General features: G+C 30.8%; 6 protein-coding genes, 1 long non-coding RNA gene and 2 pseudogenes across 10 annotated transcripts in view; 4 read left to right on the plus strand and 5 right to left on the minus strand.

Annotated features, from left to right (window-relative positions):
• Positions 1-1461: 1461 nt before the first annotated feature.
• Positions 1462-3585, plus strand: LOC113852858 (glycolipid transfer protein 2-like). The gene is made up of 6 exons (XM_027483245.1): positions 1462-1925; positions 2013-2068; positions 2289-2419; positions 2634-2769; positions 3154-3297; positions 3389-3585. The coding sequence occupies exons 1-6, from the start codon at positions 1724-1726 to the stop codon at positions 3422-3424; spliced, it is 705 nt and encodes a 234-aa protein (XP_027339046.1). The 5' UTR covers positions 1462-1723; the 3' UTR covers positions 3425-3585.
• A 131-nt stretch (positions 3586-3716) lies between these two features.
• LOC113852788 (endoglucanase 25-like) lies at positions 3717-9412 on the minus strand. The gene is made up of 9 exons (XM_027483159.1): positions 9262-9412; positions 9055-9187; positions 8659-8959; positions 8322-8461; positions 5941-6248; positions 5303-5776; positions 5081-5213; positions 4803-4975; positions 3717-4714 (listed from the first exon to the last, which is right to left on the minus strand). The coding sequence occupies exons 4-9, from the start codon at positions 8371-8373 to the stop codon at positions 4358-4360; spliced, it is 1497 nt and encodes a 498-aa protein (XP_027338960.1). The 5' UTR covers positions 8374-8461; positions 8659-8959; positions 9055-9187; positions 9262-9412; the 3' UTR covers positions 3717-4357.
• Positions 8874-9399, minus strand: LOC113850879 (pathogen-related protein-like). The gene is made up of 3 exons (XM_027481405.1): positions 9262-9399; positions 9055-9187; positions 8874-8959 (listed from the first exon to the last, which is right to left on the minus strand). Exons 1-3 carry the CDS (start codon positions 9397-9399, stop codon positions 8874-8876), a joined length of 357 nt encoding a protein of 118 aa, XP_027337206.1.
• Positions 9413-13314: 3902 nt separating the features above from the next.
• LOC113846322 lies at positions 13315-15309 on the plus strand (annotated as a pseudogene).
• Positions 15310-19422: 4113 nt separating this feature from the next.
• On the plus strand, positions 19423-23222 carry LOC113846329 (WAT1-related protein At3g28050-like). Its single transcript, XM_027474445.1, has 7 exons — positions 19423-19666; positions 19768-19830; positions 19985-20098; positions 21841-22075; positions 22185-22343; positions 22432-22583; positions 22789-23222. The coding sequence occupies exons 1-7, from the start codon at positions 19491-19493 to the stop codon at positions 22943-22945; spliced, it is 1056 nt and encodes a 351-aa protein (XP_027330246.1). The 5' UTR covers positions 19423-19490; the 3' UTR covers positions 22946-23222.
• A 2344-nt stretch (positions 23223-25566) lies between these two features.
• Positions 25567-28080, plus strand: LOC113850884 (WAT1-related protein At1g70260). Its single transcript, XM_027481409.1, has 7 exons — positions 25567-25766; positions 25898-25960; positions 26186-26302; positions 26847-27087; positions 27195-27353; positions 27521-27672; positions 27827-28080. The coding sequence occupies exons 1-7, from the start codon at positions 25567-25569 to the stop codon at positions 27969-27971; spliced, it is 1077 nt and encodes a 358-aa protein (XP_027337210.1). The 3' UTR covers positions 27972-28080.
• A 1666-nt stretch (positions 28081-29746) lies between these two features.
• On the minus strand, positions 29747-30008 carry LOC113853036. Its single transcript, XR_003502480.1, has 2 exons — positions 29868-30008; positions 29747-29780 (listed from the first exon to the last, which is right to left on the minus strand). It is a non-coding gene; the product is annotated as an uncharacterized LOC113853036 (long non-coding RNA).
• Positions 30009-49091: 19083 nt separating this feature from the next.
• Positions 49092-54232, minus strand: LOC113850892 (annotated as a pseudogene).
• A 5605-nt stretch (positions 54233-59837) lies between these two features.
• LOC113853031 (protein LAZ1 homolog 1) overlaps positions 59838-63207 on the minus strand; it is a 6176-nt gene continuing 2806 nt past the window's right edge. The window contains exons 3-8 of one of the 4 annotated variants that reach the window (XM_027483473.1): positions 62928-63036; positions 62469-62653; positions 62273-62361; positions 61752-62007; positions 60557-60799; positions 59838-60435 (exon numbers count right to left, since the gene is read on the minus strand). In XM_027483473.1, the coding sequence (XP_027339274.1) occupies positions 60421-60435; positions 60557-60799; positions 61752-62007; positions 62273-62361; positions 62469-62653; positions 62928-63036 (897 nt within the window). In that variant the 3' untranslated portion in view covers positions 59838-60420. Of the gene's footprint in view, positions 60461-60556; positions 60800-61751; positions 62008-62272; positions 62362-62468; positions 62654-62927; positions 63037-63207 lie in introns of those variants that run through there. The other 3 variants (XM_027483470.1, XM_027483471.1, XM_027483474.1) reach the window with 3 other exon arrangements.

Below are 63207 nucleotides of genomic sequence, written 5' to 3' on the forward strand. Positions count from 1 at the left end.
ACAAGTTACAAAACACAATAACTTCCAATCCAAAAATGATTGCTACCTAAGTGAATTAGTACAAAACATTTTCAGATGTATGGAGGGGTTCAACATTAGCAAAACAATTTGTACCAAATGACTTAGACAAAGATTCTCTACAGTAAAGAGAGTCTACTGTTAGTGTATTTTTTACATTTTTTATTTTAAAAAATTTGTTTTATTTAAACAAAAATACATTAACTGCTGCAATTCATGCCAAAACCTGGTCCTCTCAATGAAATGTCACCCTTATCATACATTCACGGTTGGTAAAACACCTCTTACACTTTTCAACTTATCAAAGAATTTTATCTAAATATATTCAAAGTATATAACTTATTCAATTATGAAGTATTATATTAGTAAAATTATTGATATTTATAATAATTAATATGAAAATTGTATTTATAATGTATAATAATTTATTGACATTATAAAATTATTTATACTAACAGAAAATAAATTTTGTACAGAAGTTTGTATGATGAAAGGTGATACAAAAATTAAGATGATCTGATGAAAAAGATATTATTTTTTTTAAAAGAAAGAAAGTTCATGTTTGGTTTGGCTTATTTTAGTTATTTTTAAAAAATAAATGATTAATTTTAAAATCAAGTTGAAACAAATATATTAACAGTTATATTCAAATATTTAATTTTTGAATAAGATATATTTACAATTTTATCTCTTAAAAATCTCTCAAACCATTAAACGAACATTGTGAAGAGTCTGGAATGTTTGGGTATCAACGTTGCAAGGATGAGGATGAAACCTTAACATCTTTGCCCAAGAAAATGTAAGTTTAAGAAAAGGTTTTTAAAAATAAAAAGAAAGGGAAAATAAATTTTAGAATCATTTAACTTGAACATGCTTGCTTTACAGATTAAATTGAAATAATGTTAGTCTTACCGATTATTCCACATACTGTGTAGTAACTATGTTTTTCTATTTTTCATAAAATAAATTACACTTTTCTGCATCAAAAGATACAAGCCTGTAAAGTGATATATTCTCATCGACCTGGAGTTAAATATCTGACTGAGTCATGGTTAACTTTATTAAATGCATTATACATACAAATAAACTAACAGGTACACACGTAATGAGTAATGACCAATCCCACAGTTGTGAAAGCATATCCTTCTATTACCGGTTTGACGCAAGGCCCAAGAATTAAACCCAAGAAATGATTAATTCTAAGTAGAGGCTGCTACAAGTTAATCCTAGCTCAAGATAAACGGCTAGAATTTTTGGCCTTGTCAATTTCACGCATGGGACCTACACAAATTTGATTTATTCGGATAATGTTTTATTAACATAAGGTAAGGGTGGGATTGATGATAACTACGAGGTCAAATATAAAGTCACCATCAATGACTTACAGAAGAAATTGATAGCAGAAGAATATTATTAGCAAATCAATAGGAAAAAAAAAAGTTGAGACCAAAGAAGCTATTTTATTTTACCCGATGTATACTAAAATTAATAATTGGGTAGTGGGCAAAGCAAGATTCACTCCTCGATTCAACCACTTGAACAAAATTTTGAAATTTCTCTTATTCTCTCTGTGTGTGCGAGCAAGTTATATAATATATATTTGAAACAATTAATTACAGTTGGAAATTCAAGGCTTCAAGCTAGAGGAATTTATAAAGAAGCCCAGTTGGGTGTTGGAAGCTCCATATAATATATATGTTTGTGTATGAGAGAATTGAAAGAGGGAGAAGGGGGGAAGATAAGGGAAATGAAGAGGAGCAGAGAAATAGAGAAAAGCTCAGAGATAAACTCTGCCATTGAAGAGCTATCTATGCTGGTTGTAGTTAAACCTGGAGCAAATAATGAGATTGCACACATCCCCACCAAGCCTTTCCTATCTCTATGTTACTTGGTTCTACAAGTTCTTGGTGGGTTTACTATTTCTTTTTAATTCAAACATGAATGTGATGTAACACCAAACACATTGTCATTATGTTTGATTGATGCTCTTGTAGATAAGATAGGGCCAACAATGGCTGTTTTGAGACAAGACATTCACCAGAATATTAAGGTACAAATAAAATTTTTAAGGCAAGCTTCACTCCCAATTCAGTTCACTTTACTTCAACATGTCCCTGCAGGAGAATGGGATCTTCTCAATTTTTGTTCTTCTTGTCTGTTAGTATGTGGTGTTTTGACTGCCAGTTTTTCAGTTAACGTATAATTGCACATTGCTTGACCAGTCAACTACCAATTATTAGCTTCTGTTATTAAGTTCTATATCACTGCAGAGGTTGGAAGTGATGCATGAATTGAATCCCTCAGTGAATTCAAATTTGGTTGAAATATTGAAGTCAGAAGCTAGCAAAGGCATCGCAAAGAAGAGGTTTAGTTGCAGTAAAGCATTTGCTTGGCTCACTAGGTAAACATATATTTGTACTATATTCTTTTCTTTCCTATTTTGTTATTCATCACACTTTGGTTTGGGTTGCATCATCAGTTCTGGCTCTTAAAATTGTTGAGAAAAAGAAGAGGCTAATAAGTGCTATCAGATAAAGAAACAGCAGAAATTATCTTGTATAATTTCCATATGTGTAAGTTGTGCAATATTCACTTACAGTTGCCTTACTCCGCAGGTCTCTGGATTTCTCCACAGCGTTGTTAGAATCATTAGCAAAAGATCCTAAAAAGAATATGGAGCAAATAGTTCAAGAGTCTTATGCTGCAACTTTGTCACCATGGCATGGATGGATAGCATCAGCTGCTTTCAGAGTACGGTTTTGTTAACATCCTAAACGTGACAAGGTTTTATTCAAAAAGAAAGCATTTTTAATATTAGAAATGTACGAGTGTAATAATTACTTTTTTGCCAATAAAAACTTAGCACTTTTATATGCTTAAAATCAACTTAAAGGCTGATGCTAACATTTTCCTGTAGATTAATAACCATTTGTTCTTTTTTTCTGATGTTCAATCAATTTTAAGCTTCTTGATGGATTTTACAGGCTCCAGTTCAGCTTGTCTGGTCATGGACAATTTATTTATGAAATTCTTGACTCATGAAATCCTGAGCTTCATATAAAATTTGCAAAGTGTAGGATAATGACAAAAATCGTGCAATTGGTTTCTACTAAACTAACAAAAATGGTAGTGCAGGTGGCTATAAAGCTAGTACCAGATAGTAAAACTTTTATGGATCTCCTCAAGGAAAAAGATGAAAACTGTGACACCCAAAAGGAGAAAATGCAGATCTTGGTTTCTTTGCTTGTGCCTTTTCTTGAGGATATTCATCGTATCATTGTAAGCTTAATTTCATGCTTCCTAACAACATCTATTCTCCCTGCTCATTCAATTTCCTGTTATCTTACCTCACGGATATTTTATTTTGCAGAAACTGTACAACTTAGACAGGCTTAAGTCAACCTGAAGATAGAAGAACTAATGTACAGCATCGTGTAGTGTATATTTTGGTTTCCTTCCCCACTGTTTTCATGTGAATAACTTGTATAGTAAAATTTGTATCAATACAACTTTGTAATTACAGTTTTGCATTTGGGTGGTCAATATAGATTTTATACATTAAATTTGGGCAAGTTGAATTCATGTTTGATTTTTTTTTTCTACATGGAGTATCTAATTTATATCTTTGCTACAAGCTAAACGTGCAAAATTAATTGGAGTTAAATATGATATGAGAAATGTGCAAAATTTATAGTACAGTTTAAGGAGAAATCCAGTACTTGATGATATGAGTTGAGAATTTCTGAGTTACATACATGTTTTGCTGTTATTGAGCATAACCATTTGTTCTTGGGGCTAACATGCTCAAGTGTGCAATGCTCACACAAGAATTTTCAAAGATTAAACGATAGCTCAGCATAAGGTTTAACTTGTTATTAACGGAAGTCTTACGATTGCAAATACGTCACTATCCTCATTTGTTGCTTCCACAAATAGGATTTTGCTAGTTAGAAGAAAAACCAACCTTGAAGATACTTTAAGCGTTCCTCCAAATAAATTGGTCGGCATGACCAAATTATTTATTTTTGACAATAATTTAATGATTGAATAATCATGTCTTCGATGCGTCAGAATCCTGAAATAACTAAATTCCCGGCTCTGTCCTTGCTCAAAATTTCATGGTAAGCTTGAACTTTACATTAGATGACATGAACAGTATCATTAAAATTCCATCCACCAAATGATTGATTTTCAAATAAAATTCATTTGCTTTAATTATAATAGTCAGAATCTAGTTTCTAACTTCCTTTTTCCTGTATATATCTTCATAATCTTGATAAGACTTCCAATATGGGATAACTGCATAAGAATATATCCAATGGACACGTTCAAATATAGATCAGGTCCATCCCCACAACGAGTTTTTGATGTTATGTGACTTATAAGGAGGATCCTGAAGTGCTATCAGAGCTGCAACTAAGCCAGCATTGCTTGCTATGTTTGGCTCAGTGAACCGTTGGTTGGTTCTTTGATCGATGAAATTATCATTAGTGTCTGGCCCTCCCACCATGGCTCCCAAAAGCACTTGTGGATTTGGTTCTTTAGAGTTTAGCCACCCCTTACCATCATCACAAGAGTAATGCCGGTTATCCCAAGGGATTGATGCACTTCTGTGATGAACCTGGACAGGAAACTTGTCACCATACCCCACTAAATAGCTCACTTTCATAGGGTTTTGTCCTAAGATGTACTTAACCTGAAGAGTACATAACAAAAGAAAGCAAAATTAGACTATTTTCAATTCATAATTAACAATACAAATAGTCAGGAGGCTAGGAATTTGCCTGAGAAGTAGCGAAATCACGAAGCTTTGCCACCGAGAATTCATCAGTCTTGCAACTTGCACCAGATATTTTGAGATGATCAAGGTAATCACTGTACAATTTACTGAGAAAAGATGCTGTTGCAGCATACTGGAGTAATGGCTCATTATCAGGTTTCAGGATAATTAGTCCACCTACCATTATGTTTAACATGAATCATGGACATAGATAACACACATAAGTAAATAATTCCAAACAAGCAAATGATGCAAGTTACAAATTATCAGAGTAGTAACTACCATGTGTCCTGCTAAAGTATTTGTTGAACAGATAAGAACACATGAGGGAATCTGTAGAGTTGGATGAGAGTTTCAAGACATCCTCATGTGGGAAGCCAGGATCATGGAAATATCGAATACCAGTAAGCAAAACCTACAAAGACAAATTTAAAAGGAAAATTATGTTGAGATTTCCTTCTCAAATTCTTCTGAAAATTCAGTATATTTGTCTATTGAAGTTACCTCAACAGCATTAAGCTTGTTATTCCAATAAAGGATCCCTTTGTCAAAGCTTGATTCATCACTCTTGGCTGATATAAACATTGCAGTTGCAATTGCAAGGTAATCAGCCTTTTTAGTAGCAAGAAATAACCAAGTTGCTCCCCAAGCCAACTCATCTTTGTAACTAGTTGAGTTATAAAGCATTCTTGCTTGTTTCCCACATGCATCAACCATGGAGTAGGTCCCTTGTTTTGTAGGATCTTCCTTTGTGATAGCCTCGTAGACTCTTTCTGCTGCTTGGACTAGTCTCCCTGAGTAATCTTTATCTTCTATGAATACCATTGATGCTGCAGATAATGCTGCCACTATTTCACCAGCTAAATCTGAAGCAGAGCCATCACAAATTGAAACGAGTCTCTCATACTTCATGTCTTCAGGTCGTTGCCAGCAACTTATATCATTAGGCTCATTGTTATTACTAATGGTACTTCCAACCTATTGAAATTGGAAAAAAAAACAAAAACAGAACAATATCTATTTATAACTATTAGTATGTATATTGTGGCAAAAAAATGAAAATGAATCCTCTCGTGTCAAAATTTTAATATAACATGTCGTGCATGAAAAATATTCATTCCCTGAACAAATTTATAACTTGCCTGGGAATACAGTGTAAGGTTGGATCCAGCTGTTGAATTAGGGGGAATGAACACCTTGAGCATGTAGTCACTACCCCATCTGATGATGTCCTTGACATGATCAAGCTCACCAATATCAGCATATTTACTTTGATATTCCATCACAGTCCAACTCAACAAGGTCATCGTATAAGCTGTGGTGAAGGTAAACTTAATGTTGTTGCCAGAATCATAGAATCCACCAGTAAGGTTAGCCTTAGCTGAATCCCCATCCTGTAATCCGGAGTCCGCTCTAAACTTCACTGGAGTGTTCCTTGGATAGTGCCCAGCTACAAGCAACACAAATAAAATTCATTGTTGAATTACACAAAGAAAAAAAGGAAGAGAAAATGTGTATAACAGAGTAGTACATTTTTGTGCATCATAAAATGTTAGAGCTTGGTTTATTGCCAGTTTGAGATTGATTGAAGATCCTTGATGCTTATGCTTCTGAGGTAAAAAGTGCAACAGCAGAACAGTTGCTAAGATGGCTAAAACTATTGTTACGGAAACAAAGATAAAACAATGAAAGTGCTTCTTATTAGTGATAACAAGATTGTAGTCAACAGATTTTTGGTATAGTGAAGGGATAGATTCATAGGCAGTGGAAGAGTTAGAAGAAAGTCTAAGGTCAAGTGCTATGGAGTTCCAGTGGCTGGCTGAAGAGAGAAGGGGACCTGCCTCTGAAACTGTATGCACATATCTCACAGGGTGCTTCTCTAACTCAAAAGTAGATGACACTGTTAGTGGCATGATTGATGAAGATAGCTATATTAGAACGTGTTAAGGGAAGGAATAAAATGAACAAAATGGATCATGCACTCTCTCATAAGAAATGGCTTCAAAGTTTTATCTAAATTATATGCACGTCCAGCTGGTTGCTAAACAAGGCTGAGACATTTGGAGAGCACGATCTTATTTGTTGGTATATGGTTATGAATTATAGTCTGCAAAAGTCTTATATACACAGCAAATCACAAATGTACCATTGCTTTTATCTGAGTTTAACCCCCATACTCACCCAAAAATAGTGAATTATGTATATTATCCACAAGCAAACCATAAATGTATATCATGTGCATATGGTATATAGTATATAGTTTACTCTTTACTAATGAAAGGAATTAATTTTAAGAAGTGACATTTTTATAAGGTTAACGTTCATACTTCTGATGAAGTATATACATGTTCCCTTTAACAATGATATTATTGTAAATATTGTTGTGGGACTAACTCATTAATTACTATTGCAACTAAGAAATTATCCGTAAGAGTTGTTATAGTATGTCTATTGTTTCACGTATAAAACAGACATTTCGGCAATAAATTTTATTTGTCTGTGTTTTTGGTAACCATAAGATGTTGAAATTGATTTAGGTTGATATTCCAAAGCATGGATTTGTCTTTTCTCTGTGCCGTCCAAATTATGCCTGGGAGTAAAGCCAGATAGTTAAAGGCTAATATTTACTTAAAAGTTGAAGCAGAAAGAACTAAGCCTCGTCTGAATGTTCACTTACATATCCGCGTTTACGTATCTCGATCCATCCCTTCACCCAATCATTAAATTTTAATTACAGATAAATTATAAAATTAATCATATATTTGTATTGATGATATAATGTAGTTTTTAATTTTTTAACTGTCTTTAAAGTATTACTCAATTTAAAATTATTTTAAAAATGATATTGCACATAAAAAGAGCTTGAACGGGATTAGAATCAATTTTTTATTCTCAACCAGGATGGGCTGGGCGCAGAAATTTTCGGAGATGTGCGCTTGCATCTCATGTATTAGACTATAATCTTCATGTTTTTTTTTTTTTTGGTGAATAATCTTCATGTTTTGTTATAAATACAATATGTTATTTCCTGTCTAAATTTCATGCTTCAGCGTGTAAATGACTATTCCATTCTTTGATAAATATGCAGAATTGCAGTTAATTGATAAATTATTGATTCATTGTAAAAGCTTCTGGATGCAAAAAAGTTGTGTCAACGGCGATGAATTGGTGCAAACTCGATTCCTCAAAGACCCATTATATTCGTGGGATATTAAAAAATAACTAGGATTTTCAATCACCCACATACACACGACGTCGAACAGAGGAAGAATATTCAATTGCAATATGATTTTGATTAAGCAGAATAAGGGGTAACTAAAGGGAGCCAGCCTCACTAACAGCCCGTTCAAAAGTGAAAATGTTGTTAGGAACCTTATTTTGCTTGGATTTGGGTTATGCAGTAGTAAAATAAGTGGAGAAAATTCCAACCATATATATTACCACGATTTTATTAGAAGTATTGTTGTAAAAACTGAAACTAAAGCAAGAAACATCAAACTTTGATTCACTTGTGCTGCTTTACCCAGTGTTCCCGAGTACAGGACAGCTTGAAACAGCATCTTCAGCAGTATCATCCAACTCAGGACCCTTTAGTAGACCTCCCAGCAGTTCGGCAGGATCGTAGAAGAACTCCACCTTCACAATCTTCGAATTCTCATCCAACTATCACCCCATAACAAAACAATAAAAAAATTCACCCAACGAGAAGAGTTGTAATTAGTAATTATGATTTTGTAAATATAAGTCCTTAAAAAGTTGTATTAAATATGCAAAAAGTTTTTATTTTTATAATTAATCAAACTAAATACATATAAAAATAATAATAAAAAGCTGTTGTTTATGGAATGAAGATATTTTACCGTGAAAATGGCAATTCCAAAGACTTGAATTTTCTGTCCAGTTGGGGCGTGTGCTTTGAAGGGACCCTCCATGTAGCCCCAGTGCCTGAACTTGTAGACAATCACTGGTGGCCCAGAGTAGACTTGAATAATTTCCAAAGCAAACCCACGTGGAAATGTTGTGGTAAATGCCTTGTGGGACGATTCTGCTGTTTCTCCGTAGGGATTGTATGGCCTCAGTTTCTCTGCAGAGAGGTTTGTAGCAGTGGGATATACCCTCCACCAAGCTTCCTTTTCTCTTCCAAACTAATACCCTTTCTTCCTGTGTGTCAATAATTACTCGCAACCCATACTCAACATTAACATTTCAAACCATAAAGTTTTCAATTGCGCTTCTAATTAAAGATGTAACGCTACCGTTTAGGCTGAAAGTGTATTTCTTTGGGTCCACTGATCTGTAATCGTCCATATCGACCTTGTGGAACATTTCCATCTCCCAATTCTTGACTAGGGTCTGAACCTGCTCTTCAAGTGAACCCACAGGCCATTCCTGTCATCAAAACCATAATTCAATTGTTCTATTAGATTTAGCGTTTCGCATCAGCAGAGAAATTAGGTACGTACCTTGGTTCTCCCATCTTCAAATAGCTTGTTCACAGCGTCATAATTTGGAGGGGTACCGAATCTCCATTTTATGTTCTTCTCACTGTCTTCACGCAAGTAGGGTCGATATTTGTCCTCCTTAACACTTGATGTTGCCATCCTTAGATGCACTGCAATGTTTTGTTCATCTCCCCTGGATTTATAGCACATGCGGTGACGAGTAGTACGAGTGGGAAGAAAAGTCAATTTTATACTCAAATGTATAAAGATAGCTATCTCGTTTCACTTAATTTTGATTTTCATTTCATAATATAATTATATATAAGTCCAATCTTATTTACTTTTAATTTTTATTTTGATAATTTTTAAAGTTGTTAAAACATTAAACTCTCGGCTAAAAATAACCATGCAAATGATAAAAAGTAAAAATTATGGTCACTTAAATTTTAGAGTATATTTATTTACATTTTTAATAAAAATTAAAATAACATGTATTTTTAATTTTTTTAAAAATACAAACAAACGTATTTTTAATATTTATTTCTCTCATTTATTTTTTTTTACATTATCTGTGCAAATTTTTTTTTAAAAAAATATTTTTAAAAATACAAACAAACATATTCTCTCACTTAAATTTTTTTTTTTTAACATTATACGTGCAAATTTTGTGATTACTATCACTTGTGTATTTTTTTTCTTTTTTTTTCAGAGTATCACACTTGTACAAGTAATCTCGATGTGAAATGCTACCATTTTGAATAATCATGAAGCACAGAAGGTTTGACTCTTTTTCTTTGATGGTGACTTTTTAAATGTATAATTTAGATAGATAAAAAAAACCTCACTTATTTAAAGGGAAAAAAATATTCATAAAACGGTAGAAAATTTATTTAATAAATATACTTTTCTTATTATTATGTTTTAAAATTTTGCAATACTTTATATATGGATATTTAATTTACTCTTGTTTGAAATTGTGATACTATGACACCTTGAATTTTACAATATTTATATTATTTATACTTAGAACTTTTTTATTTTTATTAGTTAAATATGGACATGGTCACTTTTTTACTTTTAAAAATTTATCTTAAATGTTTTTTTTTACGAATTATAATATCAAACTCATAATAAAATTACTTTAAAATATTAGATATATCATAGTAAATATTTTTAACTATCTAAAAACCTAGTATTAAATCATTTTATACTTTTTTACTAAATAAGTACTTTTCAATAACTTTTTACTTTATTTATTTATTTAATATTTTAAAAACATTAATTATACTTACTGTATATTAATTTGAATTTAAAATTTTAAATATTAATTCAAAATAAAGAAATAAAAGAGAAATAGAATGCAAATAATTAGCTGTAAGTTTATTAATCCTTGGAAATTTGATCCCAAGAAGTTGTGGGACAAAGATCTGGATCCTCTACAGTGTTGGCGGGAACTGGAGGGAGTGCATTTTTTTTTTGCTTAAGCGAATTTTAACAAAACATGATTTTGGCTTAAGTCAAAAAATTTAGCTTAAGCGAATTTAGTTAAAAAGTGAATTTTCGCTTAAGCTAAAAAATTCGCTTAAGCCAAAATTGTGAAAAATTTTGAAATTTTATCTTCTTCCTCTCTAAAGACTCTTACATATTTTATTCTACCAAATGTTTCAAATATATTGTCTAGTGTGCTACTTGTGCTAAACATTAGTGAAATAGAATAATTTGAAATCAAGTTAAATTGTTGATAATTGTAATAAGAATTATCGGAATGATAACTTTTAGAAATTAGTTGAGAAATAGTTACATTATTACATGTTTTAAAACATTTAAGTTTTTGTATTATGAATATAAAGTATGACCATATGATTATACACAAATGTTTTTAAATGTATTGTCTAGTCTATTATTTGTGCTAAACATTAGTGAGATAGAACCATTTAGAATCAAGTTAAATTATTGAAATGATGATAAGAATTATAAGAATGATAACTTTGAGAAATTGGTTGAGAAATAGTTATGATATTACATGTTTTGAAACACTTAAATTTTTGTTGTATGATCGTAAAGTGTGACTACATGATCTTGCACAAATAGTTCTCAACTTTTATGTAGTTAAAGAGAAAGAAGATAAAGTTTTAAAATTTTTTACAATTTTGCCTTAAGCCAAAATCACGTTTTGTTAAATTTCACTTAAATAAATTTTTTTACTCTGCAGTTCCCGCCAATACTACAGAGGATTCGAATCCGTGGGACAGCCGCCGAGTGGCGATGACTTGTTAAACACAGATATTAGAGTTTAGAGGCTAATTAAATAGGTGGTAGAATACTATAATCCGTTTATCAAAATAAAATAATCATAATTTTACTAAAAAAGTCTTAACTGAAGTATAATTACCATCCTAATTGTTTATTTTATATGCAAAATCGATTCTCTACTGTATTAGTGTAAAAGCAAACGGGCTCATACAATTTATTCCCCAAATTAACATCATTTATTAATACTCCCTCTATTTCAAGTTAACTAGTTAGTGAAATACAAAGTATTTTTTAATTAAATATATATGTATACATTTTAATAATTAAATAATAAAGCTCCACATTTTTACACATGATTATATAATAAAATTATTTTAAACAATAATTTAAAAGAATATTTTAACTTGACTTTACAACTAAAATAATATATATCAAATAATAAATATTTAATATTATATATATATATATTGTATGTTAAAAAAATACTTTTATACTTAAAATTTAATAAATTTTACTATTAATCTTTTTCTTAAAAAAATATTTTCTTGATTTTCTGAAAAGGAATTTTCAATAGTTCAACTTAGATATGCACAAAAGAAAGTATTATATCACTGTCATATTTTTTTTATAAGATCTTAGTTGATATGTGAAAAATAAATTTCTTATAAATAATATTATTTATTTTTGTTTTAGGAGAATGTTTTGATTTAATTAGCACACATATTGTTATTTGTTATTTTATAATCATTCGCTAAAGTTATGATACTATAAAATATAATAATTAAAATATAATGTCTTTTTAAAATAAGAGTATTATAAAAATAAAAAAGTCTAATTCATTATGCTCTTATAATACTCTTTTATTTATTGAAAATTCGCTGAATGCTCATTTATTCTTATAAATGTTTTATAGATTAAATGTTTTTAAAATATGAGAGGCATAAATTGATTTTAATTTATCAAATTTTTATTATTATTATTATTATTATTTACAACTACTTATCTTGACAGATTTGAATATTAATAATTCTTTACAAATATTTAAAAATCATTTGAAAATTAAATTACTAAAATTATACTTAGTGCTGCAAGACACATTTTTTTTTCAAATATAAAAAAAAATATTTAAAACTTGTCTTTCTTAGGCTTTTAAGATGTAGGTATACTATTAGAGATCGAAAATTGATTTTTTTTTTCTTTCAAGGAATGAGTAACACTTTTTCTCCTTTTAAGACATTATTTCTAACTTTTTATCTTTTTTAAGAATTACTCTAGTAAAGAAGAAATGGATGAGAGTGTAAAGTTTCTCTGAAATTTTGGTAAGATATTTAGAAGCGAGGGAAATAAAAGCAATAATAGGTCAAGGACCTCCCTGAGATTAGACGGTACACTTTCTTTTGGGAGAGGGTGGTAACGTTAAATGGTGCTTATCAAAATAATTTATCAATATAAAACATATTTTATTAAATATATATGTTATCATATCCTTCTACCTCTTACATCTCAAACTTAATGCGCCAGTAACATTATTCCTTATTTATTTATTTTTTGCATCTAAAGTAAAATATCTTTTAATATTTCCTTTAATTTTAAGAAATAATTTTAAAATATGTATACACAAAAATTTAAAAGTATAAAAAATATATATAATATATCATGTCATATAAATTGTAAAATGTTTAAGATTCTATATGGTCTCCTTATTGGGTTTATCTTGAAGCTAGAAATTAATGACGATGGCACAAAATATACACCTCATGAATGACATATACCTTATATTTAAGATATATTCTATCATGGGTGTCATTTGGCAAACAAAAGGCCATAATTTCTGACATTTTCATCATGTCTACTGTGTAATACGGACGCGTTCAAAAGCAGATTCGAATCCACACTCTCAACTCCAAAGTCATGAAAAGGGGTGGATGAAAAGCTTTTGCTTTGCCATTTACCAAGCATCTTTCGGTGTAGCAATTCCTCTGTGCCCAAATTAGCAGAAAATCATAGTCATACCCCATGAAGGAACTGGGTGTGCTCGCAATGATGTTAGCAGCAGAGCTGACGGACGTGATTGTCAACACTGTAAGCAAAGCAGCTATGAAGAGAGGCATGAATAACTTTGTATTTGTCATGTACTCCAATGCCTTCGGAGCCTTCTTCCTCTTTCTCTTAGCCTTAATCTTTTACAGGTACATATAATAAGCTTACATATAACATAACCCATACTCTAAAGTCTAAAACTTTAGTGTTGTCATCTTTTGACTGTGCAGGAAAAGAAAACTTCCGCCACTTAAGTATAGCATCGTTGGCTTGTTACTTCTTGTTGGCTCGATCAGGTAATTAATAGTCTATGAGGGACTTTATGCTTTGCTAGCTCTTTTTTTATTTAATTTTTAGATGATTGGGTATTTTCTTCTTTTGGTGTGTGTGTATTGTGTCTTGCAGTTGTTGTAATCAGATGCTCAAGTTTTTTGGCATAGGTTATAGCTCTCCCACTTTGGCCTCAGCACTGTCTGATCTAATCCCAGCCTTTACCTTCATACTTGCCATCGTTTTCAGGTGTTTGTAATCTTTGTTCTCGTCTGCTACACATTAGAAATTAAATAAAACCTTACTACTAATGATAATTGATAAATAATTGATTCAAGAATTTTTTGAAAACAGTAGTTTATGACAGCTTATAGTAGTTTGTTATAATTTTATAAAATTTATTTTGGTATTTGATCATACAGGATGGAAAAAATAGATTGGAAAACTAGTAGCACTCGGGCTAAATCCTTTGGCACATTGGTATCAATCACTGGAGCCTTGATAATTTCTCTGTACAAAGGCCAACTAGTCATAAATAACCATATATCTTTAAAATTGTTTCCTCTAAAACTTGTTTCATCTATGCAATTTGAGTGGGTAATAGGGGCAGTGATGCTTGCGGCTCATAGCTTTTTTCACTCACTGAACATTATACTCCTGGTAATTAATGCAAATCTTAAACACCTTTTGGCACATTTGCAACAATAATTAAGCATGGCTCAGAATATTGATTTTTACTCTCATTTGTTTCATATGTCTAGACACGGATAATCAGAGAATACCCAGCAGAGCTAGTGGTAGTACTCATTCGCATTGCGTTGACTTCTATATTATCTATTCCCGCTGCACTGATTTCAGAAAAGGATCCAAAGACTGGGATTTAATATGGAGTTGGTAGCTATTGGATGTTCAGTAAGAACAGTGACCAATTGACCATGATAGAAACTATTTCCTATATTAACACGATTCTTCTTTTTCTGACTTTGAAGTTTGAATTAACTTGATTTGCTTGTGAATGCAGGCAATTTTGGTCTTAGCCTTTAGAGGTGTTATCCATACATGGGCCACGAGGAAGAAGGGCCCTGTGTATGTAGCAATGTTTAACCCACTTGCAATAGTTTTTGCAGTGATCTTGGGGATTGCTTTTCTTGGGGACTCTCTCTATATTGGAAGGTATAAATGAATCAAGGCCTTGTTAGTAAAGTGAACATTATGTCAACATGTTTAATTTAAAACATGTTTTTTTGGGGTCCAAGAAGGAATATAATTACAAGGGTCTGAATTTATCTGCAGTGTGATTGGAGCAGCCACAGTAGTTATTGGCTTCTATGCTGTTATTTGGGGGAAAGCTCAAGAGAAAGTGGAGGAAGATTCTACAGTATGCAATAGTGAATCATGTCCTTCTGGTGTCCCTCTTCTGCAGAACAAGAGAATGGGGGAATAAGAAGCCTGGGAAATGATATAACCACAAATTTATATATTATTGCTCTCTCCTCTGAATTTGTCACGGGGGACTTTTTAATACGGATTTTTGTGAATTAGATTCAATCATTTTAAATAAAATGATTTTGGATTTATCATAAAAGCATACTTAGTTTGATTTATATTGACTTGAATAGAATTAGTTGATTTAATTTATAATTTTATTTTAATTTAGTTAGAATGTGATAAATTATTTATTTTATTGTTTTTTAAATTGTTTTTTTGTATAAAAACAAAAAATTTATATACACAAGCACAATTGTAAATTAAGTATATTTAATTGAAAATAGCAACTCAGTACAACCTCTTTATGTGTATTTGGATTCCGGAGATTATGGACCAAAGCCAGTGGATGATATTTGTTTTAGAGATAGTTGTGTGTCAGAAACAATCATTTTCATGCATGTCTCTTCCAGCGTTGTAGCATTTAGGGAGGGTGTGAAAACAGAGCTGAATTAAATGTTTATTTAATAATTTTTTAAATGATATTAATTTATATTCTATTTCAAATATATTTATAATATTAAATAATTAAATTATTGCGTTATATATTAAATAAATAATCGTTAACATAAATTTTGAATAAAAAATTAAAAAATATTAAATAATTGACACATATAAAATACTTTTATTTTTTATATTTGAAATTAAAAAAAAATTCACGAATAAACTTACAAATTTTAGACTTAATTTATATTTTTTATTTAACTTCGTCAATAAATTAATAAATTATAAGTTAAATTTTTGGCTCAAATATTTAGAATGATACTAACCTAAAAGATCTGACTCACCATTAAAAAAATATTAATACTCATTTAGCTTTACATAATTTTCTTGGTTAATCATTAAAACTTATTTATGGTCATTATTACAGGATGGGAAATAATAGATTGGAAAACTAATAGCACTCGGGGCAAGTCCATTGGCACATTGGTCTCAATCACTGGCACAAAGGCCAGCCACTCCTAAATAACATCCATCTTTGAAATTCTTGCCTGAAAAGCTTGTTTCATTTATGCAATTTGACTGGGTAACAGGGGCAGGGTTGCTTGCAGCTCATAGGTGTATCAATCACTTTTGCCTTATTTACAAACCAACAAAACAACGGTTGAAGGTGGAGTGTAATTTTAATTATTAGTTAAAATTTATTAAACTTATAAAAATATAAAAAAAATTCAATTAGGAATGAAAAAGTGTATTTGAATTAAAAAATATATATATATATTAAAAGAGTGTATTAATAGCATTTTTCATGTTTTAAAATATTAATTTTGCTTTTACTTACTTTCATAGTTCTAGACATAGGTAATCAGGCAGTACCCTGCAGAACTTGTGATGATGCTCATTTGCAGCATAATAGTCTCTCTATATCATCTGTTCCGGCTTCATTGATTTCAGGAAAAGGAAGCAAAAGCTTTGACTCTAGGATTTAATGTGCAATTGATAGCTATTGAATGCTGAGTAAGAATATGACCTATACCACCATTATTGTTCTTGCTTTGTATTCGAATTAACTTGATCTGCTTCTGAATCAATGCAGTTTTCAGTGTATCATTACGAAGTATTATTGTTCATGGGAAAGAAAGGCCCTGTGTATGCAGCAGTGTTTAAGCCACTTGAAATAGTCTTTGCAGTGATCATGGGTATTACGTTTATTGGGGACTATCTATATCTTGGAAGGTATTATCACCATTTTTTGCGAAAAAATAAAAATATATTATAGCATGAATTAATTTTTAATTACTTTTATATTTTATTTATCGTAAAGTTTAAATCCATATAATATTCACTCATTCTTCGTACAAATTAATAAATTTATTCATTTAATATATTAATTATCAAATTATCATTTATTATTATAAATATTTTCAAACATACTATAATTTATAATATATAACTACTTTTTATTAATTTTAATAATTTAATTATTTTCTTCTTATGAAAATAAGCGAGTGAGTATAAATATATTCCATGGGTCTAAATCAATTGAAAGATTTGAGGCGTGTCAACTTATGGTTTTCTGAAGTGAATGAATGCAATTTAAAAATATCTTTTGGGTCTAAGAAAGATTATGATTATGACTTATGAGGGTCTAATAACTTGGCATCGTATTCGCCGAAGAAGAGAATGGCGGAATAGAATCTTCAAAAAAGTATTAGTAAGTATCAGCTTATTTTTTCAAAAAATAAAAGTATAAAAAATTAATTAAAAATTTATGTTGTAAGAGGCTTTTAAAATTAAGTAAAACAATGGAAGACAACAAAGCAATCTAATATACAAATTTGAGTAAAAATTAATCCAAAAACATGTACAGAAATATGTAGTATTATTGAGTGTTTGCATAATTTGATATTATCTTAATTCTACGTAATCATATTTTTTTATTTTGATACCTAACTTGAAATAAAGATACACTGTTTTAACGAAAAATAAGCATTATAAAATAATTTTAAAGTGTGTTTTCAACAAAATGCAATGTTACTAAATATGTAATTATTATTATCTATCTTTAGTGGCAGTAAAAAATGTAATCACAGTATGTATGATATATACTTTTTGCATAGAATCGTGGCTCATTGTATTAAAAATTACATATGTATCTCTAATTTTATATATTAATTTTTTTGCGTGTTAACATTTTTTAAAAATTATTCGCACTTTTCTTATTTTTACATGCAAATCATATACATAATAAACTTAAAACTAAAAACAAGATTTAAATATAATTATGGCTAACTTGGGAAAATGGTTGGTGGAATTATGTGTTGACTATTCAACAAGGGTAGTATAAATATGGCGGCGCATAAAGTGAGTGGTCAACCGTTGGATATAATAATTTTTATTGAATGAATGAGATTCATTACATGCTACCTGCAAAATAGGTTACGAAATTTAATTTTCTTAAATTGCATTAAGGTTCCTATTGCTAAGTGCTTTGTGATTTGTCACACCATTTAGCAAAGCATTTCCTCTATAACCCTCCAACCAGCACTTGCTTCTTGGATTTCAGTTTACGGTAATAAATTTTTTGACATTACTTATTAAAAGAAATTATTTTTAGCTTTTATTGTTAAATTTATAATATAAATCATCCATTTAAAAAAAATATTGAATAGTATTTAAATAAATAATTATTTAAACTCACTTTCAGTTTGTAGACCTGTTGATCTATAGCATACAAAGGAAACCTCCGTTTCACCATGTTCACTGGACTACTTACAAATAGAGCTTCTTGGAAGTAAGTTTTTCTAATTTATCCAACCAAGATTTAAACAAGTGGCTAGTCTTACATTTGAGAAGCTTTTATCTTTAGAAGAGCGTTGGCTTTCGCTGGTGTTCTTGTTAAGGATGTTACACATGAGTCATTAATATGACGATGATAAGAGACATGATATTTGTAAATGAACTATCACCATTTTTTTTAACAAAATAAGGAGAGATAGGCAGAGAGGAAAAAAAAGGAAAGAATGATAAAGGAGTGACGACAAATTGAAATACACTGTCAGATGTGTTTTTAGTGTTGTTTTTTAATTAAAAATAAAAAATTTATTTCGATCATTTATACTAATATTAAATATTTTATAAAAATCAAAATTTAATTTTAATTAATAAACAATATTTAAAAAATTTATATTTACTAACAAACATGAAGATTAATTGGTGAAAATTATTTTTGTATAACCTTGAATTTAAGTCCTGTAATAAATAGTTTTAAAATTTTTTATCTTGTATGCTTACAAATCTTCTTAATTATTATTTTTAAAAATTTTAAGATAATAACGATACATAATTTTTTATTTAATATTTATTTTTAAAAAAGTAGAAAAATTATTATATGCACATAGAAACAACAAAATTAATATATATATATATATATATATATATATATATATATATATATATAAATAAGGCCGATGATAAAAGACAATCGAGGATGAGACAGGCATTAGGAGACGGCAAAGTTTAGAGCAAATGAGCACTGCCCTTATTACAATCTTAACAAAATTAAAATTTCAACATGCAGAGGACTGAAAATTAATAAAAGAAAACATAGGAAACCTGCTATAACAAGTTAAATAGGTCTCTAGTGATTCACCATCCCTGCTATAAAATATTGAAAATAATGTGTGGGGAACAATAAGAAGATGGAAACATGAAGAGTGGGGATGAGTGGCATGTGATAATTGACACACTACTGAACTGAAATGGGGAACTTGACACTTCCTTTTGTGGGAATGATAATGGCGGAGTTTGCTCAAGTTGGATTAATCATATTGAGCAAACAAGCCATGGCTGAAGGAATGAACAATTTCATCTTAATCTTCTATTCCAACGCAATTGCTGCTCTCCTCCTTCTTCCTACTTCCTTCCTTCACCACAGGTAGGTGCATAACTTTATTACCTTTTCTCTTTAAAGTTTAGAACTTGATCACCCCCTATCAGTGATTCCATAATTGGGTTGTACGATACAATTCTTGGCAGATTTCAACGTCCTCCAATCACCCTTTCTACCCTCTGTGGATTCTTCTTACTAGGACTACTTGGGCAAGTTCCAAAATTCTTCCTTTTACATATAATACAAATTCAAAGGCTTTTGGGCAATTTTGCTCATAAATTTCCAATTTTTTTATGGTGGACTCTGTGTAATTGTGGATTCTAATACCGGAAATGTGTTTTTTTTTTTTTAGTTTGTTTTCAGTTATTTGGCGCAGGTTTTTGGCTATGCTGGGATTTACTATGGCTCAGCGACGCTCAGCACAGCCATGCTCAACCTTGTACCTGGTTTTACTTTCGTACTTGCTGTTATTTTTAGGTTGTTCCCATGTCCTTTTTGTTGTTGCTAATGCCTTTCTTTATTAAGTATGTTCTGCATTAATTATAACTTCATTAATACACTTAGCACAACTATTATGGATTTCATATATGGTGAGGTACATAAAACTAACTATTAAGTGTTTGCAGTCTCGGAATTTCATTTCTAGCTTTATTTGAAAAAAAGATGTTCCCCTCAGCAAAATTGTTGTTCCAGCTGACCTAGAACTATCCTACTGACATTGCACTCTTGCTGGTGGCCCTCATCCTATATAGTGATGAATACAAAGGAAATTTGGGCTTATGGAACCTTCTAGTTTTGGTCTAAAAGTTGGGTAAATTAGGTGCTTAACAGATAGTATTACGTTAATGAATAATAACTCCATGCCTTATGATGACTTTTATTCTGTGGTGCATTTTGTTAATGAATATCGAATGATAACTCCATCCTTATGGTGGCTTTTCTTCTGTAATCGTTCATGTTAAATTACAATCGATCTTGAGTGACAGCTATACAGTAGTTCCTTATCACACTAATATTTCCCCATCTGTTTTTACTCTTATGAGTTCTTACGGTTCAGTTGATGCATATACTGTAATTTGTAATGGATAGCTGGCAAATAAAATATAAAACTCTCCATCATTTGCCTGTTATCTGGCTTTGCAATGAAGTCAAATTAATTATGTTGTTTCACTTTGAAGAGATTTTACCTAATTAAAAACGATAATCTCGAGACAAGTTTTGTATTGAGCCCATTATAATGTTAAACTGATTTGGTCTGAGTTCTCTTGCTACCACTTTTGTTAACCAACACATCTAAACAACATCAATTGTGAAGACATTTGAACTTGACCCATAATTCTGGCATTACTTAAAAAATCTCAATGCATAAGATTAAGTTGATACATGATAGAAACAACAATCAAATAGTAATAACAACAATCTGCAATATTCGGAATGAAGTGAAAACACTGTATTAATCTCACTATAAGATGAAGTAAGATATACAAGGGTATCATCGATACATATCTTGTGTGGTCAATGAACGAAAAAATTACACACCATGGGCTAATTGTTGACATTCATAAAGATTGAGGTTTAAATTAGTCTTAAATGTTTAATCAAACACTGAAAGTTATACCTATAGGGTAGATATGTCTATGAGATTATGTTGTTGTCTTTATTTTCATAAAAATGATACAACTATAGATTGACAGTTAATCTAATCTTGTCTTGAAAATGAAATTATCCCATTTTGGAGTTTGGACCATAGTTACCAAACTCTCTCAATGACACTGCATGCCGCATACTGAATTTATCGTACCACATACCAGGCACCAGTTCTTGTTAAAGGATGTCTTATAATGTAAAATGTGATGAACTTCATACCTACACGAACCACGCACCTGTACCTGTACCATGTATTTGTAAACTACGGTTTGGGCACCTGATGCCAACACAATAACATTGTGATTCTGCAGTTGTATAAACATATATCAAGATCGCATAATGAATTTAGTTGGGCTGATGAATTGGAATATTTTACATTTTTTTTTAAATTTAAAGTAACCCCTCTGGGTTTTGAAAGCTTTTGTATTGTTTGTGTGTGTGTGTTTCATATAAAAGGCTCACCAACTATGAACTTTATGTAATTATAGAGCAAAAGATGACATACTTGTTCTCTCTATCCATTCATTTACTGCTAAAGGTCTATCTAAACTAATCCCACTTTCTGGTTGCAGAATGGAACAATTAGATTGGAGAAAATTTAGCAGCCTAGCTAAATCATTGGGAACGATAGTATCAATTGCTGGTGCATTCATTGTGACTTTGTACCAGGGCCCTGCACTTTTGATGGGAATTTCATCGGCAACCTCATCTCAGCAGCCACTTTCCTCACAAGATTCTAATTGGATACTAGGAGGATTATTTTTTGCAGTTGATTGTGTAATGGCTTCAGCATATATTATTGTACAGGTGAATTTGTCATAGTAGTAATAGAGCTTTCATAATTTTTGATTTCTACTCCTGTGGTGCAAGTTCTCTATAATTTGTTAATTATAATTTATAATCTATTATGTTTCAGGCTTCTATTCTTAAGAAATATCCAGCAGAGTTTATTGTTGTCTTCTTTTATTTTTTCTTTGTGATGATTCTATCTGCCGTGACCTGTTTGGTTGTGGTAAGAGACATCAGTGCTTGGAGCTTGGAACCTAGGCTAAGGTTGCTTGCAGTATTATACTCGGTAATAAAAAAATATAAGCTGACCACATTAAAGTACCACTATTAACTACTGCATTAGCTTCACCCTGAAACTATGTATTTATATACAGGGAGTCTTTGGCTCTGCATTCCAAGTTGGTGTTACTTCTTGGTGTTTGCACCAGACAGGACCTGTTTTTGTTTCCATGTTCAAGCCCTTAGGAATTGTAATATCGGTGGTTTTAGGTGTTGTCTTCCTTGGGGATCCATTCTATCTTGGAAGGTAGGTTGTGTAGCATGTAGATTGTGTTTTATTGTCAATTGAGTTTATTAGTGTGTTTGGTTTCATGTTAGAAAACATATGGATCCACATGTACTTCAGCATACTAGTTGTAACTTCTTCGTTGGATCCACAGGCTTTCTAATATGTTTTCAAACACACTATTAATTCATCCAACATGAATCATTGTTTGTTTCTTTAAATGCAGTCTAGTTGGTGCTACTGTGATTGTTGTTGGGTTTTATTCTGTATTATGGGGTAAAGCCAAAGACATTGAGGATGTTGTAGTGAGAAGCTTGGTATCAAAGGGCAAACAGACTCCTCTTTTGAAGGAAAACAGCCATGAAGACATACAAGGGTGTTAGTTCATTTTAAAAGGATGCTACGATTCTGCCAGCAAATTGGCAGTTTCAATTGTTAAGGGTGTCTCTGCTCTTACTCAGAATAAGATATGTAAATGCACAAGAGATTGAAGAAAAGTGTCATAAATTGTAATAATTATCGTGTAGTTTTTTATTGACTAAGTTGTTATTCATGTGCTTTGGCTTTCATTTTAGAAGACAGTTTGATGATGCCATTTCCATCATGCCCTAAATGTTACTCTTATCATTTTGACTTTAGTATGGATGAACTTCATTATGCTATAAATGTTGCTCCTATCATTTTGACTTTATTATGGATGAACTTCATTATTAGAAGGGAGTATAATAAAGAGCGAGTGTTTGCTTAGGTGTGTAGATCATGATTGATCCAATTATCTACTAGCTCAAAAGGGAAAAAATAGTTATATTCTAAGCATGCTAAAAAGACAGTGGTTTTAGAATTTGAATTCAAAATGAGACAAACATATTTAAATTAATCTAAAATTAATAAACTTAGAAACATATTAAAATAGTAAGATGTATTTCTAAAAAAGTTAAGATGTAACTTTGAGAGCAAAATTGTGAAAAAATATGAAGTGTTGTAATTTCATAAATATATAATCATATAAGCACAAGAAAGAAGTTAATTCATAAATGAAATTATACACACACATACACAAGAAAGAAGTTAATTCGTAAATGAAATTATACAGACATACATAAGTTTGATTTATTTTGGATATGAAATATTATCTAATTCAATAATAAAATTTAATTTTTGTAGTTTTTATTTTTAAAATTTTTAAATAATTAAATTTTTTATTTTAATATTTATATTATATAAGATTGGTTCATAAACATATCAGTTTAGCAAATAAGAGATTAATTGGGCACGCGAACTAAAACATTTCTTATAAAAGCACACCGACCATTATCATTATTCCTCCCTATTTTTTAACAATGTCAATTTGATCTTTTCCATTTTTCTCTTTCCTACATCAAGCGTAAGAAATTCGCCAATTTCCTGATTCAAATAAATAAATAAATAAAAAGTCTGAGGTTATTTGAGAACAAGTTCGAACTTGCAATGGCCAATGAGGAAGCAAAGAAAGTCAATTTTATTAGTCCATCCTACTAATTCCATTCATGTAAAGTTATATAAATGGTTTGTTTGGCACAAGAAGAAACTTATAAGTGCATTATACTATTCCATTCATCGCTGCGTATGTTGTTTCCAAACGAAGTATTATGTGCATTTATTTTTCTTTTTTAGACCGAATGATATAAATATTATCTGTTCCTTGTTAGTAGATAAGCAATATGATGCATTTTCTTTATTTAAACTCCCATTCCCAATAACCCAATTTTATACTCATTGACCACTTTTAAAAAAATAAAATTCAAATCTTTAGTGCTACCACATTGTGGATAATAGTGAATAAAATGTTTCTGTGAGGGCCTCCATTACTCCAGACTAAAATTTCTGTCTTCAATTAAAAAAGAAGAAGAGAAATTCAATAAAAATAAAATAAATTCAGTCCTCTCCTAAAACAGAAATTTTCCTTTCTTTTTGGTTTTTGGGTCAATAGCAACCTTTCTATTTTTTGGTCAACAGCAACCTTTCAAATTGTGAGGGACCAACAGTAACTATGCTATGGGCTGAGTTTGTTAGTTTCCTTTAACATTCTATTGACTGTGTCAGCCTGATTACATATTCGGCTTCAGGCCCACCAACAAGACAAGTGCATAAGAAGTGACTATAAGTCTATAATGATCTTGTGTTGACCAAATAAAAAAAAATAAAAAAACACACTGTGTTTGATTCAACTCGATTTTGACAAACTGGGAAGATTCACACAAAAATTCCACAGAATAATATTTTCTTCAGATTCTAATTAGGTCTTTCTTAATCATACGCAAATGGGTAGGTTATATCAATATCAATTAAAAAAATCCTCTAATGGTAGGGCCACAGAAGATGTGTGCCACTAATGCATTCGCTAACATACTAGAAAGCCTTCACCTATTGGCTATTCATATATTATACCTTGGTTAATTAACTTCATAAGATTGGCTATAATATGCCAAAGAGTATTCAACATTAACCCATGGTTAAGTAAAAAATGACAAATTAAGACCAAAAAAGAAAAGTGGACAAATAAACAGGGAACGGGTACACAAGATGTCAAGATACACCCAAAAAAGAAAACAGTTGCAATAATTTAAAACTCCATGAGACGTCATCTTGGGTCCCTTGTTCAAGAGCTTGGGACACCCGAGTTGCAACTTCTCCTCCAAAGTAGCTTCCCCTTTTTGTGAAGGGTTACACTGACACACTTGCATGGCCCCCATATACTCTCTTTCATTTCTCTTTGCTTCTTTATATTTAGAGCATAAACAAGTTCTTCAATTCCAACCCAAAGAAGAGAGGGTGAAGTGGGTGGTGCTTGTGCAAGCTCTAATTAATTGGGGTGCCACACACACACATAGATACAAAGCATATACTCAAACTCTCTCTCTCTTTCTCTCTAAAGCTATAAATATAATAAAGAAGAGATTGCTATTTATATACCACCATTAACATATTAGTACTTTGTAAGTGAGAGCAAAAGAAGGAAAAAGCAATGGAGGCTAAGACTATGATGTTTGAAGTGCTACCATTCATAGTCATGGTGATTATGGAAGGGTGCGCCATAGAACTAACCATTTTTGCAAAAACTGCAATAACTAATGGAATGAGCCCATTTGTGTTCATTGTTTATACAAATGCTCTGGCCACTATAATACTGTTTCCTTGTTCCTTTTTATTACACCAAGAGGACAGGTCTCTGTCTTCCTCTTTTCTTCTCTTTTTGTGTGTTCATATGTTGTACCTAGCTATAGCTACCTGCGTGAAATTGTTTGCATGGAGGATTTGTTTTGGTTCTGATCTTCAAAATCATCTCTTCTGTACAGAAAGGAGAGGCCACGTTTTACTCTCTCGTTGTTTATGCGATTTTTGCTCCTTGGTTTTACAGGGTACATATACTCTCTCCTCTCTTTCTCTCCCTGTTGAGGGCCTTCGAATAATAATTGAATCAAAATTGTAACCCATTTTTATGTCCTTCAAACATAGTAGGCCTCATAGTTCAAGATTCTATTGATTGCTACTTGCTAGGCCTATCAAGTGTTGAAGTTGGTAAATAGCTAAATAATGGTAGTATTCATATCTGTAACTTTCTTTTACATCGATGGATTTTGCAGGATAACCATGACTCAGACCTTTTTATTCCTGGGTCTAAGCTATAGTTCGCCAATACTTGTATGTGCCATGGGCCACTTGATCCCAACATTTAATTTTCTGATCTCTCTCGTTCTCAGGTTCCTCAAAACTTTCAGTGATTCCCTTGTTTATATTTCTTCATTTTGACCATCATGTCCATTTTTCATGTATTGTTGGGAGGGATCCACAAAACATGCAAGAGATGAGGGAAAAGTAAATAAATTTATTTTTAGTCTCTCTGTAAAATTATTAAAATTAAAATTAAATATTTAATTAAATTTTATTCATTTTTCATCTTTACAAAATAAAAAAAAAACATATATATTTTCCTAATTAAGAACTAAATATTATTACTTATGTTAAATATTAAAGTTAAAAATAAATAAAATTTCATCAAAAACTAAAATATAATTTTAATATTATTTTACAGAGACTAAAAATATATTTAACTATAAATTTTAACATACATAAATTATATTAGTAAATTACAAGATTCTAAAATTTTTATATATAAAAATTTCAGAATCTACATATACATTTAACAGAATTGGGGGGGGGGGGGGGGGGGGGGCAGGGTCCACATGTAACTACTCCTCTAGATCCGTCTCTGGCCATGTATTTAATTTGTACTGTTATTTTCAGGAAGACAGAGTGGAAATTGAGAAGCCCTGCTACCCTAGTCAAAATGATTGGTATGATTGTATCGATAATGGGAGCAGTGCTAGTTGAATTTTTCAAAGGACCACTAATAAGACCCTCTTCTCACCACCTTCGACACACTAAGCAACTTTTTGTCTTCTCCTCAGCGCCAGAGTTTTGGGTTCTTGGTGGCATTTTGCTTGCTGCAGCTTCCTTCTCAGTTGCAATTTGGAACTTCATTCAAGTACCTTTTTTTAACCCCTTTTCATATTTCTTCCTATGATTAAAATCAATTTCTCCTTTTGAATCTTTGTGGTGATTCAAGTTTGTCCTTTTTATTCACACTATTAGAAAGAAACTGTTCAGCAATATCCAGAACCAATGAAGGTGGTTTCTTATTATAGCTTACTTGGGACTATCCTTAGTGCAATGGTCTCATGTATAGTGGAGAGGGACACAAATGCTTGGAAGTTAAAATGTAACATGGAGCTCATTCTTGTTGTTATGACTGTAAGTACTAAGTATCGACATTCTTTAATATCGATTAATGTATATAATAAATGAATCAATAATCTATAAGTTTTTATTATATACTTCTAGACAAATATTAAAAAAATTCTTATGATCAAATAATGGCAAAACATACATATGCTGATTAGAAATATGTAACACTGTAGGCATTAATTGGGGGTGTGATTCGTCCCAGTATTCAAGTTTGGTTCAGTCGAATGAAGGGTCCACTTTATGTGACACTTTTCAAACCCTTTGGTATTGCCTTTGCCACTACTTTTGGAGTTTGCTTCTTTCCCAACAGTCTTCATTATGGAAGGTACTTAGATTCTGTTTCACTTGTTGATCATAAATAGATTTTTCGTATATCATATTTTTTGGAGTAATTATTATTCCTGCAAATTTTGGTTCTCTTGATATGTTCATATCTCGTATATAATGTTATTTTTATTTACAAAATAAAAAATGTGCAGTGTGATTGGAGCAACTATAATTGGAATGGGGTATTATACACTAATGTATGGACAAATCAAAGGAGATGAAGAGAAAAGCTGTGACGAAAGCACAGATTCTTTGGACACTAAGATTCCTCTTTTGCAAGAAAAGATTGAAGTGTAAATAAAGTTTCAAAAATCATTGAAGCAGAAGAATTAACTTATTTTTCAGAATCTTTCTCTTCCAAATTGATTGTGATATAATTCTCTTCCATGATAATAATACTTTAATTATAATCAACTGAAACTTTGTATAAATCATTAGAAGCATACCAAAAAAAAGAAAAGAAAAAAGGGTGGAATTTGAGATTTTTTATTTTTTGTAAGAAGAAATTCTAAACTGTATACATGATACATGTATCTTGTTGCTGTGTTGTTATTTAATCCACAAATTTATTGTGGTAAGATTCAAATATCCAATCATAAGTCATAGTTAAAAAAGAACCATTAAATCTGCCACTGCCACAAATTCATTTGAAAAATCATGCACAGTATGAGTGTTTGGCGATGGAAACATCAAATCAGTACACGCTTTGCTTTCCTTGATACAATTGTGACGAACTTTCTTTCGGTCGGGCAATAATAGCCAAAATTAATCTTTCCAACAAAAATTTTAAATGTAAATTACAATATATGACGTTTTCATATCAAAATAGAAGTTTTATAAAACCCAAATTATCAACGCCAACAATACTCAGACTAAAATATGGATTTAATTAAAAGAATCATATGTCTGCGAGTGATCAGGAGCATACGTTGCGTATAAAATTTGTCTAGATCAATTTATTTAATAATCAATGCATTAGTTTTTCTAAATCTTTATTTATAGTACACTTATTTTTTATATTTTAATTACGAAGTGTAAATTGTTTATTAACTTAACCTGTACAGGTTTTTGTTCATGAATTTGCAACAAACATTAGACGAAATTCGTCAGTCTCACACTTGATATAACCGCGGGAATTGATGTCAGCCATTTACCGGCGAGTGTCTCTTTCATTTGCTGATGGAGGAAGATAATTTATACAATTTTTTATACCGCTCACCAAACAAAGTCCATTTGGATTACAATTTCACGTCACAATCTACTGGTATTTTTCTAACTCGTATGTGCAACACCAAAGGTTGTTAAATTGTTAAAATGCTATCTTCTCATCCTGGATGTTGACGCTTTGGATTGGCTCTTTCCGCAGGGCAAATCCCCATCACTTGCACTTCCTTCCACAAGACTATCATGAACATCAGAAAATTCCGTGTTCCATGAACGCAGGGGAACAAGGTAACTATCATCCTTGACTTGGTGTTTCTCCTCCGCTCCTCATCATGGCGTTTCACATTTTCTGATATCTGGTGAAAGGTTTTGTTTATCTTTGCAATACCCCTTTCAACAGGTTTTACCACATGTGAAACTGTAAATTTCAATTCATCGACAATCTGAAATAAGCCAGCAGAAACAGCACAGATGAGTATGACAAAGAGATATAACTGAAAATTCAAAGGTTTAATACATTCAAGTGTTCATATCTTACAATTTCACCACTTCCTAGGACTACATCACAAACATTATGGGTAAACTTCATACGCCTCTCTCTCTCTCTCTCTCTCTCTCTTCATGTCGACCCAGCCGCATTCTAGTAGTGCATTCAGAGTCTCGAACCTCAGCAGGATCAGGGGGTGAAGTTGGCATAACCAAAAACATATATCTCTCTTCATCCTGACCCATGTATATCTGGCAATATCAATAGCTTTGCTTTGGACCTACAAAAGTAGGTTGTTTCTTTATGATGCTGAAGTTAGCATAACCAAATACATGTAAGTGAGCAACACTGGCAAGATCGATAACTTTGCTTTCAACTGACAGAATATCAGTCATTTCTCTGATAGGAACAAGCGTTATTGTTTGGCCAAATATATTGCGCTGACCTTTGCAAGCCTGAAAACAAATGCAAAATATATATAAAAAAATCACAATTCTATCCATAAAGATTTGTATTATTTATTACAACAGACATGACAATACCTCTCTAACATGGGCCTCTTTATCTGCGTCCACATATATATAATTTTTTAGATGATCAAGAGCAATAGCTGATCTGATTTGCAATTCAGACCCCTTATCTATGTACTTTTGCATGAGGCAAACAGCTGTTTCTCGCTCACGACCAATCTAGTGAAAATAAACCAAAGAATATTAATATGGCATGCTTCTATATCCACAGCTTTGGATCATAGCGCACATTTGACCATCCACAGCTTTGGATCTCTCACAGATGGCAAAAGAGCTTGTTGTTCAACATCAGTAGTTTCTTCATCATAATCTGTTAGCCGTCTTCTATATCTTTCCTGGATGCTTCTGGCCATAGCTTCGAGATCTTCATGATCTTCTTGGTGATGTGGCAGCATACGGCTACTATGCATCCTTCTACCATCATCTTGGGGTAGATCAGCTCCACCCTCAACAATGAAGTCTGCATGTTTCAACAGTTGTTAACATATCTACATAAATAACTGATGTATTTTACCACAAAGTAGCTGAGAGCCTCATATACATTAATAATAGACATGTTGAAGGGCAGAGATAGAGAAAAACAAACTAATCCATACAATCTGAATTTGCCTCTAAAATTATAGAAAACAATAAGAAAAGTGAAAAACGCACCATCTTCGCCTTCCTCCTCTTCATCACTATCGACCCCAGCCTCATCCTCGAAAAAATTGGAAGCAGAAACCTTCTTATACTGACGCCTGCGACCACCTCGGCCATTGAAATCCTCATCATCGTCATCCTCTTCCTCCTCGTCCTCGTCAACCTCCTCGACATCATCGTCGATGAAACCAGACCTCCGCTTCCTGCGGCCACTGCGTCCAGCGTCCTTTATTATCCTCTTCCTCCTCCTCCACTTCCTCGTCGAAGTCGGCAACCTGCTCCTCCTCGTCGTCGTCGCGGCCCATTCCTCGGTGACTCATGCTGCAAATCCTAAACTTCTGATGCAAGTGTTGCTGCAGGAGTCAATTTGGCGAACACAAGTCCCCTCGCTCAACCTATTATATAGTACAGAAGGCTTTCTTAAAACCAGTATCATTTTTATTAATTATTTTATTTAAAACTAATAAAAATATATATTTTAAAAATAAAAGAATCTATTAACTTAAAATCAACCAAAATTTAAATTTATAAATATTCATTAATTTTTGTTTAAGTTTATAAATTACTTTTCTATTTAAAAAATTTTATAATATTAATTATCATATGTCTACAATTTTTATGATAATAATATTATATTTATTTATTTTTAACACATTAAATTTTATTTAAATAAATTATTTTAAGTATTTTTATAATAATTGACTTAATAAAGTTAGTTACCATTATTTTTTATTGTCAATTTTGTATTTCTACTATAATTTTAAAAATTTATTGAACACGTAATTTTTTTTAAAATAATTTTATAAAAATAAATAAATAAACATATTTTTATATAATAATTAATAAATATTTTTTATTTTTAATAAAAGTTTGTTTGTTATTTTTATTAAATTATTTTATTTAAAAATATATTTTAAAAAATAGTTTTTATTAATTTTGTTTAATCAAATAATTTTAATTTAAAATTAAATTATAATAAATTAAAATAAGTCAAATTTTAAATTTTTAAATATTTATTAATTTTTGTTAAGTTCGTAAATTACTTTTTTTTATGAATTTGATAACATTACATATCATCTCCATATAATTTTTATGATAATAATATTAAATTTTATTTAAATAAACTATTTTAAATATTTTGATAATTTGATAACAAATTACTTAATAAATTTAATTTATTATTTTTTGTGATTCTATTATGACTTTAAAAATATTTATTGAACATTTGTTGTTATTAAGATAATTTTATAAAAATAAATAAATAAAATATAATAATATAAAAAATTAAAATATAAATTTTTTTTATGATTATAGTAAAATAAAATTATAAAATAATATGTTAACTCATATTATTTTTTTTGTAATATTTTTTTTAATGAGCATTATATGAACAGTCCATAATACTGGTTGAATAGTAATTAGTAATTGTGAATAATAACTTTTCAATCTAATTATAACTAAAGCTCTTGATACTAATTGACAATAATTATAATCTGTGTTGCCAAACTAAATGATTTTAAATTAAATTTCATAATAAAAATAAAATTATTAGGGTGCATAAAGGAATTAAAATAAAAAAATATTAATAAACTGAAAATAAAATAGAGATAAAAAATGACATCATAATCACAAAATTTATAAGTCAAGAAACAATCATTATAAGAGTTTTGACTTTTTGATAAGATAAAAAAAATTTGACTCACTCAAAAACCTAGAGTCAGACAATTGTTCAATATCAAATTATATTCAAAACTAATTAAAAGTATATTTACAAGAAGTTATATATGTATAGTGCTTGTAAATCATACTAACACAAACTCTAATAGACTTCTTGTATTAATAAACCTAAATTCAAATAAACTAATTAAAATAACAAATTTTTATCTTAAATAAAAACTTAATATAAGTAATAATTAATATTAAAATAACTAAAAAAATATAAAAATTAAATCTTAATGAAATTCATTGATGTTTAAGTTTTATAAGCATATGTAATTGACTATTTTAATCTCTGTCAATTCTAAATTAAACTCACTTTTAAATAAGACAACAACTATTTATTTTAAGTCTTCATTTATTATCTTTTTTTTTTTGCCCTTGTCATTAGTTCTTAAAGTCATTCTAATATCTTCAATATGCGTTTTTTAATTATCATCATCTCTTTTACAAGAAAAGATTGAAATGTAAATAAAGCTTCAAAGAATTCACCTATTGTCCATAATCTTCCTCTTCCAAATTGATTGTGATAGCATGTACTTTAATTATACTCAACTGTAACTTTGTATAAATCATGAGAAGCATACAGAAAAGGAAAAAAAAAAGGTGGAATTTGAGAATTTAAAATGTAGATTAAAATAAATGACGTTAACTTATCAAAATAAAAGTTCTATAAAACCCAAATTATCAACGCCAACAATGCTAGACTAAAATATAGATTTAATTAAGAGAATTGTATAGTGTCTGCGTGTGTGATCAAGGGCATACCTTACGTACAAAATTTGTCTAGACCAAATTATTTAATAATCGATGCATTAGTTTGTCTAAATCTTTATTTATATTACACTTATTTTTTTATATTTTAATTACGAAGTGTAAATTGTTTACTAACTTAACCTGTACAGCATTTTATTTCTACTTTGGATGAATCCGTCTTATAACAAATTTTGGCTAATTTATTATATAGTTAAATTTTTTTAACTCTTACAATTTATTTTAATTTTGGTTTATTCTTTATATTATAAAAAAAATTAATGTTTGATCTTCATAATTTTACAAGTTTAGATTTTTGTCGTTACAATTTTATGGTGTTTGTTTTAGTTTTTATAATTATATTTTATCGAGATTTGGGTCCATTCAGTATGTTAGATGTTAGTCCAAATGATTGTCACTTGTGAAGTATATGTTTGGGTATATTACTTAGTGGAGACCAAAACCAAAATTTTTAAAATTAAAAAAAAAAGACTTTTAAAATATAGGAAATACAACCAAAATTAATATAATATATAGAAACTAAAAATGTTTTTATCTTTCGAAATTTGTAGAGGAAAGAGTGCTTTTATAAAAGGTGTTCTCAAAATAACTTCATTTTTTAAATTTTTTACAAGGAGCAAGTTTGTTTCAATCTTGAGTCCTTGATTTTCAATCACAGCTTTAAAAAGTTTGTAATTAATTTTAAGCTTCGAACCACTAGCAGTGCTGAGTTTTTCAGAAGTTTTTTCAAAATATTTTGTAGGAATTAATCCTTCTAAAATACAATTTGAATCAGCACCTGTATCAAAGAGGACTAAAGTTTCAAGAACAAAGTCATCAATAACGATTTTGATATTAATGTAAAATTTTTGTATTTTGACCTTGTTGATCAAACACATAAAGGTTTCTTCTAGGTTACCAAAATCGACCTTTACAGAATTATTATCTTCAGGAAATTCTTCTTTCTCAATATCAGATTCATCATCTAATTGGAAAAGAATAACTTGATGAATTTGTTGTTGATCTTTGATTTCCCTGATCTCTTTCTTGAGATTGTTAATCTCAATTTGGAGATCCTGAATAATAGTAGGTTTAATGTTAGAATTCTTTTCTAGTCTTTTAAAAATATTTGTAATATCAAATTTATTTGCGGTAAAATACTCTCTCGGTTTAGGTCTATGTTCTAAAACCTCTTTGAATTTATTTAGAAATTCTTTTCTTTCTTGGGGATCAGAAATAGAACTTATTGCATCAAAAAGAAGATCTTGTTCTTTTGTCAAAACATTGATTTCTGGAGTATCATCACTGTCAGAAGAGAAAACTTGATCATCGTTTTGGATTTGGTTAACATCTTCCTCAGATTCTTTGACAGAATCTTCATCAGAGGATTCAATAAGGAGATTGTTAATTTGGTCTTCTATGGAAGGCTCAAGATTAAGACTGCTAATTTTCTTTTTTAACCTACAGTATTTGCTGATATGGCCAGGTTTTCCACAATTGTAATATGTTACGCTTGTTCTAGGTTTCTTGGGAATATTGGTGGGGATGACATTTTCCCCTTGCTTCTTGGGAATGAGTTTTCTATTGTACTTACATTTGTAAGGCTTCTTATAAGGTTCAACAGCCTCTTTCTTGGGGGCATGTTTTTTCTTTTTGGTGGAGCAAGATGGAAGACAGGCTTAATGGCTACTTGAACACATCCTATGTGGAGGTATTTGTATTTACGCTTGTGCTCATTGATGGAAGATTTGGACAGGAGATGAAATTCTTCTCCTAGGTCTTTTCCTAAAGGAATGTTATTTTCAACAGTCTTAATAATGTAATCAAAATTATTTTTCTTGGAATGTTCTTCAGGAACATATAATGTATCATGAGGGATTTCTGGAATGGTCCAGTCATCCATGCTTTGGTTGATCTCTTTGAAGCGAACTTCTTCGTCGAAGAGGTTATGTTTGTGTGTAATCTCAAGAGTTTGTTTCTCCTGTTCATTAAAAAGATTGTTTTTGGTTGAAGAGGAAAAAGATGAACTAGAGACAGAACGAAAAGAGATGCGGGAGAAAGAACGCAAAAGTTTGGACATCATAAATATACTTCTGGCACATCACCTTCATCTGGTTTCGTAACAATATATCTGTTAATTATTTATAACTTATTCAACTAGATCTGGTTATTTGTGGACTTTTTTTTTTTTTTTTACATTTACAAATTTTGAAATTCTTTTACCATAGCCACCAGCTTCTTATGTTCTTTGTTCCTTTTGAATACAGCATCGTCAAATTAGCCTTACTGCCCTTTCTCCACACGGGTCTTACTGCTACAGTCCTATTCAAAAGAACTAAGAACTGCTGTACTTCCAGTAAAGGATTTTCATAAAAATAAAGAACTGTACAAAAGTAATATTTCAGAACCAGTAGGAATATAACTGTTGATTATTTGTAACTATGTTCTTCTGGATCTGGACTTTAATATTCTTTATGAAATTTCTGTAACCATGGTTTATAGGCTGGATAGCTGACAGACCCTTCGGGTGAGACTTGTAATAATAGTTGTCCCTGTGTGTAACAACGCCACGAACTAATGGTTCTGAAATATTGCTTTTGTACAGTTCTTTATTTTTATGAAAATCCTTTACTGGAATTACAGCAGTTCTTAGTTCTTTTGAATAGGGCTGTAGCAGTAAGACCCGTGTGGAGAAAGGGCAATAAGGCTAATAATTTTACTAAACAACTCATTCTTGTTATCCTCGTTCACCCGGATTTTTTCTTTCTGCCTGAGTTCTAAGATTTTTTGTTTGGCTTTGGCACTAATCTTAAAAGGTTTAAACAGATTGTTTATAAAAACCAGATTTTTCTTTCGAAAGATTTCCAAAACTGATTCAGAACATCATTTTAAAACAGATTCTGTTTTAGCTATCAATCCCATCAACAATTGGAAAAATTCTTCCAAACTTTATTATAATAGAGCCACTGCTCCTGATCTTATTTTAGAAGAAAAATAAGATTTTATTCAAAGTTTCAATTTTAATGATATTTATATTTGGAATATTGATAGATTATCTGAATATAATATCATTGCCAAACTCCAAAACATGTCGGTTGTCGTCATGGGCTATTTTACTAATCAAAATATGCCTGAAGACACCATTGTTTATATTCTTGTAGCTGGTTTTACCAGCTAACTCAAAGGATAGTGGGATAATTATCTCACTGAAGCTGATAGAGAAAACATCCTCTCTGCAGTAAAAATTGATGATAAGAAAAAAACTATTGTCAGTGACAATAAGCGTCTTCCTGATGCAGTGTATACGTTGTTATACACAATATCCCAACACTTCCTGGGTGATCCTTCTCTTTAGAGAGAAAGATCAGGTGAACTCCTTTCTAACCTCAGGTGTGATTCCTTAGAACATTTCAAATGGTATAAAGATACCTTCATGTCTAGAGTCTTAACCAGAGAAGATTGCAACTAAGCCTATTGGAAAGAAAAATATCTTGATGGGCTTCCCAAAGCTTTCAGAGATCTTATTAGAAACAAACTCCGAAGTCATTCTCCTACTGGAGAGATCAATTATGACAGTTATGACTATGGTCAGCTTACTGCCATTATTATTCATAACGGTATTAAGGCTTGCCAGAAGGATAAACTCCAGAAGCAGCTTGCCAAAGAAAAGTCTTTTAGATGACCATATTCTTGACTCTCTGTTCCTCAATGTCTGCTTTTATGGGTTAAACATGAAAGAGGGATCTATTCCCGCAGCCTTAATCTATAGGATTCAGTACAAGGCCATGAACTCCTGTGCTTCTCGGGTTCTTCTCAAACCTCAAAGAGGCGAGACTACTTTGTTTATCACTGATATGACAAAGGCTAATGTCTCTCTTCCTAGAATTATCAAGTGGGATGAAGTTTCCCTTCTTGAAAAGTGGTCCTAGATAAGGCTTCGCCTTGTGTCCCTAGACCTGCTCCTCAAATTGAAAACATTTCTCAGGACAATTCTGGGAAAGTTGAAATAACCTTTGATAGGAGAAACTCCTTCTCTTCCAGAGTCGATGCTTACAGCGGTCGATCTAGTTTTGCTTCCGCTAGGAGGTCATTCTCTTACATGTCTCAATCGACTAGATCGAAAATTTCCAGATCTATTAACCATGATCCTTCCATAAACCTACAGGGTTTAGATACTTCTTCTAGGATTCCTAGAAATGTTTACCAGACTTCTGAAAAAGAAGAAGATCATCAGAGTATCCAATCTCCAACCTACTCTTCCTTAAATGAGTCTTATGATGTTATCTCATAAATTCATTATTGATAAGGAAACCCTTTGGAAAGATTTCTACTCTGAGGAACGGAAACCTCAAAGAGAGTGGTTCTTTCAGAAGCATAGGGGAAAAGACAGGTCAGATATCCAAGAGAAATTTTATCAATTTCTCAAAAAAATCAAACAGAATATTCCATTCTTTGATTGGTATCATGCATATACCATTCATAATAACATAGATTATCCTTGGCAAGAGGATGTTATTAGTACCTCCTCTGCTAATGTCATATCCTGGCAGATCAAAGATGGACAAATTGTTCAAAGTGAACTGTCACCCACTACTCAATACCAATTACCTAATTTGAAAGACAAGGGCGGTAACCCTGTTACTGCTACTCCTTTTAAATTTAAGAACGCAGAAGAGTCTATCACTCCTAATGATATCCAAGGCCTCATGGAACAGGCTAATTATACCAATAAGTTTCTTCAGGTTCTAAGAGAAAAAATCTCTGTTAATCCTGTCAAACCCAAAGTTGAAGAAATGGCTTTCTTCCCTTCTCCCTCTACTAGATCTGTGCCGGTTATACTGCCGTTCTAGTTTCTTATGTTTTAATACATCATTTTACATTCTGCATTTTACTTTTTTACATTTCATTTAGTAGTCCTGCTACTGCCAACCTGCCGAAGCAGATTGTGATTTTGATTTGTTTAAAGTCAGGGCCAGCCTGACTCTGCCGCCTCTAGATGTCCCTCCCCTAGAAGGGGTAGTTGCCTTTCTAGGCATCTTACTTATCCTGTAAATATTCACGGGTAAGGTAGTGAGGAAGAGAATTTGAAGTGCCTTTGAGATATTCGATATCAAAATCAAAAATACTTAAAATTGTTTGTCATCTAGCAAAGATTTGTTTTGAGGCAAGGTTTTTTACATCCTTTTGTAAAATTTCTTTAGCAGACTTGCAGTCTACTCTAATAAGAAATTTTTGGTTTAGTAAATCAGATTGAAATTTTGAAACACATAAAACAATTGCCAAAACTTCCTTTTTAACAGTTGAATAATTCTATTGTGCAGAATTCCAATGTTTTGAATATATGCAATGATATGCTCATGTGACTAAATTCTCTGTTTGAAGATACCCCCGTAACCTATGTCCGAGGCATCAGTTTCAACAATTTTAAAAGCTTGAGGAATGGGAAGATATAAGCAATTTATCTTCCTGACTCTCTTTTTGATTTCTTTGACGACATTGGTATGAACATCAGTCCAAGAAGGATGATTTTTCTTAAGCCTATCATGTAAAGGTTTAATGATATTGTTTAGGTGAGGAATAAAATCACCTACATAATTGAGACATCCTAAAACCCTTTGTAATTGGGTTTTATCTATGATTCTATCTGAAAATTTATCAGCAAATTCAATAGACCTGCTGATATGAATGATAGTTCCTTGGTGGATATTGTGACCAAGGAATCTAATATTGGTTTGATAGAGATTAATTTTTGTCTTGGAAACAGCAAGTCCGTTTTGTTTGATGACATTGATAAAAACATTTATGTGTTTGAAATGTTGATCAATGGATTGGGAAAAAATTAAGACATCATCGATATAGACAATGACAAACTTTGAATAAGGATTGAAGATGTCATTCATAATTTTCTGAAATTCAGACGGTGCATTTTTTAAACCAAAAGGCATAACATTCCATTCGTAATGCCCAAAGGGGACAGTGAAGGCAGTCTTGTACCTATCATTTTCACAAATTTGGATTTGCCAAAATCCAGATTTCATATCAAATTTTGAAAAGATCTTAGCAGAGTTTAGTATGTTAAGAAGGTCTTTTTTTGTTGGGGATAGGATGCCTAATCCACTGAAGGGCTTGGTTAAGAGGTTTGTAATTGATAACAAGCCTGGGAGTGCCTCTCTCAATTTCTGCCGGTTTATTAACATAAAAGGCAGAACACGACCAAGGACTCTTATTTTTTCTAATAAGATTTTTGTCTAAGAGATCTTTGATCTCTTTCTGACAATAATGAAGGAGTTCTTCATTCATCTGAATAGGTCTAGCCTTAGTGGGAATCTGGCTATCCTTAAAACCTGACTCATAAGGAAGACTAACAATATATTTTTCCTACTCCAGAAGGCGCTAGGTAGGTTAGAACATATAGAGGATTGGATGCTTTTTAAAAGGGATTGGATCTTCTTCTAAAGTGAAGGATTCTGTAATTGTTTTTCAATGTTAGCAAAAGAAACTTCTTCTTTCAGAAAATTAATTTGATTGATTTTATTTTGAATGACGTTGATATTTTTTGTAAATGGTTTGTTGGAAAATTTGAAAATTATTTGCTTTTCTAAATGATAAGTGGAAATACCATCTTTCATATATATATATATATATATATAAGAAGGATTTTCTTATATCACGTAAGTTTAAAAACTCTTACACTTAAATTTTAGTTTTTTATTTAATTTAAATCTAACATGATATAATTTATGATTTCACTAGACGTTAGATTTAAGTTAAATAAAATATTTATATTAGATGTAAGAATTTTTAAACTTATGTTAATGTAAAAAAATTCTTTCATATATATATATATATATATAATAACCAACTAGCATTATTTATGTCCAAATCAACAAGTTGAAAAAAGATAAAAATATGAAGTAAATAACCAAAAATAGTACAAATCTAGCATGATAGAACTAGTTCGTGGTTATATATTTGACAACTTAGTCACTTTTCTTTCTTCTGCTCCAGATTTAACTCTCAACTTATCAGCATTTCATGTATTATATTACATATAAAATAAAGATTAAAATTTATAATTATTTTTATACAGTATTATCATTAATGTTTTAAATATTTAACACAATTATATTAAATAAAATTTAAATTTAAAACTATTGATATTTACTTAAAATTGCAGTTTAAGTTAAAACAACTACCTGATAATTAATTTACGTATTTAATAGTGTATAGTATTATTAATAATTAAAAATATATAAAATCAAGATGTTTGAAAATTTTAATTTTAAAAAATTAAAATTAGTTTAATTAATAAAGTATTGTTTTAAACAATAATTTATAAATATCTCATTATATTTAACATTAATTGTATAAATTTGATTATTTATTAAAATAATTGAGAAAATTAAAGAATATTTTAATTGATAACTGTTAAATGGGAAATAAATATTAATTTGATTTAACATAAATCGATATATTATTACAAACTGAAATAAATATGTCATTGTATTTTTAATAGAAAGAAGATAGTTAACTAGTACCATTTTAAGAAATTGAAAGTATAATTTTTTAATAAATAATATAAAAAATATTTATTTTCATAATTTTAAATATAATTTGATGTAACTTTTATATAAAATATTTTTATTTATTTTAAATATTATCATTAAAATATTGGTTAATAAGACTTTAAAAAATTAACATAAAGTTTATTTAATTTTGAAGAATGGAAACTAAATGTAATAGTAAAATTTCAAATTATTTAAGTTTTAAATTTACATTGTTGCAAAAATTATCCCTATCTTTTTTATTCACTTTTTAATTTCACATATATTAAAGGATGTTAGTCTTGTTAATATATTTTTTTCATGTTTTTTAATTATATTACTATTAATTTCTTTATTTTCTCTTCACCTTCTCTTCTTCCTTTCTTTCCTCTTATCTAAATTGAAGTACGTAAGGATGCTTTTAAGTTTTGAATGGAGTATCAATGATTCCACTAAAGGCAAAACTCTATGGTGCACTAAGGTGAGAGAGGGAGAGGTGAGTTGGTATTGATTGTGTGACCATGTTGTTATTTAGGTTTACTTTCAACACTAACATTTTATTATGTGGCAAAGGAAGAAAAAGAAGAATAGAAAATAGAAAAAAAAAAAAAAGAAGAAACAATTAAGAAAGAGCTAAAAGAGGGAGAAGTTGCATGGAAGAAGAGAGGAAACAATTTCAAGCAAAATTAATGTCTTTTAACAAAATAAAAATTTAAAATTTTTAAAATTAAACTAACACTTTTAAAAGTTAGAAAAAATTATAGAATTAAAAGTCAAATTTTATCATAAATCTAAAAATATAATATCCTTGCCAACTAAATTAATAACTTATAAAAATTTGGTTATGACGATAACTTTTTTAAATGACAATTTTTATTTTACTAAAAAATTTCCTTATGTACACTATAATGAACATTTCTTTTGTATATTTTAAGGAAAAATTTTCATTTGTAGTCAAAATCATAAATAAACTAAACTCATCTAAAATATATAATTTAAGAGTGATAATTAACACAAATTCAATGCTCTATACTATTATATTAAATTTCAAATTAAAAAATAATATTACATTTATATTTTTATAATTTTGTAGTTGCAATGCAAATTCTATTATAATGACTTCATACTTCATCTTCACTTTATAAAATTTTAAATCCTAACTTATTGCAATTGTTTAACATTATATTTATGGTTACGTAGTATTATTCTTTTGAGGTTGTTCTAAGTTTGTTAGTCAAAGAACATCACTGGTTACTCCTTTAACTTCATTTTTAAAATTGGTATATGAAATAATATTTTCGTTTAATTAAAGTTCAGGTAGTAGAAAAATAGATACTAAACTTATTACTTGTGTAAGTATGTGTATTTTTTAAAAAGAAATTATGAGTATTGATAATGATACTATAGTGCTTTATTTAAATTTACACAAATTGCATCTTTAATAAAATTTATCAATAAATTTCTTAATCAATGAAATTTAAAGAACATCTTTTTATGTAATGCATTAATAAACTTTTGATAGATGACAGATCTCCTCTCTGCCTCCGAATTTGAAAATCTTAATTACATTGTCCCTTAACAAAAATCAAATATTGGCACAAAAACACAATCCTCCAAAGCTCGTATAATTTGCTACTGAAGAAAGAATTGTCCTCATTAACATAAAAAAAATGTTTTAATTAAACTTGTAAGTATCAGATTCATTATAAAAATATTTTAAATTCAAATAAAATTAATAAATAAATACAAGAATATGAGGAGCTTATATTTAAGATTAAAAATGTTTAAAAACCTAAGAATCATTAATAAGAGTAACTAAAATTTGGAAAATATACATAAAAATTTAAAAGTAATTAATACTTTAAAATTTCTAAACAAGAATGAAACAACATATCACACACAAAAAAAGTATCATATAAAAATTCATCCACACTCAAATGAAAACTTAGATTCATAATATAATAACTTTTTTTTTTCAGACTATTGCACATTCAACAACATAGCATCGCTACGCTAATAACTATCATCCTTGAACTTGGTGTTTCTCCTCCGCTCCTCATCATGGCGTTTCACATTTTCTGATATCTGACGGAAGGTTTTGTTTATCTTTGCAATACCCCTTTCAACAGGTTCTACCACATGTGAAACTGTAAATTTAATGTCATCAACAATCTGAAATAAGACAGCAGAAATAGCACGTATGTAACACATTAAATTTAATTTTTAATAAATAAATTTTGAAAGAAAAATAAGAATAATAAATTTTTTCATTAAAATAGTATATAAGTTTAAACAAATATCTCAAAATAAGAATGATTTATAAGTTTGTATCAATGATTGCTATAGGACTAATTTAATTACATCAGAGTTCAAATAAATTCTTAATCCTATAGCAGTTTCATTCATCCTTTCACTAAGTCCAGTGTTAATCGTCTTGGCCACCTGAAAAATAAATGTAAAGGTGATTACTCTACACTATCCAACACATGCAAACGTAAAATCTCACTTCACACATTTCACATAATTTATAATATATTCTACACAAATATACTTAATTACAAATAACACTTTCCACATATTATATTTTAAATTACAATTGATGCGCTCACTGCACTAACACATTTCACACACTTGCTCTCATTGCACGTAACCATGCTCACTATGGCACTGTGATCACAGTTTCATACCATGAATGGTCGCTGATTACTCTCGCCTCACGGATACCACGCGTGCGGTCACAAGTAGCTCGACAAAGGTGTTGATCAGAGGTTTAGTTAGGAGAAGAGTGTGTGGCCTGTGGTGCACTCACGCTCACTATTGGTGTAACATCCCTCTTTCATATTGAAATTAATTTATATTTAACACTAATATTATTAAAACATAATTAGCAAAATTTGTATGTTTTGTATAAATGGTACAGTATGGGAACACGAATTAGAAAACTTGATGAATTTACAATATTTCTTCAGAAATATATAAATATATTCTTAACACAAGATTTCTCTTTTAAAATGAATGAAAATACATTAAAGATTTATACATCTATTTCATAAAACTTTAGTATATTTGAGCAGTTCCTTTCCTACAACTCCTTGATGAGTATGACCCTAGAACGGATCATTTGTCTCAATTTCTTCTCTTTCATTACCTGAAAATAATCAGTAAAAGTGAGTATTTCTCGCCCAATAAATCTCTTTTAGTATATCTTAACTAATAATAATAATTAGAATCGTAACCTAATACTTTATTCTAATTCATTCTCATTCAAATACATGTATGTTATAATAATTCATACAATTATTCATCAAGCACATATAACATTTCACTCATTATATATACATTTCTATGCTGACCTGTATATTATTATACATGTATCATATCATTTCAATTCATATTTCACGATACATCTGTTCCAGTAACACCTGTCGATGTACTACAACACACGTACCATAACAATATGAACTGATCTGCTACGATACATTTATCATATCATACATATTCTTTACCACTTCTTATCTATATCACTTTTTATTATAATAATTGTCCCTGGGATCCCTTGAGGACTTCTAGCATAGATAGCTGCTGGTTGGCCGCAACATCACGGATACACGTGTGTCATCCTGGCCCCTTTTAGCAACAGTATAGTTAGGAGTTTCGTCGGGAGATGAGGATGTGACCTGTGAATGTTTATTTTTAATAATTTATTGTGCACCATTTTCATTGTTAACATTCACCATCCTCATTTCTCTAAGATTTTTCAAATCTTCTCCTTAACTCTATACCTCCAGTGTATCGTTGTACTATCTATACTCATTCTCTTTCTCATTCTTAACATTTCTCATTTCACATTCTTTACATCAATCAGCATGTCATGATTCATGAGTCACAATTTATATAAATTTATGGATTACAATATATATGATAACACACCCTTTCAATGTGCTATAATTTATATCATAATCACTCTGTTTCAAGTTGCATGGACTCATGCAATATAATCATGCTTCATATTTTTTCTAAATCATATTATCATTTCTCATTCATACATCACATGCTTTCACTTTTATTCAACACTTTATTCATTTCCATAATTCTACCAGTTCAACATATAAAGTTGTCATACAAATTCATATTACGCAACCAATACAATACATCAAACTTATCACAGAGATTACCACGCAATATCACACCATACAATCAGTACAATATGTCGAGGGTCGAACACCTTCAGACTCAGCCTAGCTCATACAATCTCAATATATAGTCTCCTAACCTAAAGTTCATTATAGTATATCTTTTATTACTTAATTCATATACATCTTAAGGAACTCAGTTTTAAAATCTCTTAATACTACTTAAGCCCATATTTTCCTCTAAAAATATGATATTATCAGTTTAAAATAAACTTCAAACCTCTCTTTATATCAAAATACACCTTTGTCATATGATACTATCAAAATTTACAAAACTTTACTAAGTAAGATACTCATATTTCTCAAAGAACCACTAGATCTATATATACATATATAACTATAACTAGAAAATACTCCCTTTACCTAATAACGGTTCCTCCAAACTAGTTCTCTGAGTGATCTACGGAAAGATTCCACACTATCCACGAAGAGATCTTCCAAAAGATAAGATTTTCTAAGTATTTCGAGGTAGATATCTTAAGATGATAAGAGAACCGAAGAAAAAGAATGAAATAGAGATCTGAGCTCCGAGAAACTTACTTAGATCGAAGAAGAACGGATGTTTAAGTTCAAATCTGAAGAAGATTCAGAGTTATTGGAGGTTTTCTCTGAGAAAGGAGAGGGAGAGAACGAAGAGGATGGAGAGGGATATGTGATTTTGTTGAAAATGAAGATTTTAGAGCGAGAGTTCCTTAAATATCTCTCAAACTCACAACTTTCTCGCTACAGCAAGAGGTTCTCGCTACAGCAAAAAAACCAGAAGTTTTCTTCCTTTGCTGTCTGTCATTCTAACTAGCGAAAGCTCCTCGCTATAGCGAAAGAGTAGCATTCTCGCTATAGCGAGAGATTCTAGATACAACGAGAGAGCTCCAGAATGTTCCATTTTCACCGCCTTATTCTCGCTACAGCGAGATATTCCATAGTTCACATTAATTAAACACTTCTAATTCCAAATAACATGCACAAATAATTAACATTAATTGTAAAAATAATAAATTACAAAAGGAGGATGTTACAATTGATGTCACTGCCACTCTCTCTTTCTAAAGGTATTTCTATTGTCCCCATCTTTCACACCTCCAGTGTATCGTTGAATCATTCATAGCACATTTACAACCACATTTAACATGCCCTTTCACACACATTTTCAGCCACATACAATATTCATTCACAGCACATGACACACAAGCCCACACTCATTTTTAGCACATTCAACTCACAACATTTCCAACATAATTTCAAGTACAACAGTCATTCTTATAATGCCTTGAATTTTGGCAATATTAATTATTGTATATATATATATCCGCACTTGTACAACCCCCGATATTCCTTGAATTGAATATCTATACATTCTTTTTATGGATCAGACAAAGTAATTGAAATTAAACCAAAAAGAATAATTGAGGTCTCATTCATATATTATTATGGATGTGATAAATCACAAAATTCATAAAAAAGACAATATAATGTAAGGATTAAAAAAAATTTGGGTAGGGGTTCTTTGAGATTCAAAAAAGGAACCGATGCTTATTTCGATTTCGGATGAGCGAAACCAATAGAATGAGCTTCAAAAGTTCTATATATATATCTGTGTGTGTGTGTGTGTGCATGACTGGATTGGGCTGAAAATGGGCTAGGTGCTTAAGTGCAAGTGTTCTCGTTGTAGTGAGCGATCCCTGAGAGGTAAGGGCGAAACTGTCGCCTTATCGTTGTAGCAACAGATGTCTCGCCATAGCGAGAGGACCTTGGGTGAAAGGCATGCGTCTATCGCCTTCTCGCTGTAGCGACAGAGTGACAATTTGGGATGCATTTCTGAGTGTAGTCTCATTGTAGCGAGATTCTGCAGAAACCAGAATGCAGTTTCCTCTGAGTTTTTTGTTGTAGCGAGAGGGCATGTCGCTGCAGCGAGGGGAGAATATCTCGATGTAGCGAGAGTGTCACGACTAGAGGGGTTTTAAAAAGGGGGTTTAGAGTTTGGGAATTCATTTCTCAAAATCCCTTTGATTCTCTCAACTAAAAACCCTTTTCCGTCGATTAAATTGCCTTCAAAACCGTTCGGAAGCAAGATTGAAGGTTGATCCATGTGAGAAACGCTTGGAGGTGAGTTTTAAACAGTTAGGGCTTTCGTTTTTCCTCCCCTTTCTCTGTTTTTGGTTATTTCTAGGATTTTCATGGAGTTTCTCCATGTGTTTAGGCCAAGATTTGTGTGGAGAGCACGTTTGAGGTTGAGTTCGAGTGTGGATCTTCAATCCAAGATAAAAGGGGAACTCTACCCTATTTCATTGTTGTGATTTTGTGTTATTTTGTTGAATATTGCTATGTGACTGAGGTAAGGGATAGGAATTGTGTGCTGGATGAAATTGATGTGCAATGTGATTGTGTGTGATGGAATGCCATTGATTGATGAATTAATGTTATCGTGAATAGATGAAGGCTATGTGTTATATGTTGTGGATAAAATGTGGGTTGTGTGCCGTGTAACATGAATTAAATATAGTCTGTGTGCCGTGTGTAAGCATGAATATTGCGTGTGAATGAAATGTATGTGAATGGGGCGTGTTGAGGCCGCTATAATGCGCTATGAATGGTTTAGCAATACACTGAAAGTATGGAAGAGGACGGTAGGAATATCTTGGGGAGGAGAGAGTGGTAGTGACACCGACTGTGGAATGGGTGCACCACGGGCCACATACTCTCTTCCTCACTAGACCTCTGACCACTACCTTTACTGAGCGACCCGTGACTGCCTACGTGATATCCGTGAGGCAAGGATAACCAGCAACCATCCATAGCAAAATCTGTGATCATAGTGCCACAGTGAGAGTGGTTGGCGTGCAATGAGTGCACGGGACCATTGTTTGTTAATTTCATATATATATGATTGTTTGGTGCCATGAGTTCATCGATGACAAATTGAAATGAAAATGTTGTTTATGTATACTTTGCATGAAGTATAGGCAAAATGAGACTCTATGATTGTTGTGTATTGAGTAGGGTAAAGTACTCACACTTACATTCATTTTTCAGGTAATCAAGACGATCAACACTGAATTCAGTGAGGGGACAGATGAAATGTTATAGAACTTAGATTTTATTTTGAAAGTTATAATTGAATTAGTCCTATAGTAATTACTTGATATTAATTTGTAACTCTTCTCTTATTTCAAAATATCTTATGAAAATTTGGTTATTCGAATTTGTAAAATTATTATTTAATTAAAAATTAAATTTAAGGTGTTATAATTTTCCACACACATATTACTCAACACCAACTACATTGTAGTCAATCACATGATTTCCAGCACAAACCACCCAAATCAAATCGTTTTCATCACACATTATACAATCTCTACTACATTATGCTCAAACATTGAATCCTCATCAAAACACATATCTTCCTACATTTTATCCTAACCGCATTACAATACACGACTAAATAAAAAAAATTTCAAGCACAATGAAATAGGGTAGAGTCTCCCCTTTCTCTCGGATTGAAGAATTACGCACAAAATCAACCAAGGAAGTGTTTCCCACACAAATTTCGTCGTCCAAACGTTCCCAACACAAATTTAACCTTCAATCTAGTTTACAAACAACTTTGGAGGTAATCTAGTCGGTAAAATAGAGTTTTGAATCTAGAGAATCAAAAACATTTAGAAGAGAAAAATGGAAAAATGGAAAAATGAATTTCTCAAACCCTAACCCTTTCAAATACCTCTCTAGTCGCAATACTCTCGTTACAACAAAACTTCTTGTCACTACAACAAAAACTTCAAAAGAAACTGCATTCTGATTCTCGCTACAGTGAGACTACACTCAAAAATATATCCCTCACTGTCGCTCTCTTGCTGTAGTAAGAAATCTCTCGCTACAGCAAGAATGTAACAATTTCATACCTTACTCCGAGGACCCTTTTGCTACAGGAAGAACACCCTGCAGTCTATTTCAATAGTCCAATTCTAATCACACACTAACATATACATATTTCCACACATGTATTAACATCCTAACAAGGTCACATACATTCACATCATTATCATGTAAATCAACACATCACATATGATAATCCACGTATATATTAATAATTAAACAATATTACAAAATTCAGGACATTACAATAGATGAGTATGATAGAGAGATATAATTGAAAATTCAAAGGTTTAATACATTCAAGTGTTTCATATCTTACAATTTCACCACTTCCTAAGACTACATCACGAACATTATGGGTAAATTTCATACGCCTCTCTCTTCATGTCGACCCAACCGCATTCTAGTAGTGCATTCAGAGTCTCGAACCTCAGCAGGATCAGGGGGTGTCCCTAGTGAGACATAGTCTGCCATCACTGCTACATTACGGACACACCTCTCTCCTCTTTTGTAAGGTACTGCTGACTGGTTCTCCAAGAGCCTGGATTTCCATCTTCCCAGTTATACCTGATTTTATTTTCACCATCAGAAATCATAAATCACACACCATTCTACTAAATAGTGCTGAAGACTGTAAACAGGTAACAATGCTTTTAACTACCAAATTCCTATAACCCTCATGCTCTTGAAGATTTTGTTTGGACGTTCATGGTGGTTAATAAATTAATTGATTTAGAGATCTTTTCTTTTCCTTTTTCTGTTGGATAAAATAAATTAAGAAAAGGCATGGCATAGAGTGGAAGGAAGAAATATTTTTAACAAAGCAGAAACTAGGAAAAACAAAAATCAGAAAGAGCAGTATATCTTACTCAACTTGGAACAATGATGATAGGACAAACCTTGTAGGACTCATTGGAGTATAAGGATTCCATGCTCGGTCACGCATAGGTGTCCTCATTCCATCATGAATAGGTGTAGCTACAAATAGCAGTACTCTTAAGAATTTTAGTAGATGTATCAATCAGTCAACAACAGACCCAGGTCTCAATCCTATAACATAAATCAAGCAAGAAACCTATAACAATAAAATCAAACAAACCTCCGGGATCTCTCATAGGAGTCATATACGGATGTAAGGGAGTTCGAGAAGGATGCATAGGGGTTTCACTTCCCATCCCATAGCGAGACGTGTCCCTGGCAGAAGAACCCATAAGAGTCAGATGGTTGAACATCTCCAATGCACACAAGGAATTACAAATTATATATGTACATAGAACTTACCGATATGGGGTTACAGCCACATCCTCAGATATATGGTTGCGGTCAACTGCAAACAATCAAGTCAGAGAACATGCAAATACAGAAATACAAACAATTCAGATTTTGGCCTTACTTTGAAGACATACCTGTCACAACTTTCATTTGGGATTCCAACTCAACACGAACTGATGCGCCTTTATCTTCTATAACACGGCCACGACAACCTTTACAAGGACCCTGGCGTACTTTAACAGTTGCACCTGCAAGACCATCATGTCCCCCCCTACCGCCCCTATGCCTCCCTCCAGCTATACCCCATCCAAATAAATTATCATCAGACAGATTTCTTAGGAAAAACAAGGCAAATCAAAATGGTAGACTGGCGACATTTAGACATACAATTAACTGGAGGCCCTCCTCGAGAAAATCTTCTTGGAGATGGTGGAATACGATGTGGACTCCTAAGGCTGGAAAATCTTGAGTAGGCATCACCCTAAAGAAGGAAAGGAATAATTTAAGCAAAAAATTACTACAAGGATAAAAGCAAAATTGTATAAAAATTAAAATAGGAAAATTAATTACATTTCGGTCACCATTGGAGCGTGAGCCTCCCACAACTACACAAGATTGGGCCTTTGCACATATAAAGCCTGCATGTTCAAGATGATGGCGATCAAAGATGAACAGGATTCCTCTATATATGTGCTCCACAGGACCTTGGTTTCCCTAACCAAATAATATAAATTAAAAAATAAAAATTTGAACAATATTAGCTTTCATGAAACAAATATAACCAAGAGTTAGAATCTCACTTTGCACGGACCGTCAACAATCCGCACAACATCCTTTGATGATACCGTATTCTTAAACCTATCCTGCACACTTATTTTCTGCTCTATCTTACACTTGATCTCTCTTAATTTAACAAGCACAACTTCAGGTCTGTCAGGAACCCCTTTAAGAACCTAAAAAGGATAACAAACATTAATATAAGGAAAAGGGTCTCAAAATTTTAATAAAACACGTATTAAAATTTTGATTCATTAAGGTACTAACCTGAAATGCTTCACTTTCTACACGTATTATCACGCCAAAGCTTAAATTACTGTACCATGGCAAATTAGAAGTGAGAATAGTTTGAACCATAGAATGCAGAGGTAAGGTACTACTCCTAATCTCAAAACACAAAAAAGACTTACTCTAGCAATACAAGATCTCGAAGTTCATAGTCCCCGATTTTTGTAACTCCGGCGGTCACTTCAGAACTTTCAACAACATCATCAGCAAATACACGGATCTAAAGAGAAGATACTTTTATGTCATTTCTGCACTAAATATAATAAGAGATTCACAAGTCTTTCAGTAAATCTATAAAGGGCCACAAGACTCACATGCTCTTTTGTTGTATCAGATATTAAGATCAAGACATGTTGCTCCACCTTCACAACCATGCCAGTAGCACCCTCTTGAGCACCAGTAACAACCTTAACATGATTTCCAGGTTCAAAATATTTACGAAGTTCCTTTTCATTCACAGCAAGAGTTTTCTGACAAGTAGAAAAAATGACAATTAGATAAGTATGAAGACAATTTATTACAAATCAACATGCAAAACCAGCAGACTACACGGAAGAAAACCAACCAATCATCAATTCATACTTACCGGAAGACCCTTAATTTCTGGTCTTATATGAACATTCTATTCATCAACTTTCTCTACCCACCCCTTCAAGTTCTTTAAGTCGCCCTTGACAATAACGACAGCATCACCTTTCATAAAACGCCCTTTCTTTGTGTTTGCAAACAAAGTTGACAGACTAGGAACATCACCATCACCACTCTTAACCGGTTTATGAAATTTTTCAAGCTCATCAAAAGTAGGTTTGATGTTCTCAGCACTAATGGATTTTATTGATACAGTTTTGTATAAGAATCCATCTTTGAACATCATGCCGCCAATCGCATCAAATTTTTCCCCATATGCATCACGCCTATGCTCCACACGAATATGCAGTTCCCTGAATAGAAAGCATAAATTTAATCAAACCACGAACTGAAAAGTTTCCGAGAAACAGAAGACATTCAGTGACAAAAGGAGAGAACCAGCAAAACCTTGCTTCATCGACATTCATAAATCGAGGAGGAGAAACCAAAGCCTTCTTTTTCACAACTTCCCTACCTTCCTGCACAACACGAGTGATTTGCAAAAAATTATAGAGTCAAGCTAGACTTTCAAGAAAGTTAAAAATATAAGCATTGGTCAAATAGAATGCATCAATTTAGCAAGACACTGAAATATTTCATACCAATTTGTTTGCAAGGGCCTGTAAGTCTATCCTTGGAATTAGTTTCACAGTAACTCTCCGCCGCACATTATCAACATCCACTACCTATAGAAGAAATATTTGATGGTAAATAAAGAAAGTAAAAGGGCCATCCCTTTTATGGCAGAACATCCAAATTTTCTAGAATGTGCTGCATACTTTGGCAAGATCTCCTTTGTATGTTCCAATCTTCATTCTGACCAATGTATCTCTGGCAAGATCGATAACTTTGCTTTCAACTGACAGAATATCAGTCATTTCTCTGATAGGAACAAGCGTTATTGTTTGGCCAAATATATTGCGCTGACCTTTGCAAGCCTGAAAACAAACGCAAAATATATATAAAAAATCACAGTTCTATCTATAAAAATTTGTGTTATTTATTACAACAGACATGACAATACCTCTCTAACATGAGCCTCTTTATCTGTTTCCACATATATATAATTTTTTAGATGATCAAGAGCAATAGCTGATCTGATTTGCAATTCAGACCCCTTATCTATGTACTTTTGCATGAGGCAAACAGCTGTTTCTCGCTCACGACCAATCTAGTGAAAATAAACCAAAGAATATTAATATGACATGCCTCTATATCCGTGCAAGAACAAGGAATTCATCACAAATGGAAGGATTATACCGCACACTTGACCATCCACAGCTTTGGATCTCTCACAGATGGCAAAAGAGCTTGTTGTTCAACATCAGTAGTTTCTTCATCATAATCTGTTAGTCGCCTTCCATATCTTTCCTGAATGCTTCTGGCCATAGCTTCGAGATCTTCATGATCTTCTTGGTGATGTGGCAGTATACGGCTACTACGCATCCTTCTACCATCATCTTCTTCTGGTAGGTCGACCCCACCCTCAACAATGAAGTCTGCATGTTTCAACAGTTGTTAACATATCTACATAAATAACTGATGTATTTTACCACAAAGTAGCTGATAAATAATAGACATGTTGAAGGGCAGAGATAGAGAGGATACAAACTAATCCATACAATCTGAATTTATGTATTCATAAAAACACTTCAATTCTATGTCCCAATTTTAAAATTAATTTTTTTTATTTGATTTATTTTTTAAACTTGTCCTCCATAAATTGCTTTTAGTGTAGAAAATAGTTTTGAACACATTTTACCAGTTTTCATGTAATCTTAACACTCACTTCAAACCACCACCACTACCGTCAGTGTTCTCAAGCATTCAAAACTTATTCTCAAAACAGAATTCATCGAATACAATTTTTGATAATTTAATCAGAGAAATAATTCTTGAAAACAAGAATAGAATCAAACAAGCCTTGAATATCACTGGGTAACAAGTTTGGTTGTCTTCAAAAGACAGGGATAAGGAACTCAGACTCAGACGAGACAATTATTGTGCTGGTTAATATTAAACTCCTGATGGTAGAGAACACTCAGACGACAATGTCTTTGAAAACTATTATTGATTTTAGATACCCTTCAGTATATCGTAGTTTAGGTTCACAAGTCACAACATAAAACAACTGAAGTCTAAAAGCAATGTGAACAGAGTATCACTACCACCAATTACAATACTCAGTAACATGAAAATGCTTTTGAGCCATATAGACATACATGATTTACTGACTACGCCATCTAATCTATAGAACTAATTGATGAAGAAGACAAACCCTAAATTCCACTTCCAACCCCTAATTCCACCCCAATTCAAATCTAACAGAATTAATTTGCCTCTAAAATTAACAGAAAACAATAAGAAAAGTGGAAAACGCACCATCTTCGCCTTCCTCCTCTTCCTCCTCTTCATCACTATCGACCACAGCCTCCTCGTCGAAAAAATTGGAAGCAGAAACCTTCCTATACTGGCGCCTGCGACCACCTCGGCCATCGAAATCCTCATCATTGTCATTCTCTTCCTCCTCGTCCTCGTCAACCTCCTCGGCATCATCGTCGATGAAACCAGATCTTCTCCGCTTCCTGCCGCCACTACGTCCTCTATTATCCTCTTCTTCCTCCTCCACTTCCTCGTCGAAGTGGGCAACCTGCTCCTCCTCCTCGTAATCCTCCACGTCGTCGTCGCGGCCCATCGAATTACAATGAGAGAATGGAATCCGAAACTGTATTGAATTTTAGAAGAACAGAAGTTTGTAACAAATGAATTGAATCCCCGATCAGAACTTACAAGTTCTTATTTATACCTGTCAACTAGCATCTGAACCTGACAGCTATCCAAAAACAGAAAACTACCAATTCAGCAAAACTGAAAATCTTAACAGACAGAAAATATTAACAGAATTTCCAACCACACAGTATCCTATATCAGCTGCAAACCCTAAACTTCTGATGCGAGTGTTGCTGCTCTGCGCGCAAGCCTACAACAGATTTATGGTAACATGAATATCAAGTTAAACAACCGAGCCCGTAAAAATAAATAATAAGTTGATTATCATTATTATATTATATACATACGAAAATTGTATCAGCTGTAAAACTTGGACGTGGCTTCCTTCTAGTTTTACAGTTTCTTTCTGTAGCCCTAATCTATCTCTCCCGATTCTAAATAAAAGAGACGATGACTTTTGCCGGGAAAATTGGAAAACATTCAAATTTCAAAAAAATGTTTTCTTTATCATTTTCAAGTAGCAATGTTGCATTAAATAAGATATTGCTAAATGCTAGTAACTCAAACTAGATTAGCGGAATTTAAAATTAACTATTTATTTTTTTAATGAGTATACATGAACATCAAAGAGATAAATGTTAATTAAAATTTTTCAAAAGTATAAAACTTAGGCATGTTTTACTGGTTAATTTAATGATTTTTTTATTTTATTTTTTAAAACATGAATAATGTTATAGAGGATAAAAAATTACATATTATAATTTTTAAAATATAAAAATTGATATAATTTAATACATTGATATCATTAAATTCTATAGTTTTTAATAAAATTTTACTATATATAATTTTTTACTTGTATAATATTGCACAAGTTTAAAAACTATTTATATTTTAAAATTTTTATTAAATTTTAATTGATAAATAAAAATATATTTTTAATACTCTTCCATAATAATAACTAATTTTATTAAAAAATTATCCAACATTATAAGATTCAATCAAAGATAACATTAAATGTTATAATTTCTTTATATAAATTTATTACGTTTAAATAATATTTTGATTTCTATACTTGATTCAGATTTGTAAACTAGTCTTTATATGTAAAAAATTTGTAAATTAGTTCTTAAACGTATATTTATTCTTAATTTAGTCTTTATAGTTTAGAAATGAAAATAAGATAAGTTAGATTAGGTTTTGCATAAAAAAGCTTAGCTTATTTAGTGATTTTGAAGTTTGAGTCTGACTTATTATTTGTTATAGACTTTTTATTAAGCTTAGCCTAACCTTTTTAAGAAACTGATTTGGCCTATTAGCTTTTTTAATGGCCTACTTCGTATTAAAACATTCAATGGGTCATCAAATATTTTTGTAAATAGATTATTAAACCATCTAAATATGTATATCTTTTTAAAAGTCATAAGACTTATATATAAATAAATTATTAAAAAAATTATTCAACATCTTGAATATGTATAATAAAATTACACATTCCTATTTATTACTTTCAAACTACATAGACATATTTGAAATAATGCGTATAAGATATGTAAAAGACTCCACTAAAACTCTCCCTCTCTTAGAAGGTATTAGTAGAAACTTTCTTCAACTCTAAAGAAAAGGATTAAAGTTTTTAATTTAAGATTTTATTATTTTAAAATTTAATTAATTTAATATATTATTATATTATAATTTTTATATAAAATTATTTAATATATTAGTATAAATTTTAAACAAACTATTCTAATAGGTCTAGACTTTAAAAAAGTTAGGTCGTAGACTCCCGTTGATCAGTTTGGCTTATTTTTATTCCTATTATTGTTAAGTTTAAAGTAAATGATATTAAATAAGCAAAAGATCAAATTAAAATAAATATACATATAAAGATTGATTTATAATTTTTCTATAAACAGGGACTAATTTTATAAAAAAAATATATATACAAAAATTGACTTAAAATTTATTTATATTTTAAATTTTTTTACCAAATTTAACTAATAAATAACAATATATTTTTAGTACTCTTCTATAATAATAACTAATTTTATTAAAAAATTATCCAACATTATAAGATTCAATCAAATATAACGTTAAATGTCACAATTTTTTATATAAATTTATTATTTATTAGTACATATATCTTTTAACATCTATTAATTTTTTAATATTATTATTTAAAATTGAATTTAAAAATTTAATATTAATAAATTTTGATTGAATAAAACATATTTATTATATTAAAATTATAAAATTATATTTAGTATTTTTTAAATTAATAATTATTTAAACTCTGTTAAAGAGTTCGCTTCTTTCCAAACCGTCTTCATCATGGATGGTACTTGGATTCTGTTTCACTTACTTATCATAAATGGATATTTTATACATCATATTTTCTGAAGTTACTATTATTTATACTAATTTTGGTTCTCTTGATTTGTCCATATCTCTTATATAATGTTATTTTTATTTGCAAAATAAAAAATGTGCAGTATTATAGGAGCAATTATAATTGGAATGGAGTATTATACAGTATTGTATGGACAAATCAAATGAAAAGGATTCCCTCAAGTAACATGATTCTCATGTTTAGCCACTTTTCTTTCTGCTGCTCCAAATTTAACTCTCAACTTATAAACATTTCATGAATTATATTACGTATAAAAAGAAGATTAAAATTTATAATTATGTTTATACAGTATTATTATTAGTTTTTTAAACATTTAACACAGTTGTATTAAATGAAATTTAAATTTAAAACTATTGATATTTACTTAAAATCATAGTTTAAGTTAAAACAACTACTTGATAATTAATTTACGTATTTAATAGTGTATAGTATTATTAATAATTAAAAATATATAAAATCAAGATGTTTGAAAATTTTAATTTTAAAAAACTAAAATTAGTTTAATTAATAAAGTATTGTTTAAACAATAATTTATAAATATCTCATTATATTTAATATTAATTGAATAAAATTTGATTATTTATTAAAATAATTGAGAAAATTAAAGAATACTTTAATTGATAACTGTTAAACGGGATATTAATTTTAATTTGATTTAACATAAATCCATGTATTGTTACAAACTGAAATAGATATCTCATTGTATTTTTAATAGAAAAAAGATTGTTAACTAGTACCAATTTTAAGAAATTGAAAGTATAATTTTTAATAAAAAAATACAAAAATAATTATTTTCATAATTTTAAATATAATTTGATGTAAGATTTATAATATAAAAGTAAATTTTCAAATTACTTAACTTTTAAATTTACATTGTTGCAAAAATTATACCTATCTTCTTCTTTTTTTCACTTTTTAATTCCACATATATTAAAGGATGTTAGTATTGTTCATATATTTTTTTTCATGTTTTTTTTGTTATATTACTATTAATTTATTTTTCCCTTACAGTCATCTTTTTTTTCCTTCTCCTTTTCTTTTTCTCTCCCTTCCTCTTATCTAAGGTTAAGTATGTAAGGATGCTTTAAGTTTTGAATGGTGTATCAATGATTCCACCAAAGACAAAATTCAATGGTGCACTAGGGTGAGAGAGGAGGAAGTGAGTTGATATCTCAATTGTGTGGCCACATTTGTTATTTAGGTTTGCTTTCAATACTAACATTTTATTAAGTGGCAAAGGAAGAAAAAGAAGAAGAGAAAATAGAAGAAAAAAAGAAACAATTAAGAAAAATCTCAAAGAGGGAGAAATTGCATAGAAGAAGAGATGAAACGATTTCAAATAAAGTTAATGTCGTTCAACAAAAAAAAAAACCTATAAAATTTATTAAATTAAACTAACACTTTTAAAAGTTAAGAAAAATAACAGAACTAAAAGTAAAATTTTATCATAAATCTAAAAATATATCTTTGCCAACTAAATTAACATCTTATAAGAATTTGTTTGTAATAATAACTTTTTAAAATGACAGTTTTTATTCTACTAAAAGATTTCCTTATGTATACTGCAATGAACATTTATTTTGTATACTTTAGGAAAATTTTCCATCTGTAGTCATAATCATAAATAAACTAAACCCATCTGAAATATATAATTTAAGAATAATAATTAACACAAATTCAATGCCCTATATAATTATATTAAATTTCAAATTAAAAATTAATATTACATTTATATTTTTATAATTTTGTAGTCACAATGCAAATCCTATTATAACTTCATCTTCACTTTATAAAATTTTAAATCCTAACTTGCTACAATTATTTAACATTGTCTTTATAGTTACGAAATGTTATCCTTCTGAGATTGTTCTTTAAGTTTGTTAGTCAAAGAACATCACTGGTTACTCGTTTATCTTCATTTTTATAATTTATATCAAATAATATTTTTGTTTAAAGTTCAGGTAGTAGAAAAACAGGTACTAAACTTATTATCTGTGTAAATATGTTTAATTTTTAAAAGTAATTATGAATATATATAGATACTATAGTATTTTATTTAAATTTACACAAATGTCGTAAAATATATTGATGTGAATTTTTTCTACATTAATAAATTTCTTAATCAATGAAATTTAAAGAATATTTTTTTATGTAACACATTAATAAACTTTTAATAAATAACAGATCTTTTCGTTAAATTTAAAAATCTAAATTACATTATCCTTAAGACTTTGTTTAAGAGTTTGAAGGGAAGAAAAAGAAGAATCTAAAGAATAAAAGAGATTAAATTTTTTAATAAAGGGTTTAAGTATATAAATGATATTATATTTTATATTTTTTATTAATACTTTTACAAAATAAAAAAATATTTTTTTCTAAAAATTAATATTTTAAAAAAATTATCAATTGAAAAATTAATATTTTTTTAAAAATTAAAATCCTATTTATGAAATAGTAGAGAATAAAAAAGAGAAAAGACCCAAAATAGGAAAACTCAAGAAACAATAGTTAAAAGAATTTTGAAGAATTTGGAAACATTTAGAGTTTAAAGTTTACTCTTAATTTTTTTCCTTTTTCTCTTCTTCCCTCTTAAACACAACTTTCAAAGATAGCCTTAACAAAAATCAAATATAGACACAACACAGACTCTCCCAAGACTCTTATAATTTGCTGCTAAAAAAAGAGTTATCCTCATAAATGAGTAAATTTATTTTATCGTTTTACATACTTTTTCCATTCACGCCAAATATTGAATTTGTAATTTCATTAAAAAAAACGTTTTAATTAAACTTGTAAGTATCAGATCTATTGTAAAATATTTTAAATTTAAATAAAATTAATAAATAAATACAAGAATATAAGCAGCTTATATTTAAGACTAAAAGAAATTTAAAAACCTAAGAATCATTAATAAGAGTAACTAAAATTTGGAAAAAATACCTAAAAACTAAAAAGTAATTAATACTTTCAAATTTCTAAACAAGAATGAAACAACATATCACCAAAAAAGAGTATAATTAAAAACACATCCACACTCAAATGAAAACTTAGATTCATAATATATTAACTATTTTATTTTCAGACTATTGCACATTCAACAACATAGCATTGCTACGGTAATAATTAGTTCAGATAATATACATATCTATTAAGCCAGTTATACCAAAATGTGGATCTTTTATGCACTCAAAATTGCCTCTTGTAGGCTGAAAATGTGGCTTTTTTTCAATCCATTACTACAGGTTTTTGGCCATGAATTTGCAACAAACATTAGACGAAATCCGTCAGTCTCACCCTTGATATAACCGTGGGAATTGATGTCAGCCATCTACCGGCGAGTGCCTCTTTCATTAGCTGATGGAGGAACATAATTTATACAATTTTTTATAACGCTCACCAAACAATGTCCAATTGGATTACAATTTCACGTCACAATCTACTGGTATTTTTCTAACTCGTATGTGCAACACTAAAGGTTGTTAAATTTTTAAAATGCTATCTTCTCATCCTGGATGTTGACGCTTTGGATTGGCTCTTTCCGCTGGGCAAATCCCCATCACTTGCACTTCCTTCCACAAGACTATCATGAACATCAGAAAATTCCGTGTTCCATGAACGCAGGGGAACAAGGTAACTATCATCCTTGACCTTGGTGTTTCTCCTCCGCTCCTCATCATGACGTTTCACATTTTCTGATATCTGGTGGAAGGTTTTGTTTATCTTTGCAATACCCCTTTCAACAGGTTCTACCACATGTGAAACTGTAAATTTCATGTCATCAACAATCTGAAATAAGACAGCAGAAACAGCACAGATGAGTATGACAGAGAGATATAACTAAAAATTTAAAGGTTTAATATATTCAAGTGTTTCATATCTTACGATTTCACCACTTCCTAAGACTACATCACGAACATTATGGGTAAATTTCATACGCCTCTCTCTCTCTTGTCGACCCAACCGCATTCTAGTAGTGCATTCAGAGTCTCGAACCTCAGCAGGATCAGGGGGTGTCCCTAGTGAGGCATAGTCTGCCATCACTGCTACATTACGGACACACCTCTCTCCTCTTTTGTAAGGTACTGCAGGAAAGACATAAAGGTGCACAACAGCAGCAACGCCCATCTGTTAACAGATTTCAAAATGGGTAATCATATACAAAATGCCAACCGAGAACTTCAAATATGTTTCTGATCCCACAAAATATACCACATTTTGATCTCTCTAATTTCTTTTTGTTCTAGTTCTTACATTTTTTTTTTAAATTATTGGTTTTGGTCTTTTTCACTAATGTGACTTCACAAAAAATCAACACATGAATAAAAATTAACACACGACATCATCTAAGTTAGCCACATTAGTGACTAGGGACCAAAACTAATAATTTTAAAAAATATAAGGACAAAAGCAAAAATAATAATTTTATAGAGACCAAAATTAAAATATAATGTATTTTAAGGGACTAGAAACATATAATCATTGGTCTTTCCAAAAGGCTCTAAATAAAAAGACTAGAACCAAATATTTAATGAAAAGGTCGCAGAATGATCAATTCATACTACTGAATTCCCATTGGAGCAAGTCTTCATCTATGCATGTACCTCTCCGGACCCCACAATAGAGGGAGCCTTGGCACTAGACCATTAAATGTGCATTAGTGCAGGAATGCTTACGGAACAGAAGAACTAATTTGATTACTTAATCTTACATGGTTAAGAGGCGATTGATATCATGCTTTTGGCTTACAAAAAGCACACAAATAAATAACATATAGTAATCACTAATCATATTTGTTAGTTTATATGCTTTCATATATGATACAGATATGAAATAATCCACCTGATATGTCCTGAACGGCTTAAAATGACCCCCAATCTCACAAGTCTTTGTGACAAGCTGCTGTCACATTTAGGTTTTCATGCAAAGATCATAGATGACAATAGAAGTTTAAACTTGTTCGTGAAGAATATTCATATGCCAATGATTGCATATAGTAGTAGTTCCTAAAATTGAGATGATTTAATAATGCAATATAAAAAAAGACAACCAAACTTTAAAAAATGCATGAATAGCATACCTCTATACAGATGATATAGTCTTGTATGCGTGTTTTCAGCTCTTGAGCCAATGACCCTTTAAATGCTCCCATGGAAAAAAGAAATGCAACAGCCACACCTTGCCACCATGTCAGGAAGATTATTGACTTAAAAGTTAGAAATTTTGCCAATGGTTTGATTGGCTCCAATTTATCTTTAGTGACAGAATAGAACTGGACAAGACAATACAGGGCCCATGTCTGACTAAAATTGAGAATGCATGCCAAGTATGGATACCTGCAAACACATGGGGGAATCAGGCTTCACCAAGGGTCATAAAAATGTTCCATTCCCTAAAAGAAAAAATAGAAAATAGAAAAGCAGAAATAATAATCAACATACATCTTTTCAATTGGTATTCTACTTCTAATTAAACAAGAAATTTATCTACAATCAAGAATTATCTTGATAGTTGAGAATTGAGATTATATATTTATGAATTATTCTATGCATCATACACAAGCAAATCTCAGATCTAAGGCACAAGCCAATGTAATCTTACCCATATTTCCATTCAAACTTCCCCTCTCCATAAACCCCAAAAGACTGGAGGATCATTGCCAGCAATGCACAGATCATTTTCAGTATCATCTGGAATGTAGGTTTTAGTCAACAAGAAGAAAGGCATGAATTCTTCTTTCCCATAAAAGAAAGAAAATGGGTAGGAAAAAAGGCACAATTTACCAAAGTAAACATACATATTGTACAATGCCAATTTTCACAGATTGATAGAAGTCAGGGCCAAGATACCAATCTCTTAACAAGCAATTTAAGGGGAATGGATGTTCCACAACTCCATATGCATATGATTCTTTCAGAAGCGGAGTACTGGACTCTGTCAGGCTCATACTTTCCATAAATTGAATTGTTTTTTCCTCACCACCTACAAGCAACCAAAAATAATTTTGTATTAAAGAGCATGACAAATTCAAAATAATTTGGAAGTTGAGAAGATGTATGACATCTTTTAATCATGAGTTATAACATTCAAGCCTCACAAAGATTAATAGATTTTGAATTAAATTTGGGATTGTAGAAGAAGGAAAGGGAGGAAAATCTCTTGATCCTTACACTTTTGTATTTCTGGAAAATATAATTTCATGAATAATAGCTACAACCAATGAAGATCATACAGGCACACAATCCGTTTGACATACCTAAGCAAGCTATCAAGTATCTTTCAAAGCAATATAATGCAAAAGCCTCATAGCAGTCCCGCATAGCTTCACAGTTAAAAGCTGCACTGGAATCCAATAGTGACAAAAACTGCATCAAGAAAACATCAAAACTTACCAATTTACTACTAAGATTATGTTAAAAAGAAAGCAATAAACAAACTTCCATGGCTGGATTATATACACAAAGCAGACACATTAATACTAGTACAGATGGTCCTTCCAGAGAAATAAAACCCAACCTTTTCTAAAATTCTATAAT

Source organism: Abrus precatorius, unplaced genomic scaffold (assembly GCF_003935025.1).
Source record: "Abrus precatorius isolate BTA unplaced genomic scaffold, Abrus_2018 Scaffold10, whole genome shotgun sequence".
In the NCBI taxonomy this organism is placed as follows: domain Eukaryota; kingdom Viridiplantae; phylum Streptophyta; class Magnoliopsida; order Fabales; family Fabaceae; genus Abrus; species Abrus precatorius.

What these genes read in the sequence shown, in the direction of transcription:
- LOC113852858 (XM_027483245.1), top strand. Translation starts at nt 1,724, where the DNA reads ATGAGAGAATTGAAAGAGGGAGAAGGGGGGAAGATAAGGGAAATGAAG. An exon ending in CTTGGTTCTACAAGTTCTTG is followed by an intron (nt 1,926 to 2,012) that starts GTGGGTTTACTA and finishes ATGCTCTTGTAG; the next exon opens with ATAAGATAGGGCCAACAATG. An exon ending in GCATTTGCTTGGCTCACTAG is followed by an intron (nt 2,420 to 2,633) that starts GTAAACATATAT and finishes CTTACTCCGCAG; the next exon opens with GTCTCTGGATTTCTCCACAG.
- LOC113852788 (XM_027483159.1), bottom strand. Translation starts at nt 8,373, where the DNA reads ATGATACTGCTGAAGATGCTGTTTCAAGCTGTCCTGTACTCGGGAACA. An exon ending in ACCTTACACTGTATTCCCAG is followed by an intron (nt 5,777 to 5,940) that starts GCAAGTTATAAA and finishes CAATTTCAATAG; the next exon opens with GTTGGAAGTACCATTAGTAA. An exon ending in ACAAGCTTAATGCTGTTGAG is followed by an intron (nt 5,214 to 5,302) that starts GTAACTTCAATA and finishes TTGTCTTTGTAG; the next exon opens with GTTTTGCTTACTGGTATTCG.
- LOC113850879 (XM_027481405.1), bottom strand. Translation starts at nt 9,399, where the DNA reads ATGGCAACATCAAGTGTTAAGGAGGACAAATATCGACCCTACTTGCGT. An exon ending in TTGAAGATGGGAGAACCAAG is followed by an intron (nt 9,188 to 9,261) that starts GTACGTACCTAA and finishes TTTTGATGACAG; the next exon opens with GAATGGCCTGTGGGTTCACT. An exon ending in ATACACTTTCAGCCTAAACG is followed by an intron (nt 8,960 to 9,054) that starts GTAGCGTTACAT and finishes ATTGACACACAG; the next exon opens with GAAGAAAGGGTATTAGTTTG.
- LOC113846329 (XM_027474445.1), top strand. Translation starts at nt 19,491, where the DNA reads ATGGGGAACTTGACACTTCCTTTTGTGGGAATGATAATGGCGGAGTTT. An exon ending in ACTTCCTTCCTTCACCACAG is followed by an intron (nt 19,667 to 19,767) that starts GTAGGTGCATAA and finishes AATTCTTGGCAG; the next exon opens with ATTTCAACGTCCTCCAATCA. An exon ending in TGCTTGCAGTATTATACTCG is followed by an intron (nt 22,344 to 22,431) that starts GTAATAAAAAAA and finishes ATTTATATACAG; the next exon opens with GGAGTCTTTGGCTCTGCATT.
- LOC113850884 (XM_027481409.1), top strand. Translation starts at nt 25,567, where the DNA reads ATGGAGGCTAAGACTATGATGTTTGAAGTGCTACCATTCATAGTCATG. An exon ending in TTATTACACCAAGAGGACAG is followed by an intron (nt 25,767 to 25,897) that starts GTCTCTGTCTTC and finishes TCTTCTGTACAG; the next exon opens with AAAGGAGAGGCCACGTTTTA. An exon ending in TTGCTCCTTGGTTTTACAGG is followed by an intron (nt 25,961 to 26,185) that starts GTACATATACTC and finishes TGGATTTTGCAG; the next exon opens with GATAACCATGACTCAGACCT.